The following is a 60,948-nucleotide window of genomic DNA, read 5'->3' as shown; positions in this document are numbered from 1 at the left end:
GTCTCGGACAGCTGAGGCTACACAGAGAAACCCTGTCTCGAAAAACCAAAAAGTTTCTTTTCTATATTTTCAAAGCCATGCGTGGTCTTGAGACTTGTGTGTACATGGTATAGGCATGTGGGTATGCCTACCTGCGTGTGCATGCACATATGTGTGGGGGCCAGTGATTGACCTTTTGGATTCTTCAAGCACTTTTCCACTTTTTTTTTTTTTAAGATGAGGTCCCTCACTGAACCTGGAGCTCACTGATTGGCTAAACTAGCTGTCCAACAAGCCCCAGGAATCCTCCTGCCTCCATCTTTCCAGCTCTGGGATTAGAGGTATGTGCAGCCACACCCGGTCAATTTTAGGGACTTGTTTTCACGCAGCCTCGGTGCTATGGCTGGGAGGCTGTTGAAGCGTGAAGCTGGACGTTCTGAGTGCCAGGCTGAGTAGCTGTGGATCCCTCAGGTGGGCACAGATGTCTGGGCATCCACACAGCCGGCTGCCATCAGGCAGCTGCCCTGAGCCACATGTGCCGCATCTCAGACTTCCCTTCCTGAGTCTTTGCCTCCCTAGGCAAGAGGTAGGCAGGAGAGAGTCCCCTGGATATGCCCACCCCACCCCCACCCCCCATGTTCACTGCTTGGGGAAACAGGTGAGAGTCAAGTAGGGGGGAGCCATTGGTCCATCAGCCTCTTGGTCCTGCTTTGCCAAGTGAAGAGACTCAAGCCCAGTGCCTGCCGCAGCTGATGGCCAGAACACTGGACTCAGCCCTCTGCCGGCTATCCACGCCACATCTTGCTTTGTCTCATCCTCTAGGGCCTGATGCCTCTGATGGGAAGCAGGGCTTTCATGGTGGCCCTGGGAGTCATCAGGGGAGGGCCACACCCCAATATTTCTGCACAGCCCTTCCCTGCCCTTGTTTGGACAGCTCTTTGAGGCTTGGACTCCAGGATTCTTCTTCCCGGAAGTCCTTGGCTGCCTCCTCCTGCTTGCGAGCTGCCTGCGCAGCACAGACATCTGCCCACTGCAGCACTGGCTCAGGGATGCCAAGGAGCTTTGGATCCTTCTGTAATTAAAATGTCCCACTGGCCAGGGGAGAGATGTGGCTGTGCCTCCCACTGCTTCTGCAGCTGGGTCAGCTCCAGCCGGGATGGCACTTTGGATTGGTCATCCCAGGTAGTAACTAGTAGGGATGATGGCCAGGGTAGGAGGTGGCCAGATGATGGGCTCTTCTTTGCCTTATTCTATCAGGGTGACCTTGGGCCCACCTCAGCCTGGGACCCGCAGGATGTGCTTGTCATAGGTAGAGGCTATGAGGTTGTATGGCTCTCTTCCCATTGAGAACCTTGTACTCTGAGGATAGAGTTGAGCGAGTGTCCTCCGCACTTGGAGACCTGCTGGCTCAAAACAAAGGGGCCCTTTTGTCCACATCCTTCCCACTCATGATGTCTATAGCTTGTAAAGAAATCTATGCAGGGGACAGCTGTACTTTGTTTTGTTTTGTTTTTCGAGATAGGGTTTCCCTGTGTAGCTTTGGATGTCTTTGTAGACCAGGCTGGCCTTCAACTCACAGAGATCCGCCTCCCTCTGCCTCTTCAAGTGCTGGGATTACAGGTGCGTGCCACCGTGCCCTGCTGACATCTGTACTCTTGGTCAATCCTAGGTCACAGAACTGTCCCTCTGTTTCTTAGGCATCCTGCAGGGCCGCCCTGTGTGGAGGGACCTGGTCCCTGGGGCCACAGGCAAGAGTGTCCATGGAGCTGGTCCTCCTAGCCCCATCAAGGTTCCTAACTCTTCTGAGGAAGAGACTATGGGGGACTTTTCACATGTCCCCAGACTCAATTATCCCAGTGCAACTGCAGTGCAGAAAGAAGACGAACATAACAGAGGACCTCTGCCCCCACCTAGCCCTAGCTTTGAGCATCCTTGTAAGTGCCTTGTCTGCCCCATGGAAGTCTTCTGTAATAACTAGTCTTCCTCCCCCATGGTGTGGGCGAGAGGCTGAGAGGGGCTGCACACTGGCACTTCACAGCACAGGTACCTCTTTCCCTGGACTGAGGGTCAGACTAGAGGGTGTGACTGACGGGGACAAAGGCTCAACCCATCTCTGCAGGTGTCTGGAAAGTCCTGAACCCTCAACCTAAGGAAGAAGGTCTAAGCTCTACCTTGGAGACAATCCTGTCACAGAGGAATCTACCTTGAAACCTGGCCTTCCTCATTAGCCTAGGGGTCCCATGGGAGCAACACCTGCCTGCTGTCCCCCCACTACTTGAATACTGAAGATGAAGAGCATTTAGAGTCCCTGAGCCCAGGGTAGGTTTCCTCCTCTGCAGTCCCTGGGTCTACGTATCAGGCACGATTCTAAGGAGAAGCCACGGTTGTGCTCTGGGAGGCTCTGCATCTGCTACCATCTGGGGAAACTGAGGCACGGAGGCGCTAGAGGGAGGCCTACATTGGCCTCCAACGTCTCTTAGCCTCCAGCTCCTGAGGGACAACAGCAACTTTTGCTTGGTCTTGTTATGAATTTTGGGGCTTCTGCCCATAAACACACATGTAGAAAGCGTCTACTGTCCATCCTGGTGGAAATTCCAGGGTCCACTGTCAGAAGATTGAAGGGCCATCACGGAGTGAGGGGCTAACTTTTGTGGGGTCAGCACCAGGGAGGGTGTCAGCAGCCTGGACAGAAGCCCGGGGTGCGTGAAAGCGAGCTTGTGTGCTGAGCAGAGAGAGCCTGAGGGTCTTGAGGTTGGGAGCAGGAGAGGATGATGGTGAGGGGAAGAGGCTGAGGGGCTATGGCTGTAGATCCTATGCTGGCTAAAGGTGTGGATTTCTTTCAAAGAGAACTCAGTACGTGGGTGCCCCTGGGGAAGGCCTGGCTGGGAAGGGAGGTAGGCCAGTTAGGCCAAAACAGAGTCAGGAAAATAGGTGGCTAGCACATTCTGCAGTCAATGTTGCCCTCTGTTGGTAACATTGGATATTGACTTAGACTAGGGTTTTTCTTTTTCTTTTTTTGGCAGGGGGTGGTGGGTGGTGGGGGGGTGGTAGGGTGGGGGGTGGGGTTGAGACAGTGTTTCTCTGTGTAGCCTTGGCTGTCTGGGACTCACTTTGTAGACCAGCCTGGCCTTGAACTAACAGCAATCCACCTGCCTCTACCTCCCGAGTGTTGGTATTAAAGGCGTGTGCCACAACGCCTGGCTCTAGACTACATTAAAAAAAAAAAGATTTATTTATTTATTATGTATACAAATCTCGTAAGAGATGGTTGTGAGCCAACATGTGGTTGCTGGGAATTGAACTCATGACCTTTGGAAGAGCAGTCAGTGCTCTTAACCTCTGAGCTATCTCTCCAGCCCTTAGACTATGGTTTCTTAATGCCTAGGTTGGATGGCAGGTTCTTGTCTGACTACCAACTTCCCAGACAGCATTTGTCTCCTCTTTCTTGAGTAGATCAGGACATTTGACTCCAGATACACCCAGTGGATGAGCCCCTCTCAGAACACTGGCCACATTCCCAGGAGGCTCTGGGTGTGAGTCCAGCTATGGGATGTAGGAGGAAGAAGAGGGTCTGGACCTTAGACAGTGGCCCTGGGAACAGGTGGGGTGAGGGACCCTGTGAATACTCCCAGGAGTTCAGCTCCCAAACTGAGTCCTGGAGGCAGAGGTAGGTGGGTGTTTGGTCCCCTGGGCCTGCTTGCAGGGTTCAGACCACTTGGTCAATGGGGCCAAGTTGTCGGGTCATGGGGTGGCTTAGGGTATTAGTGTTGTGGATGAAAGTTCAGGAAGGGGAGCCACTCCTAGGGCCAAGGAATCTGTTCATGTTTCCACTGCCCCCTCCGCCTCCTGAAGCTCAACTTATTCATCACCCCAAAGGCATCTTTAAGTAGGCAGAGCCTCCTCCATCCTGTCCAGTAGAGTAAGCTGTAGCTCAGCACCAGGCCATAGAGGGCAGTCTCAGGACAGAAGGGCCAAGGAGCCAGGGAGGAGGACAGGGTGTCAGGGACTTCGCAGGGACTTCCGAGGCTCCTCCGGAGTCCTGAGCTTCTGCTGCTTGGGTCACAGTGGAACGAAGAGAGGCGAGTTGGGGACCGCCTGCCTGGGCCCTTTTGTGTGTATGTGTGTGTATATGGGGACATATGTGTATGTGGCTATTTGTATGCATATGGGGTCCAGAGGACAACCTTAGGTGACATTTTTCAGGTACCACCCATCTTGGGTTTTGTTGTTGTTGTTGTTGTTGTTGGGTTTGGGGGTTTTGTTTTGTTTGAAACAGGGGTCCCACTATGTAGCCCTGACCGGGCTGGAACTCACTATGTAGACCAGGCTGTCCTTGAAATCAGAGAACTCCACTTGTCTCTGCCTCCTGAGTGCTGGGATTAAAAGTATTTACCACTATGCCTGGCCAATCTTTCTTTCTTTCTTTCTTTCTTTCTTTCTTTCTTTTTTTTTTTTTTTTTGAGACAAGTTCTTTCACTGGCTTGGAACTCGTCAAATACAATTGGGCTGGCTGGTCAGCGAACTCCATAGATTAACTCTCTCTGCCTTCTCATTGCTGGGATTGCCAAGTGTGTGCCACCACAGTCACTGTTCTGTTCTAGGAATCAAACCCAGGTTCTTGTAAGGCAAACACTTTTGTCCTTTTAAGTTATCTCCCCAGCTGCTGTGGGGGGCCCTTTAAGAGGGCAGTTCTGCCCTCTCCCTTTGAGTAACCTTGTTGCCCAGCAACAGGAGGCAGTTGGTGTATACAGTGTTCCTGAGGCAACCAGGAGCCTTGCTCAGAACAGAGTGGCCAGTACTGCCCCTCTGATCGTGCCTGGACGACTGCCCAGTGACCCTCTCTTCACGTGCCCGCTCTTCCTGCTCAGCCAGGCTGCGAGCACCATGGCGCAAACAGACGTGCTCTTGACCAAGGAGCCAGTCCCACAGTCGATACAGGCCTGTGAGCTGCCGCCCAAAGTGTACGATGTGGCTTACAACACTGGTGCCTACACATCCTCAGGTCTGTCCACTGCTGGCTTCCGCACAGCCAGATACCTGATGGACGAGTGGTTTCAGAACTCCTATTCCCGGTACCACCAGGCCTTTATAGACCAGGACTACTCTGAGCGGGAGCGACATGAGAGCAGGCAGCTGGCAGCGGAGACCGGGGCGCTTGCCCAGCGCACACAGCAGGACTCCACACGGAAGGTCGGAGAGCGCCTGGAGGACATGCATTGCTGGAAGTCAGAGCTGCAGCGAGAGATAGAGGATCTGTCTACTGAGACTGACCTGATGCTAGCCCAGAAGCTGCGGCTAGGGCGTGCCTTGGATGCCACCGCTGTGCCCTTCTCCATCGCCACTGACAACCTGCAGTGCCGGGAACGCCGCCAGCACCCAGACCTTGTCCGGGACTACGTGGAAGTGGAGCTGCTGAAGGTGCAGCAAAGTGGCTCAGGCCTAGAGTTGCGGGGCAAGCTCTGGCACTCATATAGATGACATAGGACCTCAGGGTTCACACAATGCTATGCCCCTCTCTGCCCAGCAGGACCCCTGGTCCTTTGGACACAGGAAGATTGGGGGTGGAGAGCAGTTAATTTTATTTTATTTGAGTTGAACAAATTGTTGCATAGAATTGGGGTTGTGTTTGGATAGTGAGAACCCAAATCTTTTTATTTTATTTTTTTTCTCCACATGGAGTCCCTGACTTCCAAATAACTTTCTCACTTTTGGGATTCCCCGCAGCCCACAAGATTGCAAAGACGTTAAGTCTGACCCTGAGAGTTTTGTTGTTGTTGTTGTTGTGTTGTTTTTCTGAGACAGGGTTTCTCAGTGTAGCCCTGGCTTTCCTGGAACTTGCTGTGTAGACCAGCTGGCCTCGAACTCAGAGACCCGCCTGCTTCTGCCTCCAGAGTGCTGGGATGAAAGGTGTGAGCCACCGCCTGGCTGAGGTGGTGTGTGTGTGTGTGTGTGTGTGTGTGTGTGTGTGTGTGTGTGTGTTTTAGGCTCAGCCATAGGCTCCCCTGTCCCACCATTCCCCCTTATTGTGGTATTGGCTCCCAGGGTAGAAAGCCAGGCTAGCCAGTGTGGAAGACTATGGCATCTACTCTTTCTGACCAGATCACCAGGGCTTCAGCCTCAAAAATCTCCTAATACATACACATTTATAATCCCAGCATCGGGGAAACCGAGGAAGGAGGATTTACAAGTTCTAGGCCTGCTTGAACTACATGGCAAGAGTCTTAAAAAAAAACAAAAACAAAAACAAAACAAAGCTGAGCGTGGTGGTACACACCTTTAATCCCAGTGCTTGGGAGGAGGCAGAGGCAAGCGGATCACTCTGAGTTCGAAGCCAGCCTGGTCTACAGAGTGAGTCCAGGGCAGCCAAGGCTACACAGAGAAACCCTGTCTCGAAAAACCAAAACCAAACAAACAAACCCGACCACCTCCTCCCTCCGTTAGATACCTCTCTCCTGCCCGACTCCCGCAACCCAGCACAGCCTGCTTTGGGCAACCTTGTACGATTAGGGGGCCACTCAACCTGGGTACCCCACAACTCGGAATCCCTCAGAGCTGGAGCCTCCTGCTGTGGGCTCAGGCCTGTGGGCGATGATGAAAGATGGAGAGTAAAACAGCCAGGCTGGCACCTCAGGGAGCCCCTGTCATACTCCTCAGGCCTTGCCCACTGCTGAATAACTAAAAGTACTGTCGGTGGTGCAGAGGCGGGAAGCTGATGGAGGACACAGGACAGTGGAGATCGGGCCCCAAATGGACTTGCCCATGAAAGAATTCCTGATACCCAGAAAATGTTGGGGTAAAAGGGGACCTAGCCTACCTATTCTTGGTGGGCAGTGGGTAGTAGACAGAAGGCATCTGACTTCCTATGGGCTTGGGGTCCTCAGAGGTGGTCTAAGGCCTGAGATAAGGCTGATGCCCATCCGTGTCTATGAGAGTGTTGGGGATGGATGACCCTAGAGCCTGGACAAGTGTCACGGTGACCCAACAGCCAAAAGACACCCCTAAAGGAGACATTTACAACATGCCAAAGCCACACAGAATGAACCTAGAGCGAAAGGGCTGGACTCATACCCCTTTTTTTTCTGGAAAAAAAAATTAGGGCAAAAGTCAATGGAGATGAGGCCCATGCTTTGACTCCTGCTGTGTCCCTGGGGTGGGGGGAAAGCCCTCCCGGGGAGGCAGGGCAGTGCTCTGTGTCTCAGGTGGGACTGTCTCATCTTCAGGAAACCGAGCTCATCAAGAACATCCAGGAACTCCTGAAGAGGACTATTGCACAAGCCGTGGGCCAGATACGGTGGGTCACAGCAGTCCCCGGGGGACCTGAGGGATGGACGCCCCCGAATCTCGGCCCCAAGGCTTGGTCAGAGGTGGGAGGTGGGACAGTTAGGGACTGACTTTGCCTCAGAGGTCAGAAGGGTTTTGGATCATAGCTAGAGGAGGGCAGGCATTGCTCGGCTGGGCATACACAACTATCTCCACTTTTGTTCTGGAACCTGGGCACTTCTGGCCATGGGAGGCTATCTGAGCACGATGTGGAGACCCCTGATACTGGGTGGGGGGAGGCGGGGGGAGGGGGGAGCGCAGCTGCTTCCCAGTGCTCTTGTGGTACATAGTGGGCCCTGGACCTCCCCTCTCCGCTAGGCTGAACCGGGAACATAAAGAGACCTGTGAGATGGACTGGTCAGACAAAGTAGAGTCCTACAATATTGACGAGACCTGCACCCGCTACAACAATGAAAGCACCCAGGTGCAGTTCCATCCGCATTCCAGCAAGTTCGAGGAGAGGTAGGCTCCTAGGCCCCGCACGTGGTTTGCTTCTTGTCACCCTCTTGGCCTTACTTCCAAAATATGAGAGGCGCGGCGGGGGGGGGGGCGGGGATTCCTGCCCTCGTGGACCTGGTCCAGCTCTCTGGGGGAAGCATTGTCTGACGCTGGGGTGCAGCCCCTTACACAAGCGCCTGGCACTCACAATACACACAAGGTTGGTATCCTGTGGGTGGCCTGTACTGGGTTTCTGCTCGCGGCCAGCAGAGGGCAAGCAACTGCCACTAGAGGCCCGGGAGAACCACGGGATCTCTTTGTGAGGGGCAATACCGGCGTACACTGGGGATCGCCGACAGTGCGAGAACCTCTGGGTGGCTACTCCCTGACTAGGCCTCATCCTCCACCCTCAGTGCCTCCACGCCTGAGACGTGGGCCAAGTTCACTCAGGACAACCTGCTTCGAGCCGAGCGCGAGCGGCAAGCCTCGGTTAACCTGCGGAAGTTAATCGACTGCATCCTGCAGGATACCGCCGAGGACCTGAGGCTTCAGTGTGACGCAGTGAACTTGGCTTTTGAACGCCGCTGCGAAGAGCTGGACGACGCCCGCCTTAAGCTACGGTACCACCTGCAAAAGGTGGGACGGCGGCAGAGCGCGGTCGCCTTTGGACACGCCCACCTGCCTGGGCACACGGGCCTGCCAGCAAGCCCACCCAATGCGTAGGGCCGCCCACTCACACCTGTGCTCACACCCCCCTCGGGAACGCCCACTTGCTGCCACTCAAGCCACGCCCATTTCTCCGCTAGGGCTTGGGTTCCCTTACCCACAGGGATGTGGTTGCTGAGACCAGGGGTGCTATCTACCCCTAAGCCAACTGCAGGAGGCTCACCAGCAGGAGCTGCAGGCTGTGGGGGCTGGGGAGGAAGGTTGTGTGCGGGACATAATGAGCCTGTGGGGTCCTGTTCTCACGTGGCCAGTCCTGCCTGCAAGACCTGACTTTTCTGGCCAGCGCTGGAGGGCAAACAGACTGCCCTGACTCATGGGACCCGCCGAGAGCCTTCTACAGGGCTGGCCCTGGACGCAGGCCCAGGACTCAGTCGGGGCTGGGAGATGAAGGAGCCACTGGTTTGGCCCTTCCCACAGGCTGGGCTGGAGGGTAGGTAGGTGCCCTGTTTCCTTGAGGCTTGAGTCGGCTTCAGGCTCACGTGATGCCTTGTACAGACCCTGAGGGAGATCACGGACCAGGAGCACCAGGTGGCAGCCCTGAAGCGAGCCATCAAGGACAAGGAAGCCCCTCTTCGTGTGGCCCAGACCCGCCTTTACCAGCGGTCACACAGGCCCAACGTGGAGCTGTGCCGGGATGCTGCACAGTTCAGGTACCACTGGCTGCTGGAGACGTCCTGCGTGGCTGGGCTATTCCTCAAGCCCCTTTAATCTTCCTCAACCCTTGAGGGTGCCAAGAGTCGCTCCTTCCCACAGGATCAATCCCACATATGAGCAGGCATGGGGCCTTATGGGAAGGACCCTGGTCGGGGGTGGGGGGGTGGGGTTGAGTGTCAGGAACAACACAGGATTCTGTGCCACTCTGGGAGGTCTCATCTTCCTGGAAGGAGCCTAGATTCCTGAGGCCACAGGGTGGAGAGGCCAGGCAAGGGCCACCACCTACCCCTGCACCCCTGATGTAATCTTGTGTTCTATGTACCTCCTACATGTGTGGAGGATTATGCCTTTTATTTGCCTGATCTACCCAGTTTCAGGATGCCCTTCTAAGCAGAAGCATATGTCTTCTTCCTCCTTCCTTGACTGAAATTTTGTTCTAGAAATAACCAAGTCAAGGATGGTCCCTGCCTGGAAACATCAGGATTAGCGCCTGTTCAGACTGCCATTGCTTATTTTCGCCACAAGGAGGCGGTGTTTCAAAACTCCCTCTCCTCGCTGGGGAGCAGAGGCTCCTTTGGCCTGGAAATAAGCGCCACCCCCTCCTCTTTTTTTTCTTTTCTTTTCTTTTCCTTTCTTTTCTCTTCTTTCCTTTTCTTTTCTTTTCTCTTCTCTTCTTTTTTCTTTTCTTTCTTTCTTTCTGTCTTTCTTTCTTTTTGGTTTCTCTGTGCAGCCTTGGCTGTCCTCGAACTCAGCGATCCACCTCCCTCTGCCTCCCTCAGTGCTGAGATTACAGGTGTGTGTCACTGTGCTGGGCTTGGAGAGACGGCTCAGTGGTTAAGAGCACTGATTGTTCTTCCGAGATCCTGAGTTCAATTCCCAGCAGCCACACGATGTCTCAAGACCATCTATACTGGGATCTGATGCCCTCTTCTGTCACGCCGGCACACATGCAAAGAGAGCGCTCGTATACTAACAAAAACGAGGGCCCTTCTTGACTCATGCCTGGCTCCCAGGGATTTTGTAACCTGTAGCCACTTTGGTGGGTTTCCTGTAAACCTTTTGGGGGTCCTGCGTAGCTTCACTGCCCCTTCCCTTGTCTCTCCCCTAGCTCACCGCTCCCTCCCCCCGCAGGTTGATGAGCGAGGTGGAGGAGCTGACCATGTCCCTCAATGCGCTGAAGGAGAAGCTTCAGGATGCGGAGCAGGCCCTGCGGAACCTGGAGGACACACGCATGAGCCTGGAGAAGGACATTGCGATCAAGACCAACAGCCTGTTCATCGACCGCCAGAAGTGTATGACCCACCGCAGGCGCTACCCCAGTGTCCTCCAACTGTCTGGCTACCAGTGACTGGGGCTGGCGACTGGCCTCCCTGTCTCACTCTAATAAAGAGCACATTAGTTTTTCCACCTAGAGTGCGGTATAGGGTGAAGAGGCGGGTGGCTGTCTATTTGAACCGGCATTTCGTGACTCTCGCACAGCCAGGCTTTGTCCTCTACATCACAGGGAAAGCCACCTATCCAGATGAAGCCACTGGTACCCGCCCACAGCCCCACTGAGCCTGCTTTCTCCTGTCTGTCACCAGCAGCTTGAGAGATTTGTATTTCTGTTACGGGTAGTTCATGACTCCCTCTCCCTCCTGACCCCCAGGCCTGAGGCTCAGCTTCTATCCGTTTGATCAGGCCATTTGCTGCACATGATGGCCCTCCTGCTGTTAGCCCCACTCAGAGAAATTATTCAGGCAGAAACCCATCCCAGCCACAACTCAGCACCTCCCAGTGCTGCCAGAGTAGAGCCAGGAGGGGAGGCATGCTCTGTGACTATGGCTGTAGGGAGAGGGGAGGTGACATGCCACCACCACAAGCTACCCACAGGGAGACTCCTGACCTCATTCTGGGCCCTGATCCCCACATCTGGTGATACCTGCTCCAGGGGAAATTAATTGCCACATGTCCCCGCTCTCACTGCAGAACAACGTAGACAGAGGAGGTTTTGCAGACACGGGAGTATTCCTGGAAATTAAAGCCCAGAGGGGGACAGGAGACAGCACTGTGTGGGCAGTTGAGAACAGGCAGAGAGGTTCCTGGAGGTGGTGGCCTGGATTTCACAGTATGGACCAAGGCACTAGTACTGGAGCAGGGCAGATGTCGCCATAGTGGGCTGATGGGACCAGGTGGTTTTTTCCTACTTTGGAGGCTCCTCAGTTCCCTGGACACATTGTCCTTGGTGCCCTCTGGGGTTGGACGAAGTGTGTGTGCAATGGGGCCTTATCAGGGAGGGCTTCCTGAGGAGATGCATGGCCTCTGAGAGACAGGCCCAGTTCAGACAGAAAGCTCAGCCTGTGACCCTGGCCCTGGCCCCGACCTGCCAGACAACCCCAGACCTGGGCCTTTGCTACCAGTAGCCTTTGTCCTTTCTCTTCAGGCCCTGCGGTCGGGGGTGGGAGAGGCATTGGGTCCTCCCTCCAGTGCACACTATTCAGAGGACACGTCACCTCCCGTCCCCACGGAAACCATGCCACTTGTCATGGTTGTTGGTCACCACAGCGACAGCCAGAAAGCTGCTCATGCTCTTCGGGGTGCCATTAGAAAATGTGGCCTGGGTGCTGTCAGCAGCAGGATAGTCCATGGATTTGGGGACACATGACACCTGTGGGGCCTGCACCCCGATACCTTATAGGTGAGATGATAGCAGGAGCTGCAGGGTACTCAGCTGCCCAGGGACTCCTGAGCTGGGGACCACAGAGCTCCCACTCTTTGCCTTGGGGTGGTATGGTGATTTCTGTCCCACGTCCTATTCCATGGTCTGGGTAGAAGTGCCAGCCTGGGGAAGAGTGGCCAGACGGTTTCCTGAGACAGTGGGTGGTGGCACGGCCTCTTTGCTGTACCCACTCACACACACTCGGTGCCTACTTTCCCTTCCCCCAGCCTCAGCATCCTCTCCCAGGGAAGTGGGAGCCATCCGGGAAGAGGATCAAGCCAGCAGCTCCCTGGGTGAGCCTGCCTCTCAGTCTCCCTTTAGCACCTCCCACAGCAGCAGTTCTGTCCAGCTCAGCAGCAGGGCGGGCGTCCTCTGGCTCCCCAACAGTGGTAGCCTGGTGCTGAGATGGTGCACAGCCTGGGACAGGGGCAGCATGTCGTGTGTTTAAACATTGCCCCCACTGGTGGGTGGGTGTGTCCTACTGTTTTATAACTGGGAAAAGCAAGCCAAGGAGGGTTGGTGTCCACCTGAGATGTCCTCTGGACCTTCTACTGCACGACCCTTCATAGGACAATGCAAAGACCTCTGTAGTCACTCAGATAGGTGCAGGCACCAACCGACCAAAGAAAGAAATCTGTCCAGGTCCGGCTTGGTGAGTTGGTGCATTTATTGGGTCACTTATGGGTGGTGCGGGGACCCTAAGGCAGCTGTATTACCTGGAGATCTCGTGGAAGTCCCACCAGCAGCATAGATGACTCACAAAAAAATAAAAATAAAAAATAAAATAAAGATCCCCCTTCCCCCCCCCCCCCCCGGTCACACCCCAGCCAACCTCTGACTCCTTGTGAGGATCTCTGAGACGTCCTCCTCCGGGAGGGTGAGCCCATATCTGGATCTCAGGAGTCTCAGGCTGAATGATTAAAGATGGCAGCACTCACATCCAACTTAAAGAGAGCCACGCATAATGCCCTCTGCCCACTCTGGGTCCCTGGATTAAAGCTGAAATTGGAAACACGGGAGCGTGCTCTCTAGGGCTGTGCACGTCCAGGGGCACTTATTGGACCCCTGTGGTGATGTTGCTTCAACTTTTCCTGGGGACACAAAGTCAAACATCTTCTTTCTCCCCCCCAGATAGGGCACCAACAACAGACCAAAGTATGGTGCCAGAGGGCATAGCTGGGGTACCCCCATTTCTCCAGGTCTAGCTTGCTGAGGTGATGAGTCTATTAGGCTCGCCTACAGAGGAGCATGGATGAGGGGTTACACACAGCCAGCTAGGCACACCCTCCACCCAATGGCTGCATTACTGAATAGTCTCACCACAGCACCGATGACAACTCATGCCGCCCCAGCCCTGAGGTAACCCCTGGCATTCTACATACTCTAACATCTCCTGAGCCACCGAGACTGCGTGTAGCTGGGGTAGGTTACATACAGCTGGCATGGAGGGATGGGAAAGAAGGGCTGAGATCTCTGATGAGGAGTGTGGAACCCCCCCCATCCCCCCACCCCCCTCACCCCTACCCTCTCCTTTGATGAGAGAAGGTCAACGGCTCCGATCTTGAAGGTCACGTGCAAGTGGCCAGTCACAGCTTCTCTGATGAAGGTGGTAAGGGCTGCTATGGTCGGAGAAGAGAATTCCACAACAGCTGGACACTGACCCATTCGAGCAGGAGTGGAAAGGGAGGGCTGTTGCCCAGATTTCCTGGCCCCCTGTCACCCACCGAGGGACCCCGGTGTCTCAGAGTCAGCCCTGTGCTCCGTCTATAGCACTGACCAGCTGAGCCTGGATGCAGGCTTCCCTGGGTTGCGCCTCAGCTTCCTTCCAAGCACCCAGCTCTCCTTGCTTATTGGGCCTCCTGTCTGGACCATCACGTTCTTGGAGACCAAGAATGGATCCGATGGCCCCAGCTACAGATGTGTCACCCATTCTTGGACTGGCTGCTGTTGGATCCATCTTTATACTCTTGGCCTCAACCTCTTCCCCCGTCACACACCCTACACTTAGTCCATAGCCTGGACTTGGGGCCTGGACCGTAGACCCCTGAACTCCTGATGCTCACCAAGTTCTCTCTGCTGTCCAAGTTACCCATGCACGTTCCTGGACTACTGATCACTCTACTGGGTGTGTGAGGGGGAGGGATGACTTCATTAGTGTTGGGGTGCTAAGTTCCCCACTCCGGATACCCCAGCTACCCCCTCTGGCTCAAGCTTCCAAGCTCCCAGCAGTACACAGTAGAGAGCATGGACTTTGCAGGCTTTGGGCATTGGGGACAGCATAGGTGTACATAGCTTCTCCATGGCACAGCAGGACACCTACTGCTGAGTGCCATGTCACCCTGTCGTCACGGTGATGCTGGTGGCTGCTCTCAGCCAGAGCTATTTCTGGCCTGAGACTCTCTGTCTTGTCCACTGAGTCACCCTGAGCGCTGACCCCTCTGCTCAGAGTCCATAGACAAATACATCTGGCTGGCCAGTCCCCTGGCCAGAAAGACACCCCAGCCCCACCCCACCCCAGCAGGTATAGACTTGAAAACGCCAGGCTGCCCCCTAGCATTCTTCACTCCTGGAAAGGCCCTTTTCCTACCACCTTACTCTCTGGAAGAGTCCTAAGCCACCCCCTCAGATAGTGTATCTTCTTTAGGGGGCCCTGACGATGTCACAGAAAGAGGGACTCTGGTGGCTAGAGCTGCTGGAGCCAGTAGTATCCCTCAGTGACTGCACTGTCTTTTCTGTCACAGAGCCCATACCTGGTCCTATATAGCTGCCGCGTGACAGTCCATTTATTTCAGAGACCAATGCTCTGACCTAGGGTGCTATCTTTCTCTAAGGGACCACAGAGAGGCCCCAGCCCTGGTGCTAGCCACCTAGTTCTTTCAGGGAGATGTCCCTGCTGTTTCCGTTAACCAGGTCAAGCAGAGATGTTTGGGGAAGGGGGGTTGTAGGACCTGAGGGAAGGTGATTCAGTCACTAGGCTTCTGTCTTTACACCTCCCCCTATCTGAGTCACCACAGCTGACAGTGGGTGACAACAGCTGCCCCCAGAGGGGCCTCTGTGTCCTCTGGGTGCTGAGCTGGTGCGAACTGTCCTTTGTGTCTAGCAGTCATGACTGCCCTTTGCTTTCGCTAGCCTGTGCTTACAGGCACACACATCCAGGCCCTGCTCCTCACCACCTGCCCTTCTTCCCTGGCCATCAGAGTGGATGGTCTAAAGGGGAGCTGGGAATGTGGCTAGACTCCAGCTACACCAAGCCCCCTGCACACTAGTGATATGTCTCCCCCAGCAGGCAGCTTGGCTCCGGGGCACTCCGGCCCTGGGAGTAGTGTGTGGTGTGTTCAGGGACCATGCATGGGTGAGGGGGTCCTACATGGGTTTGACTTTGAGTTCCTGGGGATTGTTGGAAGACCCCCCCCCACACCTAAGCCGTTCCTACTGGGGTAGCTCAGGGACTCAAACCTCTCTGACTAGAAGATGATTGGGGGGGCTGGAGAGATGGCTCAGTGGTTAAGAGTTCTGCCTGCTCTTCCAGAGGTCCTGAGTTCAATTCCCAGCAATCACATGGTGGCTCACAACCATCTGTAATGTGATCTGATGCCCTCTTCTGCAGATAAAGCACTCATATACAATAAATAAATAAGTTTAAAAAAAAAAAAGAAGATGACTGGAATAGGATCATGGGGGGGGGGTGGGGAGGGAAGGACATCAGAGTGACTGAATGCTGCTCTGCCAGGTTCCATCTGTCCACAGCCAGACACTGTGACCAAGTGAGTCAGCGGCCCAGATTGTTGGGTGCGGCATAGTGGCCTCAGCCTGGATCCCCTGTACCAGTTTCCTCACCAAGTCCTGTCTTGTGGGGCTCACTATCCAAGACAAGTAGCAAGCTCAATATCCTGTAGCTGAGGGGATGTGAGCCTGAGGCACTGTACTCTACAGGGTGCACAGGAGGACCCCAGAGCCCTAGTCAGGCTGCCGAGGAGCCTCAGGCAGGTGGCCTAGGGCAGGCAGGGTGGTGGATGGAGCCCTTTTCCAGCATCCTGCCCACTCTCTGGAGCCAGCCCTCAGCCTATTGGTCTTGGATAGAGCGAAGGAAGCCACAGGCACCAGGCAGCCTGAAAGGGTTCTTTGAGTGCTGAGTAGAGGGCCATGCCCAGAGATGACCAGGCGGGGAGCACTGCCATAATATAGTAACAGGAAGTGGTAGGTGATGTGGGCGGGGCGGTGTCTTCACGCCACCCTGGGAAAGCTGGTCAGGATCCCTTCCGCCTGGCAGTGAGTTGATTCTGCCTGCATTGTCTGTTGTGTCAGGCTGGGGACAGGGACACCAGGGACTCAGAACTCCAAAATTGAACATCTCACCATCCACACTGCAGAGGCACACCCAGATCACCATCCACACTGACACAGAGGCACACCCAGATCATCACCCACACTGCAGAGGCACACCCAGATCACCATCCACACTGCAGAGGCACAACCAGATCACCACCCACACTGCAGAGGCACACCCTGCTCACTACCCACACTGCAGAGGCACACCCTGCTCACTACCCACACTGCAGAGGCACACCCTGCTCACTACCCACACTGCAGAGGCACACCCTGCTCACTACCCACACTGCAGAGGCACACCCTGCTCACTACCCACACTGCAGAGGCACACCCTGCTCACCACCCACACTGCAGAGGCACACCCTGCTCACCATCCACACTGCAGAGGCACACCCTGCTCACCATCCACACTGCAGAGGCACACCCTGCTCACCACCCACACTGCAGAGGCACACCCAGATCACCATCCACACTGCAGAGGCACACCCTGCTCACCACCCACACTGCAGAGGCACACCCAGATCACCACCCACACTGCAGAGGCACACCCTGCTCACTACCCACACTGCAGAGGCACACCCAGATCACCACCCACACTGCAGAGGCACACCCTGCTCACCACCCACACTGCAGAGGCACACCCAGATCACCACCCACACTGCAGAGGCACACCCAGATCACCACCCACACTGCAGAGGCACACCCAGATCACCACCCACACTGCAGAGGCACACCCAGATCACCATCCACACTGCAGAGGCACACCCAGATCACCATCCACACTGCAGAGGCACACCCAGATCACCACCCACACTGCAGAGGCACACCCAGATCACCACCCACACTGCAGAGGCACACCCTATCACCACCCACACTGCAGAGGCACACCCAGATCACCACCCACACTGCAGAGGCACACCCAGATCACCACCCACACTGCAGAGGCACACCCAGATCACCACCCACACTGCAGAGGCACACCCAGATCACCACCCACACTGCAGAGGCACACCCAGATCACCACCCACACTGCAGAGGCACACCCAGATCACCACCCACACTGCAGAGGCACACCCAGATCACCACCCACACTGCAGAGGCACACCCAGATCACCACCCACACTGCAGAGGCACACCCAGATCACCACCCACACTGCAGAGGCATGCCTTGCTCACCACTCACACTGCAGAGGCACACCCCGCTCACCTCCCACTGTCAGCTGTCAGCAGTGGATGAGTGTGGCCTCTTCTTATGGGGACAGCCAAAGATGAAGGTACGCAGTACAGAATGCGCTGGGCTGGGTGGGCATGGGGCTGGTGGCTGAGCTGCCTTTCATAGTACTGTTGTAGATGGCTATTCTTTGGCAATGGCATCGCTATTGCCCACTTGAGCACCCAGGAGCTGCACAAGCTCTGCACAAAATTGACCCATCGATATTAGATTCCCTCATGGAAAGAACAGGGGCCCACAGAGCTCTGCGCCTCCCCCAGGATTGCAGGGAATTAACAGTTGCTGGAAGGAGGGGATAATTAGGTCTTGCCCCTCCCTTAGGATTGCAGCTAGGCACTGGGGGGTCTGGATTTTTAAAACCCTCACCCTTCCTCTTAGATTTTATGAGCAGTTAACAGTTATTAGTGGCGGCACTCATAGGCCCCCCCACTTCTCCCTAAGGATATATAGGCTGTTGAAGACTGCTAAAAGAAAGGGACACTTTCTTGGGTGATGTAGCTGCCTGTGAGTTGCCCATGCTTCAGTGAGTGACCTCAGCTAAGGCCAGTTCACATCATAGGGATGTGGGGAGGCTAGGTGCCACCTCAGGGAAGACCGTTGGTTCTGCCTGTAATGGGCTGTGCCAGGACCTGCCGTGCAGCCCACATGGGCTGGGCGGGTGAGGGGGCTGAACCTTGAGGCTGACTCTGGAAGGTTCAGGAGACAGAAGGTAGCAAGGGGAGTGGGGGATCTGTTATGAGGCAATAGGAGCCTTACCTCATTCTTGGGGAGAGCTGACAGCTGGGCACTTAGGGGTTGAATGGAGCTCATGAGGCCCCCCATACGGACAGGGCTGGGTATGAGGAAGGTTTGGACATAGGCCTCAGATCCTAGGATTAGACCCCAGGGAGCCACTTTGCTCTTAGACATGGGAAAAATTAGGGCCGCCTTGTCCAGCTCTAGCCCTCTTCCTCTGTGTAAAATGTGTGTGTGTGTGTGTGTGTGTGAAATGCCTCAACCTCCATCTACCCTCAGCTTGGAGTGACTGAGGCTGTCCACCCCCTGTAACTTGTCTTAGCCCACCCTGGCTGACCCCTGTATGCCTCCTCTCCTCTTCCAGGCTCTTCTCTCACACTCTGACCTCCTCCTAGGGCATCCCTGAGGGTTTCATTTGGTACCTCAAGGCTGGCCAAGTTGGCTAGGATCCAGGAAGCCTCCACAGATGCAGGCAGGGACACAGAAGCATGGCAGAAGCATCAACTTGTGGCCCGAAGGCTCCTTTCTGTGTTGGCCAGGGCTATTGGTACAGGACAGTCACGGGACTCCATGTGCCTAAAGTCCCCCAGGCTTTGTCCTGGGAGGCCCTTGGCCTATGCGCCCAGTGTTTTAAGGGTCAGGCCCTGCCCTGGCCCTATTCCTTCCTACATGCCCAAGGACCACAGGAAGGATGAGCTGGGTCTAGGGACTTCTCAAAGCTGTGATCAGTTGGTGGGCAATAAAGACAGGTGGCACCCGCAGACAGCTCTTACGTCCATCCTTGAGAACATGATGGCCCTCTGGCTCACTGCGGTGTCCATGCATGCACCTCTGTGACCTCTCAGGACTACTACAGTGAGCCAAGGTTGAAAGCCATGCTCACCTGAAATGACAGACAGGTCCAAGGATGGGGAACCGGCATGATATAAAGCACGTTATATCCGTAAATTGTCACCTGCTGTCTGATCTCACCAAAAGCCTGGCTGTGGAAACAGGGTTGCCCTGCCTCTCATGCCAGGCCCATGTTTGTCTCAAAGTGTCCTCCAGTGCCCCTTGCCTGGGGATGAGCTGCGACAGGGAAGAAAGCAGTGAACAACAGTCCAAGAGTCAAAACACTGGCCTTGAGGAGGTAAGCCAACTTACGGGCCTTACTGTTGTTTGTCCTTTGACACGACGGTGGGGACTGGAAGTTGGATGTTCAGCCAGGGAAGATCAGCCACAGAGGCAAAGCTCAACTCAAGAGCTTCACTTGACCGTCTCAACTTCCCCACTTGGTTTTGGCTACGTGTTTGTATGCCTCTGATTTCATAATGTTGCCTCTACTTTTGCTACTCGTTCTTTTCTATGAAAGCCTCATCTGAGGGAACAGGCACTCTGCTCTACACAGGGCAGTCTCTATTGGGAACACTCTCTGCCTGCCTTAAAGGGGCTTCCCAAATTGATTGGTTTCCACTGGATGTTTTGAGCACCCAAGTTGATCATGTTTTGCTACCATCTATAGCCGTCTTTTGCTAGTTTTTCTTTCTTTCATTCTTTCTTTCTTTCTTTCTTTCTTTCTTTCTTTCTTTCTTTCTTTCTTGTGTGTGTGTTTTGGTTTGGTTTGGTTTTTCAAGACAGGGTATCTCTGTGTAGCTTCAGTTGTCTTGGAACTCACTCTGTAGACCAGGCTGGCCTCAAACTCAGAGAGATTCACCTGCCTCTGCCTCCCGAGTGCTGGGGTTAAAAGTGTGCGCCACCACTGCCCAGCTAGTTATTCCTGTACTTAGCTTGCTATGTGCTTAATAAACTCACTAATTCAAAATGCAAAGTATGGCTCTTGTAAATTAGTCTCTGGACCATGCACAACTCAGAGCTGGTCAGCCAAAGGATCAGAGGAAGGGAGGGGCAAGGCACCAGAAGGCATGACTCCATCCCATGGCTCCACACAACACCAGTCTCTCTTGACTGTCTCCCAGATAGTCCCAGGGCTGTCCCAGCCTGACTCTTGAGAATCTCTCATTTCCTTACTAACAGATGTCCACTCTGAGTGGACATGGGGTGACCTGTTTGGCTACTGAGAAGGAAGGGTACCCTGCTCTCAGGAGATCACCAAGACCCAGCCTACAGACACTTAAGCATAATGATCTGGAAAGATCCCGGACCTAGTGGATGGGGCAGGTGCTCAGGCCTGTCCTCATCTCAGGGACCCAGCCCCACTCAGGATGCCAAGGCCGTGGGGCTCAAACTGCACTTCGACCCTTGGTTTGTGCGTACTTACAGCCAGAATAAGATGCTGGGCAATTGAGAGGAATGTCAGGAACTCCCTGCAAATGCTAGTGTGGAATTAGAACAGAAAGGCTTTCCCTGTAGAGATGGATGCTCAAGAGGCAGGAAAGCCACAGCCAGGCCTGCTTCCAGGTGGCCCATTTGGAGGGGCAGAACTGGGCTCACCGAGAGGTGAAGTCACCATGGGCTGATTTAAACACTGTCATAGTGTGGGCCTGGCTGACCAAGGGAGAAGAGGAAGGCCTCGGAAGCCAACGAAGGGGGTTCCATAAATTCTAGATGTGTGGGGGACCCAAGTTCTTAGGGCAACACAAGACTAGGAGTCATCCACACTCTTGGGGATGTGCCTGCACCCCACCCCCACCCCCATCCCCGCCCCCGCCCCCACCCCCGCCCCCACCCCCACCCCCGCCCCCGCCCCCACCCCCGCCCCCGCCCCCGCCCCCGCCCCCACCCCCGCCCCCACCCCCACCCCCACCCTCACCGCCGCACAACATCTTCCTCTTCCTTTCAGCTCATTTGTCTTGAAAAGATGGCCAGAGCTGGAAGGGGATGCGAGAGTCAGGATTCGATTTTCTGCACAGTGATAAAAGCCTGTGGGACACAGCCCACCCTGGCAGAGTGATAAGCGCTCCCTGTGAAAAGGCCCAAAATGGAAAATCAATGGCACCCTGGCCACTGCCCTGAGCAATTAGAGATTAGAGTTAGAGGGAATTTATGGCAGCAGCCAGGACCGCCAGCTGTGCAGATCCAGAGTTAATCAGGAGCATGCTGGCTCTGCTCCATGAGATAAAACTAGGAAAAATATACAGGGGCTGCAGGGATAGCTCAACAGTTAAGGAGCTTGCTGCCCTTTCAGACTTTGGCTCTCACAAATCCATTGGTAGCTCACAACCACCTGTAACTCCAACTCCAGGGCATCTGGCCTCTCCAGCCTCCATGGGCCCCCTGCACTCACATGCATTTACACACACATACACATATACCTACACATAATGAAAAAAACTATCAGAATCAATCTTTTAGATAATTGCCAGGTGTGGTGGTGCACGTCTTTACACACAGGACTTGGGAGGCGGAGGCAGACAGATCTCTGTGAGTTTGAGGCCGTCCAGGGCTACAGAGTGAGATCCTGTCTTGAAGAAAGAGGAGGAGGAAGAGGAGGAGGAAGGAAGGAAGGAAAAGAGTTCATGTGCACAGATATCCTGATGGCGCTCCTGCCAAGGACGGTTCATCTTGTATTTGATTTTGAGCTGAGTGGGTTCCCATCAAAACAAAATCCTGAATCATTAGCTGAAAGTCGCACAACATGAAAGTTCCTATGTTGGCAAATAGTTGAATAGCCTTTAACACACGGTTTGGGAAGCCCCTACCTCCAGTCAGCCCCTCAAGGAATCTGTGTCTACGGGTGGCCCCAGTCTCCTCCTGAGCTCCAGTGGTGGGACTCCATTCCTGTCCTCATGCCTCTGCCCCTCCTGGGCACCTTGAGCAAGTAGAACCTCCTATCTCTCCCCTTCTCCATTTCTTCTTTCCTTTTTGAGACATCCTCTCTTTCTGTATGCCAGATTGGCCTCAAAATTGTGATTCTTAGCTGGGCACAGTGGTGCACACCTGTAATCCCAGCATTTGGGGAGGCAGAGGCAGGCAGATCTCTGTGAGTCCAAGGCCAACCTAGTCTACACGGCAAGTTCAGGACAGCCAGGGCTACACAGAGTAACCCTGTCTCAAAAAAAAAATGTGATGTTGAAAATTGTGATATTTCACACACACACACACACACACACACACACACACACACACACACACACACACATACACACACACACACACACACACACACACACACACACAAGGGCGGGTGGTAGCACGGAAGGGAGAGAGGGAGGAAGGGAGGGAGGAAGGGAGGGAGGAAGGGAGGGAGGGAGGGAAGGACAGGCAGACAATAAAAATAAATTTAAAAATTTTGATCCTCCTGCCTCAGCCTCCCATGTGCTGGAATTAGAGGCTGAGGCACTCACTGTGTCTGAGCTGACCAGTATGTTTCTAAGCGTCACCCTCATTGTCACGGGCATCAGGGTTTCTTTTGTTTTTACGGCAGAGAAACATTCCGCTGTATGGGTAGAACTCACCTGTTCATCTGAAGAGGTTTCTAGCTGCCCTCTACTGTGTCTAACACTGTTGCAGGTGTTGCGTAGAAGAAGCCAGTGTCAAAATAGCACCATTGAGAAAGAATAAACAGGTTAGAAGAATTTGGAGGTAACTTTTTGACATACATATATTTTTTGAGACAAGGTCTCATGTCACCCAGACTGGCCCTGAGCTCTTGGCTCCTGAGCTCTTGCTATCATCACCCAATTGCTAGGATTAGAGGTTTATAATCACATCTGGCTTATACACTATCAAGCCCAAATGGTAACACAATCCGCATGTCTATAAAGCATGAAGCACGCATGCTTTGGATGCAATAGGACACTATTCAGGATGTTCTGACGCTGTCAGGACATATAGAAGGACCTTGGGGACATTATGCAGTGTGATAAGCCAGCGACAGAGCACACACTGGATGATTGCCTGTACACAAGGTTCTCGGCGACGTGTGATCCACTGACAGGAAGTACATGGCGTTATTGGAGGCCATGGGAGCAGCCAGGTGGGCAGAAGTAGCACCCCTGACTTGTTCTGGAAACCTAGTGTTCATCAGGGATGAATCAGGAGTGAGGACTCCGACTTCTGAGGCCCAGCCATTGGCTCCTTCCCAGAAGCCTCAGGCTTCATGGGAGGGAGGAAAATCGGTGGGCCAGATGGACAGGTGTTCCCTCCTCCTCCCACAGTGAGCAGAGTGAAGGGCCACATATCTCCAATTTGCCTGCCCAGTCTAGCTGGCCTGTCCTTTCAGCTGTGCCTGGCTATGGAGATCTGGGGGTGCGGGGGGTGAGGGGGCTGGAAGGAGGGAAGATGGAGGCCACTGTCCCTGGCTGTTGCTGCTTGCGACCTCTCTCATATTTTCTTCTGGACCTGATGCTTCTGCCCCTGGTGTCCGTCTCAGCGTGTACAAGCGCCCACTGTTCCCAGATGAAGGCACTAAGTGTGCTCCTGCGAAACCTTTCTATTGCTCCTCACACGGAGAGGCCCCAGTTTGCCATGACAGGGAACAGGACCCCAGAAAACATGGAAGGCAATCCCTAAAGGGTGAGATGCAAAAGAGACAGAATGGCCATCACCAGGCCTGCTCTCTTGATAACTTTCGGTCTTCCCGGCTTAATAGGAGGTAATGGTGTCCCTAGGTACCTGGGCGAGTGGCAGCCGGCCATCTTTACCTGCCCACCTGTCCTTTTTCCCTAGGACACCTGGAAGTGGTGTCTGATAGGAAAAACCTTCCTCACTCTCAGAATCTGCCCTGGGGACCCTGACATTACTCCTGCTCACAGGGGTGGGTGGGCCAAGGGAGGTGACATGGCTTGGGGACTGTTTCATTGTCACTGCCATTTCCAGCCTATACTTCACCCAGCCAAGTAAACAGACATCTCCTGTCCCCCTCCCCATCCACGGCCCTGCCCCACAGGCCGGATTTCCTGGGCAAGGTCACTCAGTTGCTGGAAGCCAGTGTCCAATAAAACCCACTGATGCAGACAGCCATAAAGCAGATCAGCAGATCGCCACAGTGGCCCCAGGATGTTTGCTTAGTGCCACCCTGCAACTCTCCGTGGCTGCACTGGGGGACATCCCAGCACTTATAGTATCCAGGGCCCATGGCTCTCCTGGACACCCTTCAGGCCTTTAACGTGGTTGCCTTTGAATCCTGTCTCCTGGCAGGGCCTTGTTTCTTCTGCTCATCCATATCTGCCAAGTTTGGACTCATGAGCTACACAGAACCTCCCAGAATATTCCACACATTGCTCAATCCTGGGTCTGTCCATCCCATGGCCCCTAGTCAGGGACAAGTCTGGTGTTACTGTCTCAGCCCTACCAGGCACCATGAGCTGCCCTCTTGCCCAGGCCACATCCTGCCCCACTCCTGGTAGCCTAAAATCTGTCCATCCCACCCCTGCTGGTTCCTCCTTACTCTAGTGTCATCTTGGCTCACCCTCGCTAGGCTGGTAACACATGGTGAGACCCTCGAGGTTCTCTCTGCTAGAACACTCGTCTGGCCTCGCTGAGGGACGCATAGGAACTGACCGGTGCCTGTCCATAGGGTCAATATGACCAGAACCACCAGGGAGGATTGAGAAGCGGGGCTGTGTACCAATAGCTTGGGTCTGGGGACAGTGAAGGTATGCTTGGCCAGGGGAGGAGAACGAGTGAAGGTGGCAAGACTGTAGTATGGGCAGACTGCAGCCCTGTTGGGGTATGAGGGTGGAGTGCGGCACAAATGCAACAGGCTCCCTGAAGCTGGGGCCTGTATGCTGCAAGCTGCCATATGGGGCATCAGGCTGGCAAGATAGGAAACACGGTGTCCAGAGGTATAGGGGAAGCTTCTAGAACCAAGGATAATCTAAGAAGCACCCTCCATCCATCTCTAGGTCCAACTCCATGGGGCATGTTGGTCTCTGAAGGAGGGTGCTGGCCTCCTGATGCGTATGTACCTCTGAGAGATGCTCTTGCCTGGTCAGGAACCCCCTTTGTCAAAACTGTTGACAGAGACCTGAGCTCACTCTCCTGAGCCACTTGGTATGGATATCTTTTGCACCCCAATCCCAGGAAGCCCAATGGTGGCCACATGCTGAGGCATAAGTGGTCTCCGTTTCCTCCGGGCAGACTCCTCTTTGGGATGCTGACATGGGTGGGTGGGACAGGTTTTGCCACCAGCTCCAAAGAACTGAGGACAAAGCCTCCATGTAGGATAGCCCTTCGCCTGCCTCATAGTGGGTAGTTGTCTGGGAGCTGATAACATTGCACCTTCTGGGGATCTCCGCTTTAAGCTGGCCTCACTTGGCTCGGTGGACAATATTTACTTTTGGAAACAATGAAACACTTTATTTTCTAATTTATTCAGAGGCAGGCTGTCAAACACAAGTTTCCTCAATATAAGGGATGAGCTTCTAGGCTTGGCATCTGCCCAGGGAGGGGTCGCAGGCAGCTCCCACAGTCTTCCCTCTGCCCAGTCCTACTGGCTTGGCCTCTGCACCCTTCTAGGGGCCAAGGCAACTCCAGGCAGGGCTGCCCAGAGCAAAAGAATCATGGGACTAATGTCTTTCTCCAGCCTCAGAAAGGCCCATGGACCCTGGGGTCACTAGTAAAATGTGGACATGGGGGCTCTGAGCACATTCTGGGCCTGGAGCAGAGAGAAGCTGCTGGAGGCGGCTGAGGAGGGATCACAGATTCTCCAGGGATTTGGCCCTCTCGGGCACTGGCATTTGCACTCTCTCACATGGCAGGTCTTTCCAGGCTGTGCTGTTTGCGCTGGGAGCAGTTCCTGCCTGCTACCTGTTCCTCCTGCTCCTCCTCCAGGGACAGAGCCCTAGCAGCATCCTGCCTTAAGTTTAGATGGAGGGCTGTTAAGTCCCTTTTGAGTCTTCACACTCTCTTGAGCCACAGTGGAGCTTCCGTAGAGCCTTCCCCCGCCGGGGCCACCCAGACTGGGCCACTCTGAGTAGACCATATCCTGGCCTGTCCGTCGCGTCCCTCTTCCCATTCTTCAGCAAGTGTCTCTCCCACCCACCCACTCCCACTGCGGAGGTCAAGGCCTTGCTTTCCTCATGGGGGTGGTGGGGGGAAGGCCAGAACAGGGCCCCAGGGCTCTGCCTCTTCTGCCCCAGGGCCAGTGCAGCTTTGCTTCAACTGTTGCCTCAAAGTACATGCAGCTGCAGGATCGCAGAGGTCCAGGAGCTTCCTCGCTGAGCAGAACACTGAGCAGTGGCTAACGGCCAGCAGCCCAGTCCGGCTTCAGAGTGGGCCAGTCACACCAACACACACCTACAGCTTACAAGAGCATCACCTCCTGGCTCCCTCCTAGAAAACTGCTTCGTGGCCTGAGAGGCTGACAAGAATTGTGCCACAGAAGGAAAGAAGGTGCCTGAATATTTTCAGGGGCAAAAGCTGGCTCTTTCTCCCTGCCAAATCCATAACATAGTGTCCAAGCACTCAGACCCTTGCCTGGCAGAACATTTTGGTGAGAGAGATGGCTCAGTCAACCCCCAGATCACCAGCTGTGCTGTGTCTATCCATGGCTTAGCCACAGTCTTCACACTGCCATCCCGAGGGCCTCTCAGCGCACTCTCCCATCCCAGAAGACAACATCACAGAGACCTGGCAGGACCTGGGTGCTCCCGGGACACTCAGAGCCTACTGGTCTGCATGAGCCCGTTGGCCTCACAGCTGCGTGTGGGCAGTGTGGCCTGTGGCCGCCCACTCTTGTCTGGCCGTGGCACTATGGCATCCCCATCCTCCATACCGTATCCTCTACGTAGGCACAGAACCTTCCGGAAGCTCTGGCGGAAGTTATCAGAGAGAAAGCCGTAGAGTAGGGGGTTGGCACAGCTGTTGGCATAAGACAGGACCACCACAAAAAAGTAGAGGCCGGCAGAGACGGGTTCCTCGGGCAGTGTGAAGGCCAGGTTGACGATGTTGACAATGAAGAAAGGCAGCCAGCATCCCACAAACACCAGCACCACCACCACCACCATGCGGGTCACCTTGCGCTCTGAGCGCCTCCGCCGTGAGGAGCCCACACGCACACCCGCAGCCTTCACCTTCACCACGATGAGCAGGTAGCACAAGCAGATGACCAGCAAGGGCCCAAAGAAGCCCAGCACAGATGTGTAGGTGATGAAGGCTGCTCCCCACAGTCCCACGGGCTCTGGCCAGCTCAGGTTGCAGGTACCCCAGCCCTCCTGGACATCCGCGAAGACCAAGAATGGCAGAGACATGAGCAGTGAGAAGACCCAGACAGCAGCACTGGCCAGCTTGGCTACTCGTGGGCGGCGCCACCGGGCCGAGCGGAGAGGGTGCACCACAGCCAGGTAGCGGTCAACGCTCATGACCATCAGGCAGAAGATACTGGTGAACTGGTTGATGCCATCCAGCGTCATAACCAGGCGGCACAGGAAGGACCCAAAGGGCCAGTAGGAGACGGCATTCTGTGTAGCCAGGAAGGGAAGCCCCAACATAAACAACACGTCAGCCACAGCCAGGTTCAGGATGTACACATTAGTGACTGTCTTCATCTTGGCGTGCCGCAGCACCACATAGATGACCAGTGTATTTCCACCCAGGCCCACGGTGCACACCAGCAAGTAGAGCACAGGCACTAATACAGCCCGGGCTCCCATGGACGGTACTGGGCCCACCAGTGACCAGTTATGGTTACCACTGGAAGCAGCTGAGGCATTCCAGCTGGCTGTGGGAGCCAGAAAGAGGGGTTCCATGCAGTCGGCTTCAGGCCCAATGCCAGCGTCTCCTGCAAGAGAAGAAAGTGTCACCAGTGGGCACATTCACTGTCCCCAGCCCGCCTGCCCAACGGTGGTGGGTAAACACCATTAGTCATGTTCAACTTGGCTGGGAATCACATTAAGTAAATTGTTTGGAAAACAAGCTGGGGAGGATGAAGAAGCCACTGCGGGGACAAGAGGATGGGTGGCTCAGTGAGCCAAGAGGGGCGTTACCAGTCAATATGGATACTACAGTGGCTGACCTATGATCCACAACCTATGACTCCCCTTGCTTGGCCTCTGCTTACCCAGCCCCCCCCTCTCTCCAAAGCCCCTCAGAGTGTTGGAGGGCAGCACTTCAGGAAAGTGGCCTAAACTCAGTGGGTATCACCTCCCCAGGGGCCCCAAGACTATGAAGAGACGTGGCTGATAGAGAAGGATGGGAAGCCATGGCTGTGGTAATCCTGTCATATCCAACACATGTGACACCCCAGACCTGTTCTGCCAGTAATCCCAAGGATGGACCCTCTCTGGAACAGGCCCTTCCCTCCAAAGATTCTAAGGAACGCTGTCCTCAGTAGACAGTTTCCACCCCCAGCAGAGCCTGGGCCTCTCAGAAGCAGCAATGACTCCAGAGGTCCCTGTGTAATACAGTGGCTGGCCCTCTCTTTTTCACCCCCGAGGATGCCAACTAAATGCGTACTGCCCGCCCAGGGCAAAGGTCTGTCACCTGCTCAGCAATGGCAGATATCCTTAAGCCCCAGGCTTAGGGCACAGTGTGGAACATTAGACACAGTGTGCTTAATGCAGAGAGGAAACACATGGGACAGACGTAACGGGGGGGGGGGGGAGGGGACACACTAGGCTGGGGGCACAGTACAGGAGGGGGCACACAGCCCTCCATGTGGCAGAACAAGGGGGCGAACTAAGGCCTGAGAGGCAGAGTGACAACTCCGGGCAAGTGCACGGGCTTTGTGGAGAAAGTAGAGGCGGCAGGTGTGGGAGGACCGAGCCTGACAGATGAGTGGCAGGTGCATAACTTGCTTTGTGTTTCTTTGTGTTTGAAGTCTTTCATAAAAGCGAAGATGCCCAAGAGGAAATAAATGCCTCCGTCGCTGGGGAAGGAGACGGGCAGGACTGGTACCTCCGGTTGGGCAACCAGAAAGGAGCTGAAGTGCTAGGAGGACACAGGCCAGGGACAGGCCATGGAAGAGGCGGGAGCTCTCAGCCCGAGCCAGGCTTGTCCAATAGCTCTGCTGCCCTCAGAAACCTGGGTCTGCTCAGCTGATTTGCGGTGGCCTGAGCCGTAACAGATACGGGACACTCCAACAGCTGTCACGGTGGGACCTAGTCCTGGGTTGACCAAGATCAAGCAGAGGCAACTCCAATCTGAAGGACAAGGGAAGGCAGAGTCAGGGTGCAGGGACCTTAGAAGGAACAGCAGCAGCAACAAAGAAATGGAAATGCTTCTCCCACGACCAGCCAGCGCACCCAGGTTCCCAAGCCCTCAAGGCTCGTGGATGCTAAGAAATATGACCTGGAAAGCCAAGGAGAAGGGGTCCAAGCAGTGGGCCCACCTAGAAAAGGTGAAATAAGATAAGATGACTTAGCTAGTAGGCTTAGGACATGTTTCAGAATATATAAGACCTTTGAGTAAAGCACGGAAAAAATATCACAAGGAGTCGGGAGTAAATAGAACAGCCCCCCCACCCCCACAAAAAACCTTTTAAGTCACAGACTTTGGACATAAAAATTACAACCATTTAGTGCTGGGAGAGGCTGTTCACCTGCTCAGAGTACAGGCTGTTCTTGTATAAGACCCAAGTTTGATTCCCAACACTTACGCCGGGCAGCTTACAGCTGCCTGTATGACTCCAGCTCCAGGGGATCTGATACCTCTGGCCTCTGTGAACAACTGTACTTACATGTACACAACCCCATATAGACGCACATAACTAAAACTAAAACAAATCTTTAAAAATAGGAAACACGGTCGTTTAAATAAATAGCAACTAAGAGGGGGGAAAAATGAAACCCACAGAAATCAGGACTAATCTAGCTGTCTAGATAGTGTTGAGGTGAGAAGTGGTGAAACAGAATATGCTGAGGGATGCTGAGAAGATGCTTACATGGAAGAGACTTCATCTCTCAGAGAGGATGCCGCGTGCCTCCTCCTGGCTAATCATGTCCCCTGCCTGATTAGACCACAGTACACCAGCATCCCCACGAACTGCAGAGCATCACATAAAGAGAAAACCCTGAAGAATATCAGTAGGACATGTCGTGAAAATGGCACAAACAGTGGCAGTGACAACACCATTCTATCAGCAAGGATAGGGCAAGAGGCGGCGAGGAGGCCTGGGAACGCAGACTGGTGGCCTGGCATGCATGCTCACCCGGGTCCAGTTCCCAGAAAAGCACAAACCAGGTATGCTAGCACAGGCCTGTGAGCCCAGCACTTTAGAGAGGTCCAGACAGAGGATCAGAAGCTCACGGTCACTCCTGACTACATTACTAAGTTTGAGGCCAGCCTGGGATACATGAGACCTGGGGTTAAGGAAGAAGAAGGGCTGAAGAGATGGCTCAGTGGGTAAGCGCACTGGCTGCTCTTCCAGGGGAACCCAGTTTTGATTCCCAGCACCCACATGATAGTTCACAAGTATCTATAACCCCAGTCCCAGGGGGTGTCTGAGGTCCTCTTCTGGCCTCTGCAGGCATGTAGTACTTAGATATACATGAAGGCAAAACACACATACACAATAAATAAATAACTTTAAAAGGCAATGTTACATAGGGGATGAATGTAGCGGAGTAAGCGCCTAAGTTCCTCTGTTGGCACTGAACCCCTGGTCTGGAAGGGTGTCCCTGGATTGAGGACAAGATATGGCTTCAGCTGAGGGTCATGTCATTCACGGCTTTAGCAGGAGACCATGGGAACTTACTTTACTCAGACATTCAGGCAGAAGCTCCCTTTGAGGCTAGTAGGTGAACCTGCTGATTGGCTGGCTCATAGGGCTGGTCTCAGGAAGCATCTATATGGTACTTTAAAAGTAAAGCTCATAGGAGCCATTGACAGCTGTGGAAACCTATCTTAAAAAGGACCACAGTTTAGTGCCAGCCAGAGGCAGCGACATGTCAATTCATATAACCAGGACACATGGGCCTGCTGTAGAGACCTGTGGATCATCTCTCCCCAAAAGACCAAATGAGGGACCCGAAATGGGCTGGATGAAGGTGATGGATCAGGCCCTGAAGATGAGCTGACTGCTGTTGTGGGGGCGGGGCGGCATCTGATGGGCTCAGGGTCTCCCAAACAAGCTCTGGCTTGGGGGAGCTGGTCTGGGACACATGACTGACCTTAAGTCTAGCTCTCTGTTTCTCTGGGCTCCTCTGAGGCTACTGTCTGGCACATCCCTGCTCACTGCTACCCAGAGCCCAGGGGTGGCTTAGCAGGCCACCAGCCCTTGTCATCTACGCAAACACTACAACCCCCAACCAGTCTCAGAGACACAAAGAGCAGAACAGGCCCTAGAGCTGTACCTGCCTCTTGGAATATAATTCTTCAAGAACCGTTTTTAAAAGAGCAATCTTATTCACAAGAATTACATGTTCAGAGGAAAATTATCCCTCATGCCGTCTCAGCTGTGGGAGAGAGGCGCTAAGGAGAAAATTTTATAACAGGGTCCAACCAAAGACCTGCTTAGCCTACGGGGCTGGGTGCCATCTTCCTGAGGGAGTCCTGGTCCCACTCACTCACTCTGGTACCTGCCCTGTGACCATTGGGGCCTTGGTGCTTCCTTGATCTCTGGCTCCCGGTGTAAAGAAGGCCATACAAACGTAGGGTTGCAGGAGGGATGAAATGATGCGGCCCTGACTCATCTGGGGGTGCAAGTGTCAGGCCCCCCAATTCCTATGCTTCTGCACCCCTCCTGCCTTGCTGAGGGTATAACTGGAGTCAGACACCCCCACCTCCAACCCACCCTTGCCCACAGCCATGAAGGACACCCTTCTTGCTGTCTTCGTCCAAATACACTCCACCTCTGAACATGTCTAAAGGCAGCTTGGGCCAAGCCAGGGGGAAAGTGAGGCAGGCTTAGGCCGCCTGGGTGGGCCAACAGGAAGGCTAGGACTGTACAACTCTGAGAAGGAGCTCAGGCGGATCGCCCTGTCCTGAAGAAGGTAATTTCCATCTCCAGTCCATTGTCTCAGAAATTTGAGCCTTTACTTAATGGGGGAACCCAATGCAGGCTTATGCTTGGTCCTTGGTGCTACTGGAGGCTCTGGAGCATCCCACCTGACCCTGCGACATGTTCTGTTGCCCAGCAACAGTTCCAACATCTGACTTTGGGCATCTAGGTTCTGGCTCTCATCACCTTAAGTCACGCAACTGGTGGCAGGGAGGGGAGGGGCCTTGCATATCAAAGAAAGTTCCAGGATGTTCTCCATCCTACGGAGGGGTGGAATGACCGGAGGACGGGTGGGTTCGACACAAGTGCTCCAGGCTATGTGGGGAGTCACATTCCCAGAGGGCAGGGGTGTACCCAGGCTCCCTACTCCAGCACAAACAATCGCGGAGACCTCAGATTCCCCGAAGGGTACGGGGTCTATACGCTCCAGGCCGCCAGGCCGCAGCTCCGTAACTGTCACCACTCTGTTCGCAGCTCTGGGACCCATAAGCGCATGCCGCCCCTCCTCCCTGACAGTCTCCTACCCGGGTATCCAGCTGCAGACCTCCCAGTCTGCCTGATGTCTATGCGGCGCCCTACCACCTTCCCTCAGAGCCCGTGGCTCCTGAGGCCTTTGGGCTCGCCCAGTCCTCAACCCTCCCTGGCACAGGGGGCGCGCGCCATGGAGAGGTCGGATCAAGGGGTGCATAAGCAAAGGGAGTTCCTTGTAGCTTCCGACCTGACCCAGGCACACCGGGTGGCCTCCGGGTCTCCGAGAGATAAGTGGATCCCGAAGGAAAAGGCAGAGGCATGCAGCTTCTAGGTTGGGGAGCGAACGCGAGAGAAGCTAGGGCATAGGCAGGTGAGCCCCGCAGATGCCCAGGAGAGCTTGAAAATCCCGTGAACCACAGGCAGGTGCCGAATGGCGGGACCCCAGGCCTGGGATGAGCGCAGAGACAGCGGGAGGAAGCGACAGACCTGTGCGGGACAGGGTGCCCACGCCGGGGCGGGCACGGCGGCGGTACTTCGTAGTTAGCAGCGCCCTCGGGCTCCAAGAGCAGCGCGCTCACTCGATTGCTGTACGAAGTCGGAGCCCGCCCTCTGGGTAGAGGGAGGAAGAGGGTGTAGGAGATACAGGGGGCGGGGCGAAGCGGGGCGGGGCGAGAGCCTCAGGTCGGGTGGGGGTGGTGAGACTGGGTAGGAAGGGGCGAACTCCAATGAGCAGGGTCAGAAAGGGGGTTTCCGGGAGAAGTCGGGGGTCCGGGCAGGGAGTAGGGTTGCTTGGGTGAGCTCTTGTCTAGGTAACTTCGTCTGTCTAGCTACCTGTATGCCCCAAGTCACACGTGTCTATCCTCTCTGCAAAGCCCTAGTATGGTTGGCAGTGACTCAGACCACGCCCCCACCCCATCCTTTTTTCCAACCCAGTTTGGGTTGTGACTGGAAGCTTGAGACTGGTGCCGGGAGAGTCCGAGAAGAGTCCTCACTCCTGAGAGAATGTGGTGGTCTAAGAGATATCTGAGGTGAGGTTCGAAGAACTGAGGGGAGACAGCGGGAACCCTCAAGGCAGAGTGTGATCTCCTGGGGGTTCCCTGATCCCGCCAGGCCTTGGGAAGCTGCTTACGGAAGAGTTGCTGGCTTACAAAAGTTGAGTGCCTGCCTCCTCTGGAGTTAGGCACAGAGACTGCCCCAGCGGCCCTCTGGCCCGAGAGCCAGCCGGCAAGCAGTTCTGTATTTAACCTGCAGTACCACCAGGTACTAGGATGACACACATCCAGATGGCATCAGGACCTGGCCAAGGACGTGGGGGCAGCCACACACTGCTTGTCCCCAAGTGGAGATGCTTCAGTTGATCAGGTAGGCGGTGCGTGAGCTTTCTTGGCTTTTCTGTGGTTCTACCGAATCTCCGCAGAACTTGGGCTAATTAGGTTTGTCCATGTAGAGAGCCCAACTACATAGGAACTGCGCATGCTCCAGCTCCTCACAATACTCCTCCCCAGACAGACTTGGACTCTTCATTCAAGGAAGAGTTCGACCTTTCCTCCAAACCTGGGCTCCATCACCTACATCACTGCCAGCTTCCCAAGGAGGCTGCCCCGGTCCTGCCACGAGGACACCTCCACTGTTCTGCAGACTGAGCCATGCTGGATACCCAGGGTCTCTGCTAGAAACAGCGTTGAGTTGTGTGCCACATGTTCGAGGTGATATGGGAGGGTTTCTGGCCACCGTGTGATATGAGGAGACAGGCTGGGGTCCAGTGGAGTGTCCAGAGCCCTCAGGCCAGAGAGGTAATCCCAGCTCTCATCTGCAGGCCTTTAGAACGCTCTCTGCGTTTAGGTAGGAGGCCATTTCTGAGCGCTCCCAATGTGCTCACACCTCAGGACAAGAACAGCCCCTGTCTCACCAGTTCAGAGTGTAGCAGAGAGGTAATAAACAACAACAACAACAAAAAAATTTAATATAGAAAACTCTAGGTCCTTTGCCTCCTGAGTGCTGAGAGACCCTGACACATCAACAATTGGGACTTCTGGTGTGTCAGTAATAAATTTTACCTATACCTCTAAAAAAAAAAAAAGCAACAACAACAACAAAAAACTCTAGGGACTGGAGAGATGGCTCAGCAGTTAAGAGCACTGACTGCAGGTCCAAGATTGGATTAGTGCTCAAAACGATCTGTAACTCCAGTTTCAGGGAATTTGCTGTCCTCTTCTGGCCTCTGACGGCACTGGGCACACATGTAGTGTACAGACTCACACAGGGACAACACTCACACACATAAATAAAATAAAAATAATTTAGATAGTGATTAAAAAAACAAGCAGGAGGCCAGGGACCACCTCCGGTGCAATATGGACAAGTGAGAGTGAGACTCAGGCTCAAATCAGCAGGTTGAAGGCCCCAGGGCAGAGAGGAGCTCTGTGGCTGGGCAAGCGAGCCATATCTGGGTGCCGTTCCTGATGCGGCTTCCCGTTCTGTGCCACAATTCTGGCTCTACTCCATTCCAGCCGTCATCCCCTCTCATGTTTCTCCTCCCACCTGCTGCCCATCACCAGGCCTCTCATTCACCCACACAGCTTAGTGTGACCATGTCCAAGATTGGGAGATGGACCAAGCAGCCAGTAGGGCCTGGTCAGAGGCCAGCAGAGGCGACCTCCAGAGGCTGCTTCCAGGGAGCACATCTGCTCACTGCTCACCTGGCCTGGTCTCTGCCAACTGTGCGCCTCGCTCCAGAGCCCGGTCCTTCCACCAGCCTAGATCTCCAACAGGACCCGACTCGGGCTGCTCCTTACCTGATCACACCTCTTACTTTATCACCAACAGAGCATGCCTAGTGGCGGGCAGGGTCCCATGTCCCCAGCTCACTGGCAAAGACTGAGGCTGCCCACTTCTGAAACCCTAGCACACACACCGTCACGATCTCCCTTGGCCACGCCGAGGTACCCTCCCTCTCAGAGCATTTTCCTATTATGAGACATGGAATAAGGAGGGACAGGAGCTGGCTTCTGGCTGCTGTCTGAACCACAGATGCCGTGGGCCGAGCAAACAGGGTTCCCTTTGGCCTTAGAGCCACCTTAGAGCTGTCACTAGTAGACACAGGCCGGGCCAGCGTAGACCTCACTCTCAGAGTCTCATATGAGGACTAGCTCTGAAGGCTGGCCACTGAGGTATGGGTGGCCAGGCCTCACTCCTCACCTTATAGAATTCAAGTCAGCCCCTCACTTGGGCTCTGTGACAGCAGGCTGGGAGAAACCACTGTTTCTTTCTCTCTCTCTCTCTCTCTCTCTCTCTCTCTCTCTCTCTCTCTCTCTCTCTATCTCCAGGCTGGCCTCAAACTCACAGCAATACACCTGCCTCTGCCTCCCAAGTGCTAGGATTAAAAGTGTGCGCCACCACACCTGGCTGAAACCACTGTTTCTTCCTAGGGCAGGCCAGTTCACACAGGTATCTGTCTGTCTTATTGGCCCAAGGGCAAACTCTGCCCTGTCTTGATGGCCTAAGAGCTGGCTGTCCATATGGGGGCTTAATAAAAGGGCCCAATCCAGGAGGCAAGGAATGTCCAGAGGGACAGGTGAAAGGATGGGCCTGAGGTCCCAATGGGTCTCCTTAAAGGAATGCGGTGTCCAGATGTGGTCGACCAAAGGATCTGGCCCGAGAGTCTAGGTTTTGTTCTGTTTTGTTTGCCTTCATGTACACCTGCAGGCCAGAAGAGGGCATCAGATCACATCATAGATGGTTGTGAGCCACCATGTGGTTGCTGGAAATTGAACTCAGGACCTCTGGAAGAGCAGTCAGTGTTCTTAGCCACTGAGCCAGCTCTCCAGCCCTAGGTTTTGTTTTTAGTGGTCTGTTGTGTCTGCTTTACACAAAGACCTCGGGGCCTCTTGGTCTCCACTAATTCTAGGGCCTGGTTCCCAGATCTGCTTGCTTGCTGTACTCTGAGTGATGTCTTTGTCCCCTTGGCCGCCTGGCCTTGGCCAGCACTCTAGAGAGCCTCCTGGGAAGGTGCTAGTGACTGCCACCTTCCATTCCACAGACCAGGCACGGGAAGCACATGGGCAGCAGGGGCCCCACGAGCAAGATAGAGAACGGGAACAGTGGGGACTCCCGCACACATAGCGTGGCCTCTCTGCCCTCAGTACATGGTAAATAGAAAGGAGATATGGGGTCTTTAGGCACCATAAGTCCTTGCCATGTCCAGGAATTCCCTTGGCCAGCTTCCGTACCATGCAGCTGGAGAAACTGACGGCCCAGGCAAAGAGCCACATTGGCTGAGGTTCCCAGTGAGCTGGGCCCTCATCTGCTGGGACCTTGTGGTAGGGACAAGCCAGTCAGGGCAACGCTTTGGACTGCCTATCCTAAGGTTTTCCATCACTGGGAAGCCCAGGACTCCTGGGTCTCTGGGCTGCAGATACAAAGCAGTCTGACTGACAGACAAGTCTCAACGGTCCCAGCCACCCACTCTTCCTGTCCCACCTCCCAGGGATGGGTTCTAGGGAAGATAGAAGCTGAGTCAGGGTCCTTCTGCATCTGCCCGCTCCTCTGAGTCATTTACCTCACAGGAGACCCTTGGGGTCCACCGTGCCTGAGCGCTACAGCTATCATCAAAGTGGGTGCTCCAAGTCCTGGCATTTACTCCTTCCGCCCCCCAGGTCTCCCTGCCTCTTTCCTCAGCCCTGATCACCTGCCACTTTAAGCCCTGACAGATCAGAGTACTATCTTGTCCCCATTTCCCCAAAAAGGCTCTGAGAGTCCACTGCTAGGAGTTACTGACAACCTAAGGATGCAGCCCCCGATCCAGGCAGGAGGCTGGGGCCATCTAGGTCCTCCTGGAGTCCATGAGAACATATAGGTGGGCTGCTTGCTGGAGGCTCGCTTCTGCCTCCTTCACGACCTTTGCTCTAGGCAGGAACGCCTTACCTCAGGCCACTCAGCCAAGGAATATAAAATAAGGTGAGGCCCCGCTTGGGGACACTGCAGAGAGGGCCAGCCCAGAGGGAGGATTAACGGCTGCCTGGAGCCATGGCAACAGGACAGTGGCCTCATGGTCTCCTTCAGAGATGGTCCCGTTTGTGGGGAATCTCCACTCCAGAGACCCACACCTATGACACCTTGTCAGAGGCTCCTTAGTGGCTGCAGGGCACAAAGTCCTTTCCGTCAATGCCCCAACTAGGAGAGGCCTGGATGTCTTGAGGAGCTGTGTTTTCTCAAGAGCGATGGAGGTTAACTCCAGCCAGGCACCCGGAGCTTCATTTGCTACCTCTGATTGCCAAGCCTCGACTCAGCCACCCCACCCCCACCCCCAGGCCTACTGCGCCCAACTTCCTTCTCAAGTGAATCCCTCACTAGCATCAGCTGGCCTTCCTTTGGTAACCCCCCAGCTGCCCCACACGTCCCTGGCTTCTCTGCTTATGTCTAGGGTCTGGGACCTGGCAGTAGGCCAATAAACACTGGTCAGCCCACTTTCTGGCCTCTGCTGCTGGGGTGGGCAGTGGGGCCCATGCATGGGTTGGGGGGAGGGCGGAGAAGATCAGCTTCCTGTGGGGCCAGCACAGTGGGGTGCCACCCACTCAGCCTCTGGGACACTGCCTGCTAGTCTCCCAGCGGGAGCTGAGGATCACGTGGGCGAAGCAGCGGACTGACTCCGCAGGGCTTCCAGAAGGTCTCAGTAAGAGAATGTCTGTGTGTCACCGAGTGTGGGGGACATCATATACTCGACACATTCTAACAGGGGACCGACCGACTGGTCAGCAGATGGTCTCTGTGATATCATGTGAGTGAGGTCCAGGCAGACAAAGTCGAGTGTGATGCCCACTGAGGGACCAGACAAAGTCCCTGGACTGTTCTAAGCCCTACTCTTGGGGCTCCATAGCCAGGAAGGGACAGTTAACCCCCTTCTGTCTGTGGCCACAGGTTCCAGAAGGTGCCAAGTCTCTCTCTTAAAACGAAACACTTTAAAATGCAGCTTCCCAGGCTACTGGCCTTCAAACTGGGAGGTAGGCGTAAGCCACCACCAGGGTAGAATGGCTCCACCCCACCCACACATTTTTAAGAGGTACCCCCATACTCTTCCCAACCCTTGCTTGCCTGTCCCTCTTGCCTCTCCAGGTCCCAGTTGCACAGTGTTGGGCAGAAGGATCAGTAAAGAGGCCACTATAGGGGAGAAGTTCACACCAGGCGGAACCCTGAGCAGGAAGGTGAGAGCCACCACCCCTGTCTCTCTGACAACCGTGTCCCACGGCAGGTCCAGAGGAGGGCTTGGGTTAGCCCTGGTGGCCTGGCAGGAAGCCAGACCCGGTTCGAAACATCTGCCCACCTACAGCCAGGAGATTGTCCATTGGGGCTTGGCTGCGGCAGGCCACTTTCGACTCAGATCACAAGCTGCACGTTTTCACGTCACTTAGAGATCAGCGGTGCACCGGGAGCCACTGAGAATGTCGTGCCACAAGGTGCAGACAGTGTGCTACAGGAAGGTCTTCCCTCTCTCTCTCTTTATCCTGACACCCAGGCCAACAGCATCTGCGTTTCCAAGGATGGTCTTTGCTAGGGCATCAGGGCCTTGGACCCTGCCCCTGACAAGCATATGGCCCTATTCCTAACTGAGGTGCCCTTCCAAGAAGTGGCTTCCCTCCCCAGCGAGGTGGAATCAAGGCCGATTCGTGTAGGTCTATGGCGGAAGAAGATGGCAGTAGTGACCTACAGTGAATAGGAGGGGCTGGTCCACACCTGCAAGCCCACGTTTCCCAAGGATCTGGTCTTCCTTTGGCGATCTTAGGGTGTGTGGCCAGGCCCGTCACGGCTCTCAGTTTCTCAAGATGTCCTCTCTAGGACAAAGGCAGTGTCCCTTGCCGTCCCCTCTCTCCCTGACAGCAGAGCCCTTGAAGCCTCGCATTTCATGCTCAAGGCACATTTAGATGTTGACTCATTCAAAGCTCGTTTAACTCGCTAATTTACGAGTTCCAGACAGATCAAACGAGCATGTTTTCCTTGATTTGTTCACATCAGTCAACTACCAAATCAATTTTTAAAGGTCCATTTCATTTACCGGATGCAAGCAGGACGCTGTCTTTTCTAATAGATTAGAATCCAGCAATTCATCAACTTATTTAATTTCTTTTCCATCTGAAAGTCTAATAGCACTGGGGAAAGAGTTCCTCATCATCAGAGAACAAGTCATTAAGCAAGTCAAGGATGTGCAGAGCACAATGCTGGCTGGCTTCATGACCTACAAGGGGCAGCAGTGTATGGAAAGGCAGAAATGAGGGAATCCACCAAAATGCCTTGCCTCATCCATGCCAGGACCAGCTGCCCCCAAGTCTACACTCTACTGACCAATTCTCCTCATTGCAAGCTTTTTGTTGTTGCTCATTCTTTTTAGTTAGCATATAAAATAATGGGTTTAATTATCACTCTTTATTTGATGTTTTCCCCCTGCATGTATGTCTGTGCATCACTTGTATGCCTAGTGCCCTCAGAGGCCAGAAAGGGCATCAGAGTCCATAGAATTTAAATTACAGATGGCTGTGAGCTGCTATGTGGGTGCTGGGAATAGAACCTGGCTCCTCTGAAAAAAAGAGCCACTTGGCTCTTAACTACTAAGCCAAGTTTCCAGTCCCTAATCATCGCATTTTCATACACATGCATCATTGTACTTTGCCCCCAGTCACCCTTTTTTTTTTTTTTTACTTTTTAAATTATGTGTATGTGTGGGGATGGCGGCTGTGTACATGACTGCAGGTGCTGGAGGAGGCCAGAAGAGGGCACTAGATCGCCCAGAGCTGTAGTCATAGGAGATTATGAGGCAGCTGACAGGGGTACTAAGAACCAAATTCTGGTCCTCTACAAGAACAGGACAGGTGTTTGTTTGTTTGTTTGTTTGTTTGTTTGTTTGTTAGGACAGGCTCTTAACTGCTGAGTTATCTCTCTAGTCCCTCCCTTCTACTTTATACTGCCATTCATTCATTCATTCATTCATTCAATTAGCTCTCTTTAGCTCTCTCTCAGACACACCCTGAATCTTTGGCTTGTATTATTTAACATCATATCTTCAAATCTGTTCACTTCTCTACAGATATCACAACCTCATTCTTTTTATGGCCAAATAAATTCCTCTGCATGTATGAATCTCATGTTCTTCATCTGTTGATGGGCATCTACATTGGCTCTATTTCCTGTATGTTGTGAACAGTGCAGCAGTCAACATGGATGTACAGATATCCCTGGGCTACTCTGCTTTTTTGCCAATTTATATGTAGGATATATAAATATCCTAATATAATTATTTGCAAAAACTCTTCCAAACATGGCCATGCTGATAAGTTCTAGAAGTTTAGACTTCAGCTTATCTTTGGGAGGGGGATACAATTTAACCTACATATAGGTATTCAAGTCTTGGGACCAAATTCCATTCAGCTCTGGCCTTGGTGGCCTTTGGCCTACTGCACTCACCAGATGCCCCTCCCTAGGCTTCTGTCCAACACCCACATATCCAATCCATGCCGCTCTGGGATGAGGTGGACCAGATACTTGCTTCCAGTAGAGACAGATGCTGTGGAGGTACAACGTTCACTCTTACCTATGGGATTTCTACCTTGCTGTCTGGGGCTGTCTGGGTGTCCCCAAAAGGAGAAGTCCTTGGAGACTTTCTGTTGTCCATTTGGTTCAAACCCAATCCTGGGGCTGTCCATGCTTAGCCTGAGCTGTGTCCCATGGGCAGCTGGGAAGTGTTCTCAGCTTAAGGAGCAACTCATTTGTATATCAGTTTGGTGAGTGTCAGAGTGCTGTCTGGAGGTATTGAGGAGCTGCCATCTGGTTTAATACTAAGTCCATTTAGTGGAATGGTAGCAATAGATTCTTCCCTAGGGCCTAACACCTATTTAGGCACAGATGTTCGGCCCCAGTAATGGTGACAAGTGTGGATTTGACCTTGTGGAGTGGGGCTTAAATCCAGTCATGAAGTGTTCAGTTATTCCCTAACACCCATGCCACCATTGAACCCCTGGGCATATCACACAGGCCAATTGTTAGTATAACTCACAGGGTAGGACCAAGTTAATTTTCTCCTCTGGTAGAATGTATCATACCCTTCCAGTGCTATGAAAGCTGGTCAGTAGAGGCAGAACTTCCTGACCGAAGGCAGCTTGATTTCTCTATGCTCTGTGACTCAAGCATGTGGTGTCTTCAGCAACAGGGTCTCCCCATCAATTTCTGAAGGGTGACCAAGAGTAATGGCAATAGCCTGCAATGTTTGGGGGGCGGTCTCCGGGACTCCACCAGCCAACAACTCCAAAAGAAGTCACCAGTTCGTGGTGCTAGCTTTTTGTATTTGCTATCCTGACATTTCTAGGCGGGACATTGTCCCTTTTGTAGAGTAACTCCATTTAAACTCTTTGTGTGTGTGTATGTATATATTTTAAGAAACTTCTAGAGTAGTAGGTTTCCACATGGTTTTTTTTTTAAGGCTTTCGGTGTTAGTTGTTGCTTCCCCCGCTGTCTCCTCTCTCCTCCCTTCCCGCCCCTCACCATCTGATCCCTCTTGTTTCATTATAACCCCCTCCCCGTTCCATCCTACACTCCACCTTCTCTTCTGTGTAAGCCGCCTTCCTCTCCGTGACCCCCTGTCACTCTCCTGACCTCTGTGAGTATTCCAAATGAATCACACATGTCTAAAGCGTCAAAGCTCAGGGTCCACATATGAAAGAAAGCATGTGGCATTTATGTTCCTGAGCCTTGGTTACTTTACGCGGGATGATTGCTTCTGGCTCTTTTCCATTTACCTGAGAATTTCATAATTTATTTTTTCTTAATCGCTGAAGAGTATTCCATTGTGTTCATGTACCACATGTCCTTACCTATTCATCAGATGACGGGCATCTAGCTATTTCTGTTTCCTGGTATTGTGACTGGAGCAGTGATGAACATGGATGAGCAAGTGTCTCTGTAGCAGGCTGTGAAGCCCTTTGGGTATATGGACAAGAATGGTATCGCTGTAGCATGCGGTAGTTCTATTTTTAGTTTTCTGAGGAACCTCCACACTGATCTCCATGGTGGCTGCACTCCCACCTTCAGTGAATAACATCCACACAACCTTAACAGCATTTGTTACCATTTTTAAAAATTCCTATCTATCTATGCCATACCCCTTTCCCCAAGGCTCACGGATAGGAAGCTGAATTAGGTGGGATGACACCACAGGGCAGTGGCACATATGAACTCACAGGGGTTGTGACAGCATGACCAGGATTCACTCAGGTTCACACCAGACAAAATTTCACTATGGAGGGGGAATGCGGCCAGGAAGCTCCATTCCTTGTTGAGGAGCCATTGGCCTCTGGTAGATTCTAGGAGAGGGAAAGTGAGTTTCCCTTAAGGGTGTGATCCTTTGTAGGTCCAGGAGATAGCCACACACCCAACAGCATGGGCTGCACAGATTGGACTTGATGGGGGGTAAGGGGGGGGGGAGAGGCCGGGCGTGGTGGGACACACCTTTAATCTCAGCACTCAGGAGGTAGAGGCAGGTGGGTCACTGTGAGTTCGAGGCCAGCCTGGTCTACAAGTGAGTCAAGGACAGTCAAGGTTACACAGAGAAACCTTATCTTAAAAAACTAAAAAAAAAAAAAAGGTATAAAATTCTCAAATAATACAAATAATAAAATGTTTTAAAAGAGCTGTCATGGGGGCTGGGGAGATGGGGAGATGGTTCATCTGGTAAAAGGACTTGCCACACAGGAAGTTGAAATGGGGGATACCTAGAGCAAGCTGCCTGGTTAGTTTAAGCAGCAGAATCAGCAAGCTCTAGGTTCAAGTCAGAGACCTCACCTCAGGATAGAAGATAGAAAATGACCAAAGAGAACATTCGACTCCAATTTCTGGTCTCCACACACATGTGTATCCATGCCTATGTGAATATACATATAAACCACACACACACACAGAGAGACAGAGAGAGAGAGAGAGAGAGAGAGAGAGAGAGAGAGAGAGAAGAAAGAACAAGAGAGGAAAAGAAAGAAAAGCTGTTGTCTGTGACCATTATGGGGGTGAGATCCTGGACCCAGATGCGGCGTGGGTGTTGTCCTGGGAGTTCACTGCCTATTGTACATGGTGGTGTTCATAACACACACACACATACACACACACACATAGACACACACACACACAGAGAGAAAGAGAGAGAGAGAGAGAGAGAGAGAGAGAGAGAGAGAGAGAGAGAGAGAGAGAATGTTGATCACAACCCTTAAACTTTTTTTTTTTTCATTTCAGGATCCTGGTCATGTAGGGCATCAGGCTGGGGCTTTGCACTGAGAAAGGACCAGTCACCTCCTGTGCCCCAAGCGACATCAGCTGGCTTCCTATTGGAACCAGGACTTGCTTGTTCTGCACCCTTGTCAATAACCTATTTTTTTTTTTTGTCAGAAGGCCTAGAGCCCAGCCACCCTGGCCATCAGCCAAGAGGGTGAGCCAGGTGTGATCTTTAAAGCCAGATGCTAGGACCTCGAAGTCTGCTCCCTCCCCACCCGACTCCAACATTTCAGGCCTATCCAGGGTTACAGGATCAAGTAACCCTGATGAAGAAAGAACAAGATCCATGGCAGGCTGTACACTGAATCCTTTGCAAATCGTCCCATTTCAGCACCTGTGGATGGGGGAGTGATGGCTCAGGTGACTGGACATAGCAGGAACATTCCAGATCTTCAGCCATACAGCCGAGAGCACTGGGGTTGGAGTTCTGGTGGGGACGACAGGGCCTGGGACTGTACCTGGGTTTTCATCACCTTTTGAGTCAAGGACAGATAAGTCTCTGCTGAAAACTGTGTGATGACATGTAGGCTCTGGTTTCAGGACATGGATACCAACAGGATTCAGCACTGTAAATGTGACACCCTATAAAAAAAGGGGCCCCTATAGAACACTGCTCCACAGAAGTGACCCCAGTGAGCTCACAGAGAGTGGTGTGACTGCAGACACAGGGGTGTGTCTGCCACGGTGGTGATAGCAGAAGACCCACGACAGAGGAAGATGATTGCGGAGGTAATAGTGGAAATAGAAACCGGCACGGTCACGTGCAAAAGTCCAACAGATGTGAAAACCCAGCGAGAGAAGCCGTTATGACAAGCTAAATAGCTGGTAGATGTGGCCAGAGAATAAGGGTGCTGGGCAATAGGTCATTTGGCAGATGGCACAGGGCACAGCTGAGGAGACACTAAAGCTGAGCTGGGGAGTGGTCCTGTGGTGACATTTGCTAGCCGGGGCCTAGGGTGATAATGATGAGTGAAGAATTAAACCTAAGGAGGATTGGTGATGTCTGATGTCCTGGCTCCTCCTGCTCTGTGAAATGCAGAAAGGGGCACCTGAAGCCCCTTGGAGAGAAACAGATGTGTGAGGACCCCCAGTGAGGACCCCCAGAAGCAATGAAAAGATAGGCCAACTGTCCCTTCCAGAAGCAGGAATAAGAAAGTGGGGCTTGGGGCTGGAGAGATGGCTCAGAGGTTAAGAGCACTGGCTGTTCTTCCAAAGGTTCTGAGTTCAATTCCCAGCAACCACATGGGTGGCTCACAACCATCTATAATGTGATCTGATGCTCTCTTCTGGCCTGCAGGTGTACATGCAGGCAGAGCACTGTATACACAATAAATACATCAAGAAGGAAGGAAGGGGGGGGCTTTGAAGGACTTCAGGCTGGGGAGGGGGGGAGGGGAGGATATGCACAGTTCCCCTTCTTAGGGTGAGCCTTCATCTCTGTTCCCTCTAAACCAACCAGGTAAAGGGGAAATGTCGGAAGCCCTGTGAGCTCTGAGCCCTGTGCACGGATTCTCACTGCAACCCATGTCAGGCTGACATTGTGATAATCATCTGAAAAGACAAATTATAACATCAGACAAGGACAAATTACAGGCTTGGGGGAGGGAGGATGTGGGCTCTTCATCAATCCCTGTCTCCCAGTGCCTCTGACTGCTCACCTTTCCCCACTCCTTCCTCCCTCCCTCCCTCCCTCCCTCCCTCCCTCCCTCCCTCCCTCCTTCCTTCCCTCCCTCCCTCCCTCCCTCCTTCCTTCCCTCCCTCCCTCCCTCCCTCCCTCCCTCCCTCCTTCCTTCCCTCCCTCCCTCCCTCCCTCCCTCCTTCCTTCCCTCCCTCCCTCCCTCCTTCCCTTCCTTCTTGCCTTCCTGCCTGCCTGCCTGCCATTGAGGTTACAGGTGTGTACCACTACATCCAATTTATTCAGGCCCTCCCTTCAGGTGCCTTTTCTGGGACTCCCATCTGCCCTAGACCCCAGACTGAGTAAATACCCTATTTCCTGTCCTCCCAGCACTGAGCTCCTTTTAGACCCTGCCCGGGTAGCAAAGCCAGTGGTCTGGGAGGAGAGAGGGTAGGAGAGGTGGTCTCGGCAAGGAGTATAGGCCTCTCCTCAGCAAGGGCTACAGTCCCCTCCACCTTCACTTAGAGAAATGAGCTCATACTGGATGCTGCACCCTGGCTCACATAGCAAGGCTTCCCACTGCCTCCCTCGGCTGTAGTGGTTCTCTGTAGGCCAAGAGCCAGGAGCCTTGGCTGCAGTGAAGGATTGAGGCCCAGCCCCCAACAGGCTTCTAGAGTAGATGCCTCCACCAGCTGGCCTTTGGTGCCATCCTGTGGTCATAGGAGTTACTGCATGCAGCTGTATTCAGGACAGTTCAGGGCCGTTTGAGGGTAGAAGAGTCAAATTACTTCCATTTTGGGTCCTTCCTGACTCAGTTCAAGCGTGCTGGCTTCCAGTGACCTGTACCCACAGGCTAAGGAGGGGCTTCCCCGGCAGCTCCTGTTTTGCAGCCTTGTCTGGTCACTCAACACCCCCCACGCCCACCCCCTCACACGCCCTGAGCCTTAATATCCTCAATAACACACCATTACAACTTCTTCAGAAGGTCCGAGGAGCAATCGCCATAGGGCCTAGACCTCCTCAGTGTCCCCGAGACGCCCCACAGCTCCCCCAGGCAGGCCTGCACCTGAGGCCAGCATCTTCAGCCTTGACTCCTCTATGCTCGTGGAAGGAGGGTGAGGCCAGTGGCTGGGTGGGCTCCTCTCCCTGAGGACCCACCCTAGCGGTACCTCCTCAGATTGGCTTTGGGGGAAAGGCTGGCCCTCGTACCTTGTCTGGGCTTAGCTTCACAGGGCAGCGTGGGTTCTTGGGTTCCCAGGCTGCCCGGGGAGTCGTCTACTTCCGTTACTTTAGTATCAGCCAGTCCGCAGCAGCCTCCTTCCTCCGTGTCCCTGTCTTCTGACATCACCTTGCAAGGCCACGGCTCTACCTCAGCCCCAGGTCTCATTGGCCTTGCTAATTCTGGCACGATAGGGCCACCTGGGTGGCTCAGAGTGTGTTGGTCATCCCTCAGGGACGAGCCTGGCCAAATCCCAGGTGTGTGACACCACACACTTTGCCCCTCTAAGGATGTACGTGGGACGCTCTGCTTGTTCCCATAGAGTCGAGCCTGGTGTTCCCGACCTGCTCATTCCCGACCTGCTCATCACATAGGCCTAGCTAGGCTCCCTGGGGGACCTTTATAGCCTTATCAGACCTATCATGGGGACCCTAGTCCAGGCTGCTGTCCCTCTGCCCCTACCCTACCTAAGTACCCCTAAGCCTCCTACCCAGTGAGGGGATGTTTAGAATCACCACTAGCACCTCTGTGCACCCCTCTCCTCCTGGCTGCTGTTTTCCAGTGCCTAGGGGAGTACGCAATGCTTGCTCACATGAGCTGTCAGAACAGGCCAACACTGGCCAGTGGGGGGCACTCATACGGTTCACACAAGCCCGTTGTACAGCCACATGCAATTATCTCACTGGTCCCCAAGATGAGGGGTAGGGCCCCCATCATGCTGCCTACTGCCTTACATTTAGGGTTTCCCATGCTGTGCTTGAAACCCCCACCTCCGGGCCTAGACCCAGATCCCTGAGGTGGCCTTGACCTTGCGGACCAGCTGACACACTGCCCATTTGAGAGTCTGAACCATGCCAGGCAGGGAACAGAGATCTCCTGCTTCTCCATGCTCCATCCACCCTCTTCTGGCTCTGCTGCCCCCACCCCCACCCCCCTCTGCAAGTGGCCAGACCAGCAAACCCAGCCCCCAGCAGCTGGCTGGCCACCCTCCAGGCAGCCCATGGACTCTGCTAGTCAGGCTGACCACACCTGCCACAGCAGATGGTTCAAAATCCCCAAATCCAGGCAAACCAGCCACTTGGTCCTTCAGTAGCTAGGCCAATATGTCCTTGGCTCAAGAGTTGGGCCCGTCCCTTACTGAACCGGCTGTCAAGGATCATGGCCAGGTGGGCAAGCAGAGAGCGCCCGGGAACCTGCGATGTTAGGGGATGCCTGTTCCAGCCACTCTGAGGCTTTAGACAGAGTCTGCTGGGAGGGAGGAGACTCTACCATGGTATCAAGTAGCATCTGACAAGGTCCTGGTCACCTACTCCCAGCGTGTCCACTGCAGGCCCTTGGGGCCCTATGTGAAGTGTGACTCTGGTCACGCCTTCAGTGGCTGGAGAGGTGCGCCTATGTCTTAGTGGGAGCCACTTGGCCAGAACCCAGCACCTGGACTGCTGTGCTTGCCACCGCTGGCCTGGGTCTAGCCCTGGCTTCTTGCTTTGCCACAAGACAAGGAGGTGATGGCCACTACCCTCCCGGGGCCCCAGCAGGGTGAGACTCCAGCTGTTTTTCTATGCCTCCGAATGCAGGAGCCAAGACTGCGTGGTAATCCCTTTACCATGCTGATACTCTTTCATGCCAAAAGCGTCTACCGAGTGCCTCCTGTGGGCTAGTGTCTCTGTCTCTGCGGTGGACCCGCCAAGGAGCCCATGGACAGCAGCATGGTGCACACAAGGATATCCCAGAATGTTCGCCCACTGTGAAGTCTCTTCCCCCTCTGTCCCATCACACACCTGCTGGGCAATAGGCATTGCTCAGTTGGGACAACAGCAGCTGCCATTGCACTCTGCCCAGAGGCTGGGGGGACAGGGGGTGGGGGTGGGGTGCTTCCCAAGCAGACCAGTGTGTCATAGCTTCAGGGTATAGCTGGGATGTCATCACATAGGAAGCAGCCGAAAAGGGGTGGGGGTGGGGCTGTGACTGGGGTCCCTGGGACACGTGGAGAGTGGGAGGTAGGGAGCCTGGTGTGAGGAGGGTGGTCTGGGGGAGGCTGCAGTCCCTCTGTTTCTTTCCTCTGTACCTCCCCCGGCATCTGCAGCCACTGTAACTGATCCCCTGTGAGGGCTGCCTAGGCTCTGGGCTCTCCTGGCTCCCAAGCCTCCGGCCCAGCTGTTGCAGAGGAGGCCTTGTCTGTCCTTGGGGCCAACAGCTGCAGGCCCGGAAGAACTCCCCCCGATACCACCCCAGAGCAGGTGTGCCCCCTACTCTAGTCCAGTCAGCCAAAGATGGATCCCAGGGGTGCAGAGTCCTGAACCTCGTCCACTCAGCTCCAGGGGTTTGGGGCCAGCATGGGCTTAGGGCTTCAACACTGAGGAAAGCAAAGTATCTGTGGACTTAGCATCCGCTGCAGCCACTGGGATGAGTACCAATATGGCTGCGGCCTGCGGCTAGATACACAAGAATGTTCCTCTCAGCCGCTTCCCTCATGTTCAGATCCAGGTGAAGGACCACTCACACCTCCTGCGAACATTTGCCATCTAAAAGCTGATGTACCGCTCCCCTGTCCTCCCCATGATGTTCACAGCAACCCATCCTGACTTTGGGATGGCTAGAACCTGTGTCCATCCCTGGCTGGCCCTAGCCCACACAATATGGTTGCCCATTTCCCTAGCCTAAGGCTCCAAACAGGGCCCTCTCCTGGGTTCCCCTCTCCCTTCCATGCCCATCTGTGAGTCACGATCTCCTTTCCTGACCTCTCCTTCCTCTGACACCCCCTCCTCTCTCGCCTCCTGACCTCTACATCCTTCCCTTGCCTCCGGGGCCTCTCTTACCTGCCTGACCCACTAGCATGATGCTGTCCTCTCTCATCGTTGAGTCCTTCCCCGTTCACGCCCAGGCTCCACCATTATTGCCTAAGCACAACCCCTCTAAAGATGGAGACAGCTCCCTTGCTGGGCCCAAGAGAGCCAGTGGGAGTGGAAGGACCTGAGAGAGTTACGGATGGAGAGCTCCGTACTTGGAGGTAGAAAGTCCTGGCATGCTGCCCTCCTGCTGCCGATACCTGTGCTGCGGTCAAGCAGCCCCTAAATTCAACCCCACTCGGAAATGGGACTTTTGCAGGTGTTACCAGCTGAGCTGAGGAAGTGTGGGATCAGGAGGCTCCTAACCCAGTAATAAACTTCTCTGGGGACAACGGAAGCAGAGACTGAAGCAAACATGGCCACAGGTCATACATCAAGATGCTGGAGCTGGGCGTGGTCATAAGCGCCTTTAATCCCAGCACTCAGGAGGCAGAGGCAGGTGGATCTCTGTGAGTTCGAGGCCAGCCTGGTCTACAAAGTGAGTCCAGGACAGCCAAGGCTACACAGAGAAACCCTGTCTCAAAAACAAAAACAAACAAACAAACAAAAAAAAACAAAAAAATAAAATAAAATAAAATATGCTGAGACACTCCCCTGCACAGGCCTGGCAGGGAGCAGCTCCGCTGAAGCCTGGGTTTGGGTGAGTGCCCTCAAGACTCTGGAGGGACACACTCCTTCTGTTGTGCTGCCCAAGCAAGGCAACCCCAGGACCCTTGCACAGGCTGTGCTGGCAGAGGACTAAGATAGCCATGTCCTCTCCGGGTTCACAGTGCCCAGGGCCTGGCAAGGCCATTTCAGATGGTCTGTCAGCCACCTCCCCACAGAGGCTGAGGCCCCTCTTCCCTACGACCTCTCTGCTGGCAAAGACTTCTGGAGGCCATCTTGACCTCTGAGACTATCCCTAAACAGGAGTGCTAGGGAGGAAGGAAACCTCATCTTCTGACCTGAGGCCCCGTCGGCTAGAGGGTAGTCTGGGTACAGACAGGCATGTGAGTGCATGTTCCTACATGTGGGTGCGTGAACGCAGGTGTGTGTATGTATGCATGTGTGTAGCAGGAATGTGTGTGTATGCATGCGTGTGTGCAGCAGGAATCGTATAGCAGGTATGTGTGTATATGCATGCATGTGTGCAGCAGGTATGTGTGTGTGCATACGTGTGTGCAGCAGGTATGTGTGTGTATACATGCATGTGTGTGGCAGGTATGTGTGTGTGTGCATGCGTGTGTGTAGCAGGTATGTGTGTGTATGCATGCATGTGTGCAGCAGGTATGTGTGTGTGCATGCGTGTGTGCAGTAGGTATGTGTGTGTGTACATGCATGTGTGCAGCAAGTATGTGTGTGCGTGCATGCATGTGTGTGGCAGGTATGTGTGTGTGCATGCGTGTGTGCAGTAGGTATGTGTGTGTATGCATGCATGTGTGTAGCAGGTATGTGTGTGTATGCATGCATGTGTGTAGCAGGTATGTGTGTGTATGCATGCATGTGTGTGGCAGGTATGTGTGTGTGTGTGTGTGCATGCGTGTGTGCAGCAGGTATGTATGTGTATGCATGCATGTGTGCAGCAGGTATATGTGTTATTCATGCATGTGTGGAACAGATGTGTGTACCTATGCATGTGTGTAGCATTTCCCAAGCCAGAGCGTCGAAAGTCATGCTTTTCAGAGGGATGTGCTACAGGTTGTGCATACGAAGACCTCAGATGAGTTCAGGAGTGTGGCTTGGCTGGCTAACGGGGAGAAAGAGCCGGATGACAGAAGATTCTTCTACCTAGCCAGAGAACAGAGCCTGGGGACACCCGAGATGCCCAAGTGAGTTGCCTAGTGACTTAGTCCCCAAGATCTTGGGACTCTTTGGGTGTGACCTCAAAAGAAGAGGAAGACCCAGGCGGGTAGCCCCCACTTGTAATTCAAGCCCCTGGGGACTGAGGCAAGAGGATCAAGAGTTCCAGGCCAGTCTGAATTACATAGTCTCAAAAAGAGAGAGGCAAAGAGACGGGGAAGTGGGAAGGAAAGGGAGGGAGAGAAGAAGTCAGCCTGGTCCCCAGGCCACCACGGCCCTGCCCGCCTTAAAGCAGAGTTTCATATCTGTCACCGCCCTGTTCCCCCCCCCCCCCACTGCCAACCCCACTTCCTGGCAGCTCCAGTCCCAGATCCATCAGTACCCTCTATCCAGAGGCAGACACCTTGCTGAACTTCTGGCTGTGAGGTGGTCAGGGCTGCAGGCAGGTGGCCATCTGGGTTGTTTCTTCCTCGGGATCTTCCAACATCTGAGGGTATGATTTGGGCCTCGACTAGGTCTGGATTTCTCATCACAGGAGCCTTTGCTTCTGAGAGACAAGCCGGGTGTGTGTTTATTTTATCGCTTCCCCGGGGCAGAAGTTTAATATCTCAGCAGCAAGTTCCCAGCAGCTCCCGAGGTCCGAGGTCCTTGGGGCTTCTCTTTTCCAGACCCTTGTGTGTCTGTCTGTTCTGGGCTGGCCACGGATCATGTTTTCTCTTGAAATAAGTGGTTTTGCCATTAAGACCTTTGGTTCAGCTCGATCGCTCTACCATGCCTCTCTGTTGACCCCAGCTGCCTGTGGCAGCAGCTGCATAGGGTTCCGTCGTCTCATTACGAGTCTGCCCCAGAATGCTTTCAAGGGCTTAGCAGAGGGTCTGTACATAAGTCTAGGCTCTCCACAGGCCCTGGGTTCCACAAATGCCCAGAGGATGACCCACCTCTCAGGATGCCAGCTAAGACTCCCATGGGGAATAAGCACGTACTTGGCACCAATTATATACCTCAGGCAGAATACAGTTATCCCTGAGCTTGAGGTGCCCCCTTACCACTGGGGTAGGTAGGATGACAGCTTCTAGTACATTCCCCCCTGCCCCGCCCCCCCCCCCAGCTTACTTCCCATTCTCCGTACTTTAATCTGACATCCTTGCCTTACTCTATCTGAAGGAACTGAGGCTAAGAAGCCAAGCACCTGGCCAAAGGCTCACCCTTTGTCGGCACAGATAGGGCCCGCTCCTCACCTTCTGCCCCTCCTCCTGCATGTCCGCCAGTCTGGCCACATCCACAGATGGGATCTGAGATGTCTGTCGTAGAACATGGTCACCTGAGCAAAAACCGTTGCCGTCTCCATCAGTTCTGCCTCCTTGGTCAGAAGTAGGTCTGTTAACTGTTAAGTCCCCGCAGAGCGAGAGGAAGTGAGAGAGGTCACTGGGCCCTCACCTGAGAGCCCTGCTACTCCTACAAGCCATTTGTGTGTAATTCCGTCCTGGTTGAACATGGGGTCTTGGAAAGGCTGGACTATATAGTCTGGGGGAAAGTAATTGGAGAGTGCTTCGTCTATGCAGCCTTGGGGAAGCTATCATCCATGCTGGGTGAAAACTTTGGGGTAGCTCCACACTCTTGTATGCCACCCTCTAGAAGCAAGCCCAAGAGACTTATTGGTTCCTCAGGGTCTTAGTGGGAATGTGATTGGATCAGAGGATTGGTTGTTGGGTCGTTAAGAGGGGTTTGGCACTGTTTGTGTCTTTCCAGGGGATTCTCAGAATCTCGGGGAGCCCAGCCTTCTGAGCTGGGCAGGATAGGGACACCACTCAGAGTGTAATGGGCCCCAACACACATGGGCTGTGGTGTGAGGCTTAGGGCCACAAAGGAGCCCCACCCCCTGGAGTTGGTGTGATCTGCTGGGCAGAGCCACAAGGTCCTCCATCCACAGGCCCAACACTCTGGCATAGGAGACAGGTGCTGGTTCATTTTCTTAGCCACCCTCTTCCTGTCACCAGAGACTACCTTAGCCATGGTGAGCAGGTGACTTGAGCCTCTGCTGCATCCTCTATCTGTAGCTCTTTCAACTGATTCCAAGGTTGGACCAGACTCGGTCCCTTCAGGACCTGTGGACTTGCCCATTGAATTGGGTGTACAGGACCGGCAGAGTGGCTGTCTTGATGGCCAGGGGCCAGGTGAGAGCACCTGCCCCCCTTCTCTTGTGCCCTCCAGCCTAGCTCCAGTGCCACTTGTCCAGGAAGCCTGGGTAGTTCTGTTCTCCCCACCCAACCCTCCCGATAAGGACTCCCTAAGTTAATGAACTCGCAGTGACCCTAATGCCATGTCTCAGTCATCCCAGACACTGTGGTGATCCGAGCGGTCACAGGACAGCTCACTCTCCCCAGTCCTGGCCAACTCCCAGTACTGCCCCAACATCTCTGCCCGCAGGACACACATACCCCAGAGCTGACGGGGGCTCTGAGAAGCTGGGCAGAGCAAGCAGTAAGGTTGGCAGGAGCCCGACCTCTAGAGCATCACCCACCCCATTGAGGTGCATATGACCCTTGTCTTTCTCTGTACCTTAACCCTTTCTTCAAGATGTGGGATTTGGTGTTGGCACAGAGGGCTGCCTGGAACCCTTAGCCAGTTGCCCACAGCTGCTGCAGCCTGCCTCAGACACTCAGATAATGCCAAGTACTACGGCACTTTGACCAGGGGCAACTGGCCGGGAGGAGGGTTGGGGCTGATGACCACTTCACGGATGGGCTCCCATCTCTTCAGTTCCATGTTCCTGGTAGATACCAACTCCGACTCCTGACCCCGTGCTCTGGTTGGCTTTTGTGTGGCCTGAGAGTTGTAAGCTGAGAATAAACCCGTTCTTCCCCAAGTTGCTCTTAGTCATGGTATTTTGTCACAGCAATTGAAACCCTAACTAAGATGCCCTGTGTCCAGGACCCAGTGAGGATCAGAGAGTACAGTGCAAAGTGCCCTTCTGCTCCAGACAGGAAACATCTTGGTCCTCTGGTGACACATGACCTTCCTGCCCCTAGGGGAAGCCTCACCCACCCCTCAAACCCCACCCCAGCCTGACTTCTGGTTACAGGCCATGCCTTGAACTATCACTGCAACCGCTTAGCGTGGCATGGCAGCTGCTCTCTGCAACCCCTACTGGTTCCCGCCAACTAGCGCCTCCTCCTCCCCCACACATGTGAGCACAGCTGTGGCCCCAGGATCCAGAGGAAATCCTCAGCTTTGCACAAGCCCAGGGGACCCCTGAGCTTGCAGCCTGCAACAGCCGGGCTGGAACATGCCTGTGGGGAACAGTTCTTCCTCCCAGGATAGGATGGGGCAGAGACAGTTTCTGAGGTGGGGCCAGAGGAGGAGAAGGGACCTCTGAGTTTGGGGACTACCCTACAGAACTGAAGAGATAAGAGGCCAAGCTTCCTGCCCCAGGTAGGGCCTAATGCTGTTCACAAAGCAGCTCTAAGTGAGGATTGGGGCTGTCCCCCCCTTCCAGAGCTCGCCATGCGTCTAGGTCACTCCTTTCTATGTGGCTTCCTCTTGTAAGGAAACAGCTCACAGTAAACTCTGGGAATTCTCACCAGAGTAGACGGAGAAGCAAGGCTTGGGCTCTGAAACCCCTTCAATGAATTAGGGGCTGACCAGGAGTGTCTGCGGGGGCCCCATGCGCAGCCAGAGGCTGATAAGCATGGAGTCCTACAGGCTGGCAGAAGAAGCCTCTTCCACAGCCCCGGACAGCCTCCATTCTGTCCCCTGACACTGTCTGTAGGTCCTGTGGGCAAAGAGATGCTTGGGTGATCTCACAATGGGGTTGGGGCGTCCTGCCATGGCTGCTGGGCTAGGGAGAATATGGATGCCCTCCGCTCCCGTTGTGCCCAGCTTCCGTTACAGAGCCAGAGTTTTCCAAGAGAAGGGCGGTGCTGAGGTCACTAAGCTGTCCCTGAGCTCTCTCTGCCTGACCTGGGGTCTACTTCAAACTCTGAAGTCCTCTGAGGCGAACAACAGTAAACACTAGCCTCCTAGACTTCAGGAAAAGGCAGGAGGTCATGAATGAGGGAACGGCAATAGGCTGGCTGGATCCAGGCGCTCAGATCTCTTAACCCTTTCATCAGCTCAGCTTCTCTGGGCCTATTCTCCCTGGAGTCAGGCCTCCTAAATGCACTGTCCTGTAACTCAGGGATAGCTCATGTTGACCTTTGGGGTCATATGTCACATACGGCGGGGGTTGGGGGGCACACAACACTGATAATATTTCCCTACACACCACAGAGCACAGTTCTCTCCCTTTCGCTACATGTTGGGTTTAAGCATCCAAGAGTTGGATGCTGCTATGAGGCAGCACCTAGCTGTGGCTGACTACCCAACAGGCTTGTGGCATCTGCCCAGTGGGATAACTGTTTTTTTTTTCTGAGATTTTTTTATGCCCGGCACTTGTATACCCCCTGGCATGGATACCTAAACCCCACTGAAGACTGGAGCCTCTCAGACCTCCTCATGGCCACATGTGGACACTGCCAGCCCTCCTATGCCTGATGCCTTCCCTCTGAGCAGTACCTTGCAGGGCTCCCCTTTTCCAACAGGATGAGCCTCCAACATTGCTTGGAGTGGCTTCATTATTGTTTTCTGCCAGGCTCTCAGGAGGCAGCATTTTAGGGCCAAGGTGAAGGTATGGTGGGTGAACCAGCCCTTAGTTCCTGGCTGCTGGAGACCCCTGGGGGGAGGTCAGCCTATGGTACAATCCTCTTATTCCTTAGGCAGGCAGACCACCAGCAGACAGTAGGAACCAATAGATTGCTAGGGAGAGGCAGGAACACTGTGGTCCAGGATGGGTGGGGCCAGCCTGGCTGGATCCCTGCTGCCCATCCAGGGCAGCCGCCCCACACAACGGGGCTCTGAGCCTGGGGTGGGCTGGGAGGCACTGCCCGCTGCCCGCTACTCACAAGGGCCTCATTGTGCGGCTGCGGCTGTGGGCAGCAGGTGGCTGCCCGATCCCACACGGGGAGGCCCTGCCGCCAGCCGCGCGAGCGGAGGAGGGCACGACGGGCCCAGCAGGGTGGGGGCACGGGTAAGCTGGGCCAGGTCAGGGCACAGCACACAGCCAGGCCTGCAGAGCACAGATGCTTGTGGGGGGTTTTCTCCCCGTCTTCTGTTTTACTGTGCTGAGCTGGGACAGTGTGTGTGAAGCAGCCCAAGACCACATCTTCGCTGTACCCAGGTTGTGAACACCAGAGCAGTGGGTCTGAGGAATGGGGCCCACATCTGGTGGAGGAGTTTAGGCAGCTTCTTGGAGGTGGTAAGCCATTGCAGGTCAAGGAATTCTGGTTAGAGCAGGAGACTGGATGCCTCGGATTAACGTTCCTTACTGCTGGGCCACCTACACCTATCTGTAACTCTGTAGTCCTATCTAGAACAAGGGGGAAAAAAAGATGGTCCTTGCGTCATAAGCCAGCCCATGGGTAAGTTAGGCTGCTTCATTTTTAATTTGTTTGTTTTTTTGTTTTTTGAGACGGAGTTTCTCTGTGTAACCTTGGCTGTCCTGGACTCATTTTGTACACCAGGCTGGCCTCAAACTCACAGCGATCTGCCTGCCTCTGCCTCTGCCTCCTGGGTGCTGGGATTAAAGGTGTGCGCCACCACACCCGGCCACTCCCTTCATTTTTAGAGTCAGTATCAACTTGGCTGGAAGGTATCCCCACTGTGTACTGCCTGCCCTCACTGGCCACTCTGCCCTCTCCAAGATGCCCTCCTTTTGACAGCTCTGCCCCCCAACCCATCTTCCAGAAAATGATGGAGATGAGTTTGAAGAAGGGCTGGTTATTCTCCATGGAGCAGGTAGCCTGTGGGCCAGCCTGCCACTCTAGTGAAGGTGGAGACCCCACTTTGGCTCCTCTGGGCTGCCCCGTCCTTTTGGCCGGGACACAGGTGTAATGCCAGCACTCCCAACCCTGAGGATAAGTGGGGCAAATATATATATATATATATTTCTGATATATGTATATATATAGAGAGAGTCAGATATATATATATCTGACTACTGAGGCTGTACTGCTAGATGCTAAGCCTCTGACAGCAGATGCTGGGCCATTTCACAGCTGCCTTTAGGTCCTGGGATCAGATTACCGTCACTCAGTCACTCACCCTGGCAAGAAGTGAGCACCCCTCAAGCAGGCCAAAGACTGGGCAATTTTGTATCATTAGGGCTCAACTTGATTGTCCTTCAGGCAACAGGTCTAGGTCACTGGCCATTTATTTATACATGGGATGCACCCAGGATGGTCACAAACCACTGGCTCCACAGCAAGACTTGAGTCCAAATGCAACTTGTCCTGACTTGGTGCTCCCTGGGCCTGGAGAGGGGCATGGATATTAATGCTAGTTGGCAGCCCAGAGCCATCCAAAACACAAAACAACAGGATGGGGAGGGTGAGTCCTAGGTCCTCCGAGGCCCCACAGCAGGTGGCCAGTGTCCACAGGCAGCGTCCCCCAGCCCCAGCGGGGCTCCACACAATGGCCTTGCAGGCTGAGCAGAGCCCAGCTGGCTGGTTTAGCAGCCAAGAAAACTAGAGCTCAGAACCCATTGATGGTGCCTGGGGGCCTGCATGTATCTAGTCCCAGACCAGGCTCTCTGCCTCCGAGGGCCCAGCCTATCTTTTCTGAGGCTCTGCCTGTGTGCCGCCTTTGATGCCATTGGGTCAGAATCTCGGCACAGTGTTCCAGCCTGCGGGGCTCGAGACACTGTGAACCCAGTGACTTTGGAAGCCAAATCCACCGGGTACTTTCCCTCCCTGGCACTGTGGATGTGCCTTCCCACAACCCTCTGCCTGGCTCTGCCTGTCCTTGGGCCTGAGCCCAACCAAGGAGGCCACTCTGGGCTTGGTAGCTCTGGAAGGGGTTCCATATACAATTCCACCCTGCTGGAATACTAGGAAGGCCATTCTGGGTGACGAAGAACCTGAGCCCAGGGCGGTACCTCAGAGGATGGGGAGACCTGGCTCATCTACTGAAAGGATTTGGGGCTCCTGTACCCATGAGGTCTCCCTCTTTCATACCCAGTTCAGGACTGCCCCTCTCATGAGAGATGGTAGCACATGGCCCTAACCTCTGCAGCTCATTTCCTGCCGCTTCCCTCAGGAAGTTTACCTGTTATCTTTCAGACTTCCACATCCCCAGTCGTGGCAGAGCAAATCAAATGACTGAAGCCTGGAGTTCCCCAAGCCCAGTGTTGCCTAACTCTGTTCTTCAGGGTGGGATATAGGTTCCTCACCGCACCTTGGGTCTGTGATACTGTCCTGTGTGAACATCTCCATTTTGGGGGATGCTTAGGACCAGGGTCCTGCATCTCTGGGTCCTGGATCTGTCAGGCAGCCAGCAATTAGGATGAATCCCCACCCCCACACAATGAATATCACCCAGGAAACCACAGGGTCCTGCCTCTGGCAAGTGAGAGTGGCCCAATGGGGCATCCCAGCCCCCCTCCCAGGCTCCTGGCAGGGAGGCCAGGGGTAAACGGGGTGGGGGAGGGACGGGGGTTCTGAGCCTTGGAGCCAGAGGATCCCAGGGGAGGAACAGGGCTGGGCTAGGGCTCCACACCGCAGTCGCCTGGCGTCTGTCATGGGGGACGTGCTTGTATAACATGGCACCAATCAATTCTCCCCCAATTTCTTCCTGGGCCAATCTGGAGCCGGATCAGAGGAGGAATTCCACAGCCGGCTGAGCGGAGCCAGGCTTAATGCTGAGCGAGCCACCTCCCCCACAGCGCTCCCCCTGCAGCCCCCACGGCTGTGCCCAAATCACAGCCAGAGCCCAATTACCAGCTTCCCAACAGGCCCCGGGGGTCCTTGGAAGGGCAGATGCTGGGCCCAGACACCTCTACCCTGTTGGACCCAGCCAAGTGGCTGGAGTCTCACTGTCCGTCTACCCCGCATAGGTGGGACCTCTGTAGGCGGAGGTCAGTCCATTCCTTCACCATCTCCCTGCCTGGCCCCCAAGGCTGGACCAGTATGCCTATGTCTTGTGTTTGTCCATAATGACTATCCAGCCTGGGTGGGATCTGGTAAACTGAGTCACGAGCCATCTTGCCTTAAAAACTAAGAATGTCCCAGAGAGCTTAATGGTCCCGGGGGGGGGGGCGGGGGGAGGAGGGGTGACCCACACACACCTCATCCTCAGGTTTTTTTCCGTCTACGAGGCATAGGGTCTGGCTTTCCAGGCAGGAGGTGTGCCTGGGTGGGAGGGCAGCACAGAAAACCATACAGTCATATGTGATAACTCAGGAGGGGGACCTGGGGCTGGCCAGCAAGGGCTGTGATGACTGCTGGCTGCTGAGGGTTTTGTGCGGGGGCGGGGGGGGGGCTGTAGTAAGGCTGACCTGGATGTGGTAGACAGAACCTTGACCTTTGGCTCAGCCCAGTCTCTACTGTGGCCTTGGATAGATGTCCACTCTACCGAGTTGTAGGGAAGGTTCATGTTGCTCTCAAAGTTTCTGCTTCAGGACCCAGCCACCTCCCCATTCCCAGTCTGCCACTGCTCTCCTTGTTGACGACGTCCACGGGACAGTGGTCCTACTACAGTTTCCTTCATCTACCTTGAATTTCTGCACCTTGGAACTTTGAATGTTCCAAGATATGCCTCGGACCCATACAAATATGCTGCCTCTTGCACTGAGCTATCCCTGACCTAATGTGCGCCCACGCCCTGTCATTTCTTTCATGACATGTGTCCCTTCCAGAAATGACCCAGCGTGTGCACTTGCCTCTCTGTCTGTGACTGGCTTCAAGGCGCTACAAACCATAAGTGCCACTCACTGCTGGTCCCATTACCCCGTCCAGTGCCTGACACCCAGAAATCCTTAGATACCCAGAAAGTATTTGCGGGGTGAGTCAGTGGACAAACGGTCATCAAAATCCTCAGCTAAAACTGAAAAGAGAGAAACAACCCTCTGGTTACATGATCCCCCCAACATCTGGTACACGATTCTTTTCAGTGAATTAACCAGCTGTTTTGGAGTTATGCATAACCAGGCTGATTATATTCATTTCTGTAGGTTGACTGGAGTTGGTGGAAGGGAGCAGACTAGTACAAGACCATGCATGTAGGGCAGGGCAGCAGGAGGAGATCGCTGGTCACCGGTGTACAGAGGATGAAGCTGTAGGGCTTGTAGCAGTGGCTGGGTCCCTACCTCACACTACCCACAAAACAGATTCCAGGTGGATGGACGGTTTTCTAGAGAGCATGGAAACCCGACGGCAAAGAAAACGAAATATGATATTTTAATAAAATTGTGCTAGGGAAATTTTTCTAAACACGACGCCAATACCAGAAATCGTAAAAGGGAAGATCTACATAGTTCATAAATAGATTAAATTTCTCAGAGTGCTAGGCCGCTACATTGGCCGAGAATGGTGAGGCCAAGTCAGGAAGGAAGGGGGCTCCCCTTGGGAGAAGTTTGAGGATGGCAGTCCTTGGAGACTGGCCACCTGTTGAAATGAAAAGGGACTGGCTCTCTGTTGTGGGGTACTGAGGATGGAACCTAGGGCCTCACACATGTTAGCCAAATTCTCTACCACTGAACTACTTCTACACTTCTTTAACAAAAAAGCACCGTTTACCTTGAGACAAAGTCTTATTAAGTTGCCCAGGCTGCAGAGGCAGGTGGATCTCTGTGAATTTGAGGCAAGCCTGGTCTACAAAGAGGGTCCAGGACAGCCAGGGTTCAGTGTAACAGAGAAACCCTATTTAAAAAAAAAAAAAGAAAAGAAAAAAAGAGGCCAGGCATGGTGGTGTATGCT

General features: G+C 54.0%; 2 protein-coding genes across 2 annotated transcripts; one reads left to right on the top strand and one right to left on the bottom strand.

Moving 5' to 3' along the window:
• Positions 1-4,726: 4,726 nt before the first annotated feature.
• On the top strand, positions 4,727-10,522 carry TEKT4 (tektin 4). The gene is made up of 6 exons (XM_084761712.1): positions 4,727-5,397; positions 7,200-7,270; positions 7,618-7,761; positions 8,151-8,373; positions 8,959-9,113; positions 10,249-10,522. Exons 1-6 carry the CDS (start codon positions 4,864-4,866, stop codon positions 10,463-10,465), a joined length of 1,344 nt encoding a protein of 447 aa, XP_084617838.1. The 5' UTR covers positions 4,727-4,863; the 3' UTR covers positions 10,466-10,522.
• Positions 10,523-25,341: 14,819 nt separating this feature from the next.
• SSTR5 (somatostatin receptor 5) lies at positions 25,342-27,739 on the bottom strand (the record flags this gene model as incomplete). The annotated part of the gene is made up of 1 exon (XM_084762628.1): positions 25,342-27,739. One exon carries the CDS (start codon positions 27,737-27,739, stop codon positions 26,651-26,653), a length of 1,089 nt encoding a protein of 362 aa, XP_084618754.1. The 3' UTR covers positions 25,342-26,650.
• Between the last annotated feature and the right edge of the window lie 33,209 nt (positions 27,740-60,948).

The sequence above is a fragment of the Acomys minous genome (assembly GCF_964271855.1).
Source record: "Acomys minous genome assembly, chromosome: 16".
In the NCBI taxonomy this organism is placed as follows: domain Eukaryota; kingdom Metazoa; phylum Chordata; class Mammalia; order Rodentia; family Muridae; genus Acomys; species Acomys minous.
This window is presented reverse-complemented; position numbering and strand designations above follow the sequence as displayed.

Bases quoted from the DNA above. Each gene is read 5' to 3' on its own strand.
- TEKT4 (XM_084761712.1), top strand. From the start codon at position 4,864: ATGGCGCAAACAGACGTGCTCTTGACCAAGGAGCCAGTCCCACAGTCG. The intron at 7,762-8,150 runs GTAGGCTCCTAG...CTCCACCCTCAG, and splicing joins TCCAGCAAGTTCGAGGAGAG to TGCCTCCACGCCTGAGACGT. The intron at 9,114-10,248 runs GTACCACTGGCT...CTCCCCCCGCAG, and splicing joins CGGGATGCTGCACAGTTCAG to GTTGATGAGCGAGGTGGAGG.